General features: G+C 37.0%; 2 protein-coding genes across 4 annotated transcripts; both read right to left on the bottom strand.

Annotated features, from left to right (window-relative positions):
- Positions 1-11794: 11794 nt before the first annotated feature.
- On the bottom strand, positions 11795-34319 carry LOC113446317 (L-threonine 3-dehydrogenase, mitochondrial-like). 3 transcript variants are annotated; one of them, XM_026715935.2, is made up of 9 exons: positions 34180-34319; positions 22002-22197; positions 21157-21199; positions 20723-20793; positions 19275-19424; positions 18982-19154; positions 16989-17079; positions 15529-15798; positions 11795-14880 (listed from the first exon to the last, which is right to left on the bottom strand). In XM_026715935.2, the coding sequence occupies exons 2-9, from the start codon at positions 22183-22185 to the stop codon at positions 14732-14734; spliced, it is 1131 nt and encodes a 376-aa protein (XP_026571720.1). In that variant the 5' UTR covers positions 22186-22197; positions 34180-34319; the 3' UTR covers positions 11795-14731. The 3 variants fall into 3 exon arrangements, with proteins under 3 accessions (XP_026571720.1, XP_087786196.1, XP_026571719.1); XM_087930070.1 differs by lacking the exon at positions 34180-34319 and adding an exon at positions 33090-33119; XM_026715934.2 differs by lacking the exon at positions 34180-34319 and adding an exon at positions 23899-23919.
- A 5573-nt stretch (positions 34320-39892) lies between these two features.
- On the bottom strand, positions 39893-66236 carry MTMR9 (myotubularin related protein 9). The gene is made up of 11 exons (XM_026715946.2): positions 65452-66236; positions 64351-64710; positions 56679-56787; positions 56348-56473; positions 55407-55580; positions 53916-54133; positions 52165-52326; positions 51516-51657; positions 47091-47311; positions 44998-45149; positions 39893-43625 (listed from the first exon to the last, which is right to left on the bottom strand). Exons 2-11 carry the CDS (start codon positions 64533-64535, stop codon positions 43447-43449), a joined length of 1668 nt encoding a protein of 555 aa, XP_026571731.1. The 5' UTR covers positions 64536-64710; positions 65452-66236; the 3' UTR covers positions 39893-43446.
- Positions 66237-72089: the final 5853 nt, after the last annotated feature.

The following is a 72089-nucleotide window of genomic DNA, read 5'->3' as shown; positions in this document are numbered from 1 at the left end:
TAGGAGGACACAACAATCTTCCTAAGCACTTGGATTCGGCCGAAGGTTTTTTTGCCCTAACTTGTCCATTAAAAAGATTTTTAAAAAGTCATGATGTTAGCTGTATTTGCACAACTGGAGCTTCATCCTTTTTTTAAATATGAATTGTACATGTGATACAGTGTGTATTAAAAGGAGTGGGCAAATATTTGATTGTGTGAGCGCAGGTGCCATCTTGGCTTTTATTTATTTCCTATGTAAACATCTCTGTCTCTTTTTTCAGCAGGGAAACCATAAAAGTTTTGGGTCAGTTTAAAGTCAGTTCCTGTTTCTTACATTTTAAGAGAACAAACGTTCGTTCCTTGTCCCATGATTGTGATTCTTTGGTTTTCTGAATAACAGAAGGTTTCTAAGGAAAAGTTTTCATAGTCGAATTTAGAGGAAAGCAAATTATTTTCAGTTACAATCTGCAGTATAGTTTAATACAGATTCATCATAATTACGGTACATTTTTTCAATTTTTTTCATGTCCATTTAGCAGTTGACTTTCTTTATTCTCGATGTGTTCAGTAGCTTCTCCCTTACATCCAGGATCTTGTATGCTCTGAAAAAATCATCACAAGGCTTCTTCATGCCAAAGAAAAGATTGAATTTCAAATCTTTCTTCACCTTAACTGACCATTCTTGTTCTCTCACCCTTTACTCAATGCCTCATTTTTTTATTCCTTGTTACTTGTACTTTCAAGGACTATGTGAAGTAGTTAATGGCCAATCTAAACCAGTTTTTCAATGCATTGGTCAAAGAGAATATTGTACCCACCACCTTTTCACTTATTGATGGAGGTTAAGATTTTTCCCTCTCCCATTCTATGTGGAAAAAGTCTGACTTTTGTTTCTGAGGAAGAAATTCTTACAAAGTGACACACACACTCACCTGTCCAGTTTTTTCCGTTGTTGCATGGTTGCATGCATCCAACAACTGTATTTTGTAGAGAACAACATTTTAGGGTCAACAATAGTTTTGCATCTCCAATTTTTGAACAAACTTTGTCAATAGGTGAAAAGCTGAAGGTAAAGTCGGAAAGCTTTTAGGAGAAATACAATATAATGACCATGACTTTAACACCAATAGATATAAACTAACCAAGATATAATAGAAATCTAAAAATAAGAAGGTTCAGTTGAGTTGATTTTCTACTTGCACAGCTCACACATTTTAAATTCAGGCTATTTATTTTGCATCATTACTTAGATTTTAATAAAATTGTCTCTATTTTCATCTTTCCCCTTCCAATGTTTGCTAAACAGAAGCCAACATGTATTATAAATAAATAATTAAAATATGTCAGTTTCCCAGAGTAGAAAAAAAAAGCTGAAGCAACATTAGTAATCCATGTCCATCTCCTCTTCTATCTTTGAACTTTCTGGACAATAAGTCCAGCAAGTAACATCCAGTTGCCAGTAATAAACAATGCACAATGTATTAGACACTCCTGACACTATACCCTAAGATAATTTTGTACCGCTCACCACATGTTCTATCTTCTCAAACAGCAAACTAGTAAGAAAGAAGAGCAATTGGTTAGAAAACAAGAGCAAAGGAATCATTTTCCAACAAAAGTATTTATTTTGGAAAAGAACAATATCTAAACTTTTTCTTATGTTCTCCTAGCAATATCAACCTAAGAAGAACCTTGATATTTCTGGGAAGTGGGATGGAGCTAAATATTCAATAGAAATGACTATGAATCAGGTTTTCTCAAATGAATGCAAAGAACTGTGAAATAAACTTTCTTTCTAGTCAAGCTGGTGATTTTCTGGAAACATTTATATAACAACAATATGAAAGTAGTTTCACTATCATTTTCTAGGATTTAAATTAATTTTCCAGTCTTGGACATAGTTCTGGAATTTCCTGGTGGCTTCCCAGCCAAGTCTGACTTGATTAACACTTAAGAATGCAATGTTCTCATGTACTTCCAGTAAGTGCTATTTATTTAGTTAATCATAGCTGCCAAATAGCTGAAGCCCTCGGTTTACAATAAATTTACATATACAAAATACATACGAACAGGGAAGGGAAAAGAAAAAAAAGTTTAAGAAAAATGGGTTAATAGATCCAATAAACATCAAATACTTTATCCCATTATTTTTGCTCAACACATCAGATCATATGCATTTTCTGGTTCCCCTCTATAAACAATGTCATATTGCTGGCAGCCTTCTTTTTCTGTGGGAGCACCAATTGTATCCAACAGTATGCCTCCACAGATCTGGGTGGCCCTGGTGCTACTGTTTCATAAGGATGTGAAGGCCTGTTGTTTTCTTAGCCTGGGAGTTAGGCTAGCTCTGTAGTTGATGTGGGTTTTAATGTCTATATGTTGCCCTGAATCACTGTTGTGAGATGGGTAGCAAACTAAGAGAGATGGATGGATGGATGGATGGATGGATAGATAGATAGATAGATAGATAGATAGATAGATAGATAGATAGATAGATAGATAGATAGATAGATGGATACCAGGCAAAGAAAAGGCAGTCATCTAAAACAACATGAATTCAGTTATGATTAGAAAATCTCTAAAATGTGATTTAAAGCCTAGGAGAAGTTTACTCCTGAAATGATGTTAATGTGGGCATTCATTGGGGAGGACATTCTATAAATGGGGTGCTGTCAACTTTCTTTGTTAAGACCTATCTTCTCTCCACTAGTAAGGCGATGTGGAGGACTTAAAGCCTTCAAATGCTATGCTATTAAATAAGATGAAGCATTGTTAAACAGTGAGCAAGACTACTTACCAATCCCATTCCTTCTGCAACTGGGAAATAGTCTCAGATAAAAAGCTGTCTTCCATTGTCTTAGTAACAACAACAACAACAAAAATTAAAAAGGTAGTCACTGAGTTTCTGTGGTGTCTTTGTCATCTTTTCAGTACCAGTTTTAAATTAACAAGTTCTAATAAGAAAGAAGGCAGCCTTCAGGATTCTTTTTCATGGCTCCAGAATTTCCTCTTATTGTTTGCTACTAAAACCAGCAGCAAAATTCCTGAAAATTGGCAGTACAGCTTTCTGCCTTTTCAACCCCCAAACTGCATAAAACTTTGCAATCTAAACCCTTCCTAGGTGCCCTACATTTTAATAATTTAAACTCTCCCCCCCAAAAAATAAAATGAAAAAAGGTAAGCATTCCTGACCATTTTGGTTTATCTGATCTGGCTCATGATTTTTGCCAAAGTGTTAAGAAATGTACAGATCAGTATACAGTATGTGCTATTTTTCCTTGCTATAATACTGTAGGTACTAATGTTTAGGATACTGAACTATTTGTGACTATTAGAAGTAGGAAGCATGGTTGTCCTTTATCTCCTTTATTGTATTATTTTATCACATTTAAGCAACAATTTTAGTAAATGGAGGTATCAAATAAATATTATAACTCTTAAAATATTTGCTGATGACATACTTGTATAAGTGAACATGATTTTGCCCACCTAAATGTACTGGAGCATATCATTTTTGCTTTCTTATTGTTTGCATTTTGTCTAATGGCTTTCTTGGATTTTTTGGGATTATTAAAAAAGGCAACTTTGGAGCAAGAGGTGCTGCATGTCCTGTACAAAAGAGACAGGATTTGCAATGCTGCTTCTACCATCTTTTTTTACATCCTTCCCTCTCCCTCCTCATTCCTTAGGATGCCACTGATTTTTCCATCTTTATTAAGCTATAGGTCTACCAATTCTTTTCCTTTACTTTGAATATACTGTATCTTAAGAAGTCCTTTTGTTGTTGTTAGCACCAATCTCAGTATTCTTTATCTGATTCTTGACACTAGCTTTACAATTCTGAGATTCGCTGTTTTCATATATATACAAAGCTTTTTTGTGTAATCCCATTTCTATTGCTATCTTTCATTCCTTCACCCCTTACTGGATTCATTTGCAATTATGCTTTCAATGCATCCCTTTCAGGGATTCACTTCCCCCTGCAGGTAACATTTTTACCACTTTATAGTATTTTGGCTACTTCTAACCAATTCTCAAAGATTCACTTAAATTAGAATTAATTAAATGGGTCAGCAAGTGTAAGAAGATAATTTGAAAGTGGAAGGACTTATTGTAATGCCATCCAAGCTATGTTCATTTGTACTGTAGGTAATATTACAAATTGCTTATGGAATATTAAGGTAGTAAGTTTTGGAGTAACAATTCAGCTATACTGTATAAAGGGGTGTCAAACTGGCAGCCCTTGGGCTGGATGCATCACACACAGGCCACATCCACCCCAGCTTCGCAAAGGCAAAAAATGTCACAATACGTTGCAATACGTCACATGACACAATCGAGTTTGACACCCATGCTTTATAATACACATTTCCATAGTAAAATAAGGGCTATAATACTGCTTGTCTTAACTGAAGTCCTGTCAAGAGCAAAAGATCAGGACCACATGTGAAGTTCCAATTAAACTGATTTATTATTATGCACAAGAGTCTAATCAACTAATGGTTAACACTGTCTTGGCATTAGTTAAAGGTCAGTGAATCTAACGTGTGAACCCTTTGTGGCTTATATAGAAACTCTAGGCTGATTCCTCTTTTGACTTTGCCTTCAGGTTCTGCCACTTCTCCTACAAGCTCCTTCTGTGTGTGTGTGTGTGTGTGTGTGTGTGTGTGCCTTTAGGACAGGGATGGTAGGTATGTTGGTGTGCTTATGCACGCCCACTACAGTTCTCTTAGGAAAAAGGTGAGGTCAACAGTAGACAGTCTAAAGTTAAAGTTTTTGGGGTTTGGGGAAGAAACCACAGAGTCAGGTAGAGTATTCCAGACATTGACCACTCTGTTGTTGAAGTAGTATTTCCTACAATCAAGTTTGGTGCGGTTTACCTTGAGTTTGTATCTATTGTGTGCTCTTGTATTGTTATGGTTGAAGCTGAAGTATTCATTGACAGGTAGGACATTGCAATGTATGATTTTATGTAGTGTGCTGACATGTCTGAAACAGCAATTTAAGTAATCATGGCAACTGAAATCCTGCTATTCTACTAAGCTAAGATGAAAACAGTTGCCTACATAAATATATTCCCCTTTCAAATTATCTTCTTACACTTGCTGATCCATTTAATTAATTCTAATTTAAGTGCATCTTTGAGAATTGGTTAGAAGTGACCAAAATATTATAAAGTGGTAAAAAAATATTACCTGCAGAGCCTGATAGTTAATGGTCTGCCTAACATATGAAGGAGAAAACCTGACAAGGAGCTTGGCCTTCAGTATGTTAAAAACCATTGACCTGGTGCAAAGAAATATAATTCTAGGAATAGCTTCAGTAGTTCCATAAAACAAAAGTGAAACCTTAAGAACATTTATGAGAACAAAGAAGTTGACCCCTGAATCACCTAATGCTTGATGGATTATGGTTATTAAACAAAAGGGAAATTCATGTTATTAAATAGGGCTATTACCGTTGCTGTGGGGCTGCTTTGACTCATGCAAACAGGATCATTCTGTAACCTTTTGCCTTGCCCTTTTTGAGAAAGTGAAACCTTGCATTCACTCCCTGCATTTACAAGAAACAAGGAATTTTACGGTAAACTGGGCTCAATGCAGAGTTTGGTTAGCACACACAAAAAAAGAAAGAAGTGTGTTTGTTTTCACTCCCTTCAGATATAACAAAGAGATTTAGAAACAGGGTTGCTTTACAAAAATAATTTCAGTTGAAATGGTTTGAAATTTTAACCATTATATTACTTAAAATCAATAATTTACCTGAGGTTATGCCTTTTAAGAAAGAATGTACAGAAATCAAATTGCAATCAAAATGGATCTCCATAAAAGCCCATAAAGCTTTAATGACCATAAATAAAAAAAATATATGAGAGTTGAGCTTCTGGTGTGAATCATGGCTAAGTAAAGGTGTCTCCTCAAACAAGCAGAGGCAATGGCCACTGTGGAGAAAAAAAGACCAGTGAGTTGAACGGACTGTTTAAATCTCTCAGGAGGATAGATTGTACCCACAAATCAGTGGTGGGATTCAAAATTATTTACTACGGATTTTGTGGGCATGGCTTGGTGGGCATGGCAGGGGAAGGATACTGTAAAATCTCCAGTCAGAGGTGGTATTTACTGATTCTCTGAACCACTCAATATTTCCGCTACCGGTTCTCCAGAACTGGTCAGAACCTGCTGAATACCACCTCTGCCACAAATGCTCTAAATGACAGCTCCTAAAAAGGAGACTGTAAAATTGTAGTCTCCCATACATTTGAGGGCCAGGAACCACAATAGTCATCTTTGCCCTCTGCAGCAATAGAGCCTTTCACAGGGGTGGGATTCAACCGACGTTACTACCAGTTTGGTGATTACGTTTAGTGCGTGCATGTAAAATAAGCTTAGGCTGTGTCACCCAGACAGCTGAAAAGCGCTGCGCACAGGTGCACAGCGCTCAAAAAGCCTCTTTTTCCCTGCTTTTTCAACCTCAGCTGTGCCGCGCAAAACAGCTGAAGTTGAAAAAGCAGGAAATAAAGGACAGATAAGAGCCCGGGCAGGTGGGTGGGCCAAAGAGCAGCAAACAATAACCGGTTCTGTGTCTGCTGGTCTTCAGAGCTACCAGCTCTGTAGAGCCAGGCAGAACCGGTAGCATCCCACCACTGGGCCTTTCATAAGGACACAAAGCTAGCCGAACTGACATTCTAATCAGAGCTGGAAATGTTCAATTTAACAATTCTATGGATATTAAAGACCTATGGTAACCTTAATTTGAAATGGCAAGTTTTACTTTCTTTCGATTTAAAAAATTATAAACCGACACTTAAGAATTTAAAGTAATGTAAAATTTGTAAAAGGATTTAAAGAAAGTTTTAAATAGATTGGGAGACCAGAGAAGTTTGGAATATTGTTTATTTTTGGTGTAAGGTTTGAAAAGCAAATATGTAATATTTATAATCTAATTAAGTATTTATATAGGAAATAACTGAAATGGGATTAAGTCTTGATGAATATTGTGTGCAAGTTGCAAATTGACAAAAGGGGGAAATAAACAGGCAGAAAAGAGTTAAAGAGGCTAAGTTAGCTAACTTTTGCGTCTTAAAGAGGTTTTTTGGTATATAGATTTAAATAACATTTTAATGGATAAACTTTTGAAAGATGAGAATTTTTTTTAAAAGCTTTCATTTGACATAGACAATCTTGAGTTTGAAGGCATGGAAGACAATTAAATTCACACTACTGAAATGGGAACTAAAAAGATAAATCAAGAAAATGATCTAGATATGAACCAGTTATGACAAGAAATTCTGTATGATGCCTCTTTATGAGATTTGAAGATTCTTGTTAAATGCCAAAGAGTGATGAAGGATCAAATCCTGTAATGTCATTGGGTTAAAAGATCAAGATTGTTCAGGGCAAAGAGAAGGAATATAAAGTCAAATTACTTGACCAGAGATAAACTGTTTGATGTATTTGGTAACTCCTAATGGACTTTTTGCTGAACTTGGATTTGAATTTGATTTGAAAAGATGATGATTTCTGGATTGTATATTGATAAGAGTTGGGCTAAGTGAGAAGTTTATGTATATATTGCTTCTGTTCTTTTTCCAGAAATAGCATGCTTTAATTACTTCCTTCATTTTAAAAAAAGAAACTTTTTTTTTTTAAAAACCCACACAACCCTTCCCCATGGCAATTTTCAGTCCGGAAGATGCTGCAACTTACAGGAAAATGGTCTGTTCTCCCAACCTCTAGATATGGTGACCTGTTATCTATCTCTAGCCCTTCTCTGAAAATAATGATGCAATAGCAAGATTAGATTTCTGAGCAAACAACTCCTCCCACCTTGTTGCCAAGCAGCTGCTGGCAACAATAGCACTGTAACAGTTGCTTCCATTTCAAGGGACTCCATGATGGATGGCTTCAGTATTGGCCCTTAAGGGTCGAACAGACTTCTCCGCCACTGTGTATGAGGAAATATATCCATTTTTGTTTTAGATGGTTGCATAGGTGTTGCATCCATACTTCTGCAAATTTTAACATTCTAGCTCAGGCCACTCAAATAGCAAAGTACAGGACAGGAAGCCAGACCAACCTATCAGCATACAGGACATGCACCTTTGCACAAGATGCATTTGGGATTTGGGAAGTGTTTGCATCAGCCCATTTGTGGCCACCTGCAACCTATGCTTATCCATCAATTCCTTCGCAGTGTGGGTATGCGACTAAGCTATGGGCAGTTTCAGGCAACTCTAAATCAGCCTTCTTATGCATAAATGCAAGCTACATTTAATGTTAAGTGGAAAACAAACTGATTGCCCTGGTTGAATCTGAGCCATAGGCAGAATTTTCTGGATCCTGTTTATGCATTGGAGATCCTGCCACAACTACCAAGAAGGAAAACATTATCCTTCCATGTAATGTTGTATGATTATGCTATTGTACACAAAACACAACAGGTAGTCCTTGATTTATAAACGCTCAGTTAGTGACTATTTAAAATTACACGGCATTGAAAAAAGGGACTTGTGACCAATACTTACACTTACGTCCTTTGCATTGTTCCCACAGTTATGTGATCAAAATTTGGGTGCTTGGTGACTAGCATGTATTTTCCATGGCTGCAACATTCCAGGGAATATGTGATTTCCATTTGCAATCTTCCCAGCCGGTTTCCGACAAGCAAACTCAATGAGGGAAGCTGGATTTGCTTAACGGCTGCATGATTTGCTTAACAACCATGGCAAATCATGTGCAATTCATTTAACAATTGCCTTGTTTATCAATGGAAATTCAATGGAAGTCCCAGTTGTGGTCATAAGTTGAGGACTGCTTATATGTACGCTTGAATCCTGCTATAGTGTTATTTTGTTTGCAACGTATGTGTAAGGTTTTATCTGAGCAAACAATTCTTCAGATTTATGTTTAAGCATTGGAAAGGGCCATTTGGGTCATCAAGTCCAACCCCTGCTCAATGCAGAAACACAAACTAAAGCAGGGGTGTCAAATGCACATCGTCATGGCAGCATCACATGACTTTTCCCCCCTTTGCTAAACTGGGTAGGGCCGGGGCCAGCACAGGACACATTTGGCCCTGGGGTGGGCGCGAGTTTGACACCCCTGAACTAAAGCATTTCCAGCACCAGAGAATTGATTAGTCTCCATCTGAACTCATCCGGTGAAGGTGAGTCCACCATTTCACTGGGTAATTGATTTCACAGCAAACTCTTCTTACTGCTGGGAAATTTTTCCAGTCTATTAGAGCAGGAGTCTCTAACCTTTTGGACCTCAGGGACCACCAAATTCATAATTTTAAATTCTGCGGACTACTAATATGAATTTTTTTAAAATATCGTATTAGTTTTTAAAAACTAATTTAAAAATTCATTTTAATTTTTTAAAAATTCATGTTTGTTCTGTTGCTGGAGGATGCAGCGCATCCATTCTGGCATACCTTAGCAACTAAATAGTTCTCTCTGCCCTCCAGTTTCCTGTTTTGTCTGCTGGATCTACGCAGGGGGACATCAACCTAGCTTGACCCTGGGGTGCTCTGTCCTGACCAGCCACTTTCTCTTGGGAGGCCCAAGAGGCCCAAGAGAAAGCCCGTGCTCCAGACACACAGCCTTCCAGGAACCTCTTTTGTGTTCCATCTTTCAAGAAGCCCGTCTGATATTCCAGAGCTGTAATAGCCATAGGACTGGCTCTTTGGTCATCCAATGCAGCTGCTCCGGGATGACCAAAGGGTCAGTCCTGTGACAACTACAGCTTTGGAATATGGGACCAGCCCATCTGGGGAGGAAAGGCAGCACTCTGGCTGAATGAGGGGGGCAAGTTGGGGGCTGTCCTGGGGAGCGAGGTTGGGAACTGTGGAGGAACCGGCTCCTCCTCAAATGGCAGAAAAGCAGAGCCCCCCCCACCTGGTCTCCTGTCATTTTCATATCTCCCTCAAGTCAGAGGAAACCTCTCCCTCCTTTGCCAAGTATGGCTGCTTGGAATTGGGGCAGGGAAGGAGGGCCGGGCTGCTTCCATCCCTCCCCCTAACCGCACCTTCCAAAGAGATAAAAGAGCAAGGGGGGGAAGAGGGCTGAGCTGAGGGATCTCGGGGCAACTGCTGCTGGGAGCAGAGGCAGAAAGGGGGCTTTGCTCTCCTTGGGGGGCAGCAGCCCTCAAGGGGGCAGGCAGCTCAGCAGGCAGCTGCCTGCAGAAGGACCGCTGCCCTCGGAGGGCTGGTCGGACAAAGGCTGGGAAAGCGATTAATTGGGGGGAGGGGAGAAAGTGGGGGCTCCTTTCAGATCCCAGGAAGAGGATTGAGAGAGCTCAGAACTGCGGCTGAGGAAAAGCTCCAAACAATGCCGGGGCTCTTCCAACCTCAACTGGAAGCACGCAAGGAAAGGGGGAGGATGACACCTTCAACCCCCCGAGGAGAGTTGCTTCCCTTCAACAGCCTCCACTTCTGCGGCTTCTCGCCTCACCTGCCCTTGGAGGAGAGAAGCAACCTAGAACTAAGGAGAAATTTCCTGACAGTTAGAACAATTACCGGTAATCAATGGAACGAATTGCCTCCAGAAGTTGTGGATGCTTCCAACACTGGAAGTTTTTAAGCAGAGATTGGACAACAGGGCTTCCTGCCTGAACAGGGGGTTGGACTAGAAGATCTCCAAGGTTCCTTCCATGTTATTCTATTGTTTTCTTAAGTGTCTCTGAATGTTGCTATTTTTTTTAGGTCAGATTTATGTCTTTTTTAAACACAAAAAGGCATAGATACAGGTAGTTCTCAACTTGCGTCCACAATTGAGCACACTTCCATTGCTAAGCAAGATATTGTTAAGTTTTGCCCTTATGACTTTTCTTGCCACAGTTAAGTGAATCCCTACGGTTGTTAAACTAGTATCATGGTTGTTAGGTGAATCTGGCTTGCCACTGAATTTATAGAAGGTCACAAAAGGCGATCACGTGATACTGGGATACTGCAACATCAAAAACACATGCTAGTTGCAAAGCAGCCAAATTTTGATCACGTGACCATGGGGATGTTGCAATGGTGTGTGAAAAACAGCCACTTTTTTCAGTGCTGTTGTAACTTTGAGTGGTCACCAAGTGTATGATAGCAAGTCAAAGGCTACCTGTACCAGCCATTTTTTTCTATAAAAGAACAGCATTGCTGCCAAGCAATTGCAACTGATACTCACATATAGTAGATAGACAAAAACAACACAGAACTATGTATTTAGAACTTTATTGAAATAGTACGAATAACTTTCAATGGAGTGGCAGAGAAAAAGAGAAAACAATTTTTTTTACCTCTTAATCTGGATACAAATATTTCTTCTTGTTAAAATAAACTATGCAATTCAGAACTAATAAAACGTATGAATGCTAATACATTAATACATCAAGGGTCTTCAAACTTGGCATGTTTAAGACTTGTGGACTTCAACTCCCAGAATTCCTTCTCCAGCCATGTTAGCTCAGGAATTCTGGGAGCTGAAGTCCACAAGTCTTAAACATGCCAAGTTTGAAGACCCTTGGAATAAATTAATGAATAACCTTTCATCCATGAATGCTAAATCCCATTAGTCATTGGACATACAGAGTAATACAAAAGTTTGTCTATAATGTATTCCACAAGGGAAACATAATCTTTAATATCTTGATAAAACAGTAATTAAAATTCAAGAGACCAAATCTTTGCCCAAATACAGGAATTTTGATTTTAATATGCTGATCTCACCAGAATAGCCAGTCATCTTCCAGCATTTTATCATAAATCAGACTGAACAATAAAAAAAATCTTGCTTATGAATTATTACAGAAAAAAGGACAGTTATATAATTAACTCAGCACATTTGTATTTAATAAAGAAAATACTTGTGACTGTTTTTCAACATCATAGTGATCTGTGTTTGGAAACTATTTTTAAGTTCTTTACATTGTAATCTTATTTGATTAGATTTTGCTTAGTGGACCCATTGGGCCAAAAGTATCATCTGAACAGCTATGACCAAAAGTCCAAATCCTCTCTCAAAGTTAGAATTACAAGTGAGATTCTAAATGTAGGCAATATGTCTACTGCATTGCAGCGTAAATGCTTGTGGCATGCACAGAAATGTAACAAACAATGAAATATATGAGCACACCCTATATCTCTTGAAAATTCAAGGGGTAATAAGGCATGAAAGTTGACTGGGTAGCTTTGGACCAGTCACACACTCAGCTAAGCTCACCTTACATGGTTGTTGTGAGGAAAATAGGAAAAGGAAGGAGTATTAGATAGGTCCACCATTTTGAGTAACTCATAAAAATAAAAATGGGATAAAAAAACAGATCTAAAGAAACGATAAAAGACAACCATCCCTTCACATGGAGATGTAGACCATCAGTAGGCCACTGAGTAATTAAAATGTTCATGTATTCCACTTCAAACCATGCCTTCAGAAAGCCCACAACAGTGGTACAAAAACAACTGCCTATTCTTATCAGAGTGGCCATGAAGCTGGATGTTTGGAACAGTACCAACTCTTTGTGTTCAGGAAAGCTGCCAAACTGAAGACTCTTTTTGGAAAGTCTTTGAGGACTGATGACGCAGCAGTCCCCTTCCTGCAATTGTGAACATTATTACCAATACTATTTTCCTTGGTATCAGTGGGGATTGTTATTAGGTTTGGTTATTTCCTTTTAATTATGGTTATTTTTATATCATCTGTAAGGTTCTCAGAGCTTTTTGAAATTGTGGGGCATATAATTCACAATATATAGATGTTAAATATGCTTATACCTTGTCAAAGGAAACATTGCTGGTCTAGGGCTCTTCAATTGGAAACTGATTCAGGGTTGCTAAAAAATGACCATTAACTTGAGTATTTCAGAAAATACAAGTATTTCAGAAAAATTCCAAAGCCTTAGGAATGTTGAGAACAAAGGAGTACTGGAAGAGGAAATATCTGGATTCACATTTTATTCCCCTGTGCTCTAAAAGGAGGATACATTCTTGCCTAATTCAGGGCCAAGGTTTCTATGGACTGGTCCTACTTTTACATACAGTACAGAATAAAAAAATACTCAAGGCTGAGCAAACAGTACCTGTCTATAAATTAGCCTGGGCTATGGAATGTTGAAGGTATCAATATAAAACAAAGGCAAACAGAGGAGGAAAAAAATCACTTTCATAGGCAACTGAACACGTTTATAGTAGGTTGGGGAAATAATTAAACTGTATTTTTAAATCTTGTATTTTCAGTGATGCCAAAATGCCTAAAAATATAGACGTGTATCCCAAAGTACCATAATTTATAAACAGGAAATGACCGATTCACATATTTAATGAGTTTTTTTTTAATGAAATCTAGTTTGAATTTCCATAGCATTATTCACGTCATAGATCCAAAATGATCTAACGCAATTTTCCAGCTGCCCAGCTTGCAGCTATCATTACTGCAAGTATCCCCCAGGTTTTTCCGGGCATTTGCTTCCTAGTGTTACAAACTTGGGGGATATTTGCAGGAGTGGGACCTGACCGGTGTAACTACTGGTTCGGTGATTTACGTTTTGAAACGTCGTCAGCTGTGCTGCCTGGACAGCTGAGCAGCACTGCGCACAGGTGCGCAGTGTTTGAAACAGCACTATTTTCCTGCTTTTTCAACCGCAGCTGTGCCGCGCAAAGCAGCTGAGCTTGAAAAAGCAGGAAATAAAGGACAGGTAAGAACCTGGGCAGGTGGGTGGGCCAAAACAGCAGCAGACACAGAACCGGTTCTGTGTCTGCTGCTCTTCAGAGCTACCGGTTCTACAGAGCTGGACAGACAGTAGAATCCCACCCCTGGATATTTATAACAATGCAGAAGTGTATTCTCTTAGAAACTATAGCATCCTGATACTAATTTCACTTCATGAAAATGTAGGTGGGCTCTAGTGAATAAATAGAGCTTGTAAATAATAAAAACATAAGACCTAATATTTAATCCTTCCAGGGAACTGTATAGTTGTGTTCAGTTTTCTATGAATGTGGGAGTAGGAAGTTCAGGAGAATTTGCACTTTAAGGTGGAACAAACTATCAAAAAATCAACAAAGTTGAGAATATGTTTCCCTTTTGTGAAGTCTCTCTTTAATGCTCCTCTCCTTCCCATATTATCTACATTTTATAGCCCAGGAAATTCAAGGTAGGACATAATTTAGTTTTAGTTGTAGTTTTTAAGGTTGGGCACACTTCAAAATGAATAGGAAAAGATGTTTTGATCCTTACACAAGCTCAGAATCTCTCTGCTCACTCATTATACTAGCCCATTTTTTTTCAGCCTTCTACAGAAGCATTTTTGGTCAGGCTTGAATAGAATCCTTAAAAACAGAATGTCAGCCTCAAGCTTGACAGAAGCTTGAATGAATAGCAAAAGGATGATATGTTCATATGAGTTCCAAAGTACACCTTCCACATTCTTACTGAAGCATGTATAGCCCTATAAAAGAACAAAACAACAACAAAAAAAAGAGTATATTCCAAATAAACTTTTAGAATTAGGAGAGTAACTGCAGTTAATGAACAAGTATTTCCTGAGGGTATAGACAGCTTTCAGAAGTGTATACAAACTTTTTCTCAGTATATGCATGTATGTGTATGTGTGTATATCTTTAGCAAATATACTGTATATGCATGTATATTTCTTTAGCAAAAAGAAAAGTGAACTGAGAAATCAATGATCATGTTCGAAAAGCAGGCTCTTCAAATTTTAGTAGATGAAGTGTTTCTGAGACATCTGGTGGCTGCATCATATAAAGACTTAGCTGACTTGAGCAACTCTGGACACGGAACGGACAGAGGTAAGGAAGTTGAACATGGTGGTCACCAGGTCTGGAAGATCATAATCATGTTTCCATCCCCAATCTTGGCGGGCATTGTTGTCATCAAAAACCATTGGCCAACTGTCAGCTTCAACAAAAATAAAGAAAAACATATATATTAAATCAAAGGCAAAGGGCTTTGAAAGTCCAACCCAAGAATTTCACTTTTTTCCCACTTAGGAAGTTTAGAAAGCACCAATTTTCAAACAGAGAAAACAGTTAGAAGAGAGGTGATGTCAAAACTCTCTTATAATACGCAGTGCAGAAAAAGCAGCTTTGTATGCTTAACAGATTTCTTTCTCACTGGAGATAAAGTATATTCTTTAAGGTATCTGCATGCACATTTAAGAACTTTTAAAACCCAGTCATTACAATCCCATTTGAAAGTCACCCCCTTAGCAGGTAGAAAATCCAGCTTAAAGTTTCAATGCACACTTTGTCACAAAGTTTATATCTTATATGGATTCCTGAAAAGGTACAAAAACAAAAGGTAAAAGCTGAATTTTTGCAGCTTGGGACTCATTTTTAAAATAAAAGTGAGGTCCATCTACAGTATATAGCTGGTGCAATTAAGCAGCTTAAAGTCTTTGCTGGGCCTAGCAATGAAATTTCAATCTTGTATACTTTCTCAAAAAAAATCTCTCAGTTTGAAAGAACAAAATTGTCCCAGCCCGTTGTCATAGCTTCATGCACATAGCTTCATGCAGCATTGTAAAAGCCAAAGCCAGGTACTAACCAATGGCTTGTCTAACAAGATCTACATTGTAGGAAACTTCAAGTTCTGGAATATGCTTCTGGACCTCTTGAACCAGCTCCTCAGGTGAAAAGCTCATGGCATTGATGTTGTAAGTCCTCATGCTCAGCTGCTCAGCAGGTGCTTCCATGATCTCCAAAGAAGCTCTAAGACAGTCATCGATATACATCATTGGCAAGTGGGTATCTGGTTTAAGATTACATTCGAATTTTCCAGTCTTGAGAGCATCATGGAAAATTTGGACTGCATAATCTAGTAGAAAAAGAAAAGATGGCAGCATGCCTGGTTCAGGTGATATAACATTAATTGGAACTCCAGTTACATATAAAAAAAACATTATCAATATGGTAATTGATTATCAAAAGGTAAAATGAAAGGATGCTTAGAAGAGTAAATTATTATGAAACACAGTGAAAGCTTAACAGGAACTGTATTAATTAAAATAGAGGTGAATGTTTCAAGTGTACCTTTTATAGTCTAGGCCCAAACTACATTTATTTATTTACATTATTCATGCAGCTAAAATTCTATGGAGACTCTCAGTCATCCAGGTCATGGTTGTCTCAAAGTTGCTTTTTCAACTGGACTTTCTTGTTTTTCTTTGAAAATGTTTTGCTTCTCATCCAAGAAGCTTCTTCAGCTCTGACTGAATGGTGGGGAATGGAAGGATTTCAGTGAAGGGACACAGGGCAGAAAACATCCTGCAAAAAGCACAGCTCCACAACACAGTCCTTTCTGTAGTTCCAAGAAGGCTGCACAACATTTGCCTTTTTTGAGTAATGGGCGTGAGCCTTCTTGGAACTGCAAAGGACTGTGTTGTGGAGCTGTGCTTCCTGCAGGATGTTTTCTATGCCCTGTTTTCTGTGCCCTGTGTCCCTTCACTGAAATCCTTCCATTCCACACCATCCAGTCAGAGCTGAAGAAGCTTCTTGGATGAGAAGTGAAATATATTCAAAGAAAAACAAGAAGGTCCAGTTGTCTCTTGGAAAAAGCACCTTTGGAATTATTCATGTAGATTTAAAAGAAAAATGCATAAATGTATGTTAAAAAAGAACTGTCATTTAGACGCTGGTTTAGAACACATTCCTTACCAAAATCTGAGCAACCTGGTAGTTTCTACTAGCAAGTTTTCATTTCCAGGAGTTCAGAAATGAAGAATAAAAGGTAACCATCAGAGGGAGAAAAAGGGCAGGGCAAGCTAAAGAAATAATCTCAGAAGCACCCAGTAGCCTTTCCTCAGCCTATGTTTTTTGCTTCCATCCCCTCTAGTTTTTCTGACTGCCTGTCAGAGACTTACGGAGAATGGCTTTTGCATGAAAAATACATACTTCACAAACATAAGCAGAACCACTTTTCTTGTGGTTTTACCTTTATATTTTATGGGTTAAATTACTCGCCGGTCAATATAAAAATAAAAGATTGGACTGCATCAGCTTCCTTACCAGTTGTTCCTCCACCAGGCTGGGAATCTGCTGAGATAATGCCAGGATACCTTAGACACCGGAAATCTAGCCCATATCTATAATGATAGTACTAACACACACACACACACACAAAATTAAAAGGGGGAAAGAAAAAGAAATGAAATGTACCATTAATTGTGATTTGTGCCAATACAGATTGAATTACTTGTTGCAAATCGAAGCTTTATGTTCTATATTGGTGAGAATGATTACTATAAAATCATATGTTTCTAGAGACAACATTCGCTGTAAATAATAATCATATATAGTAAATGGCAGAGTTTGCATTAAAGCCTGACATGACATGACTCGCTAGTACCCAAAAGCACCAGAAAAACCTGTTCTGCATGGATGTTAATTTCTCTGGAGGCATTTGTGGTTATATAAATTGACTGTTTCAATGAATAAATAAATTTCACATTTTGCCGCTTACATCTTCAGAAAATCGGTATTAATTTCCATGGGTTCCAAGACCTTAATTAAAAGGGGTCTTGATTTTTGTTGATGGGAGCATACATGTAGGAGTTAAAATTAGAAAGAATTAGAAAGAGGCAGGGGCAAATCAAATGAAACCAGAAGCATGAGAAGCTAGTGAGGAGAAGGAAGGACAGTTTCTGTCAAAAGGATAGTGGAAGAGAATTGGCCTTGGGGAGCAGGAATACTGCACAGGCAGCAATATGGTGTCTTCTTGGCTGCATTCTGAACTCCAAATCCAAAGAAACAGTCTAGTACGGTGGTGTCAAACTCGTGGCTTCATGTTGTCATCACGTGATGTATTGCAACTTTTTCCCCCTTCACTAAACCGGGGATGGGCATGGCTAGCACGAGTTTGATACCTGTGGTCTAGTGGAAACTGAAATGGCTTGCCAAAGAAAGATTTTCAGTCTCAAAAAGCCATAGATTCATAGCGATAGGCGAGAAAAACTGCTTAGCTCTGCATCTTTTCATTAACACCAGAAAATTTCTGTTTCTACTGCTGGGTCATTTAAAGAAAAAAAAAGCTAACTGAAATACAGTAGAATTGTGGCATATGAGGGTTGTTGTTGTTTTTTAAATAAAATGAACCAGTTAATGTCCCTGCAGTTTTCTTGACATTTGTGGCTTGTCTGGTTTCTTCTTTCTGGGGACTAGAGAGCCCATGTTGCCCAGCAGGCTTTGTGCCTAAGGCAGGATTAGATCTTACAGTTTCTAGCTTGGTGTCTTTACCCATGACACCAAACTGGCCTCAAAATGATCATAGTAAAATAATAATATAGAACATAAATATATTAATACAAAATACAGATGTGTTCCTTCCATTTCTAAAATACAGATCTTGCTGCAGTAGAGCTGATGCTTATTATAGCTGTGTTCATGTGTGCTGAAAATTTATTTAAGATGGCAACAAACATTCAGGTACCTGAAATGGATTTAGCTAACCTGTCTTCAGACTACTGTAACAGAAGACTCATAGCTTGAAACTTCAGAAGGCTATCATTGACATATTTGCCAAACATTTATGGATTATCCAGATATAAGAAACCCAGCAATTCACATTTCTGATACCATCTTATATAGTACACTGGTTCTTAGCCACTTGAATCTGCACACAATCCAATGGTCAAGAATCTTTGAAAAACAAATTGTTCTCCAGTATTTATCAGCTTTGCTCAACAGATTACATATGGTTTTGACATTGTAGTTACTAAAAACATACTGCTTAGAAAGCCTACTCATTGGATTCTCTAATCGTCGTGCTGGAGAAAGCCTACTCATTTTCAAATGTGTGTTGCTATTTGATTTCTCTTATAATTGAAACTGCAAAGGCTACAATTAAGAGTGTCAGTGCAAAAGCAATATAACAAAACTCAAAAACCAGTTATAAGAATAAAAAGGAAAGGAAAATTTAGCTACTGGCTTTTATAGCACTTCCTATTTATATACCTGACTGTGAAAGAACAAGGCATTCTTACAACAAAATGGTTATCATTACCTCTCCCATGAGTTCAGCATGAACCTTGGAAACTCCATAGATTGTCCTTGGCCTTTGGATACAAAGATCAGGGGTTGGATTCCTAGGGGAAGTTGGTCCAAAGGCACCAATTGTGCTAGGAACAAAGAGTCGCAAACCATGCTCAGCAGCTATATCAAGAATGTTGTGCAGCCCTGGGAACAGCAAACAAGCATTTTTAAGCCCAAACCAAAAAGAAAAAAAAAGAAATAACAAGACTTCTATAGTACAGTAGGTATACCTAAACAAACAACTATAAATATGTTAAGACATACCAGTAATATTCACAGATCTTGCCAAAGGGACATTAGCTTCTCCAACTGCACTGAGCAAAGCACTGTAATGAAATAGCCAAGTAATCCTGTTGTTCACCACAATCTCACGAAGATTCTTGTAATCCAAAATATCAGAGTAGATGAAAGGACCTAAGTGTAAAAAGGTGGTTTAAAATAATCCATGCTGTGCCAAAGATGTCAATAGCTTGTAAATACAATGATATTTTCCATTAAAGAAGGAATTTGATGAATGCATTACAATTTCCACAATTTCTAATTCCCTGTTTTTTTTATGAATACGGTATTTGCAATGCAGTAACATGGACAGATATGTACTGTAAGATATGCAAGTGCATGATGTATATGTCCATATATACTATGGGTCATCTATACAAAGTCACTAAAAATGAACACATTTGAATTGCAGCAGGGCTTTGATATATTTGGAATGAATTTCATTTTATCTAGGATAAACATTGTTTGAAGACCTACAAATTTTTATTTTATCCTAGATCGTAACAAAGTATTTAGCATACACAATAAGAACAAGACCCTCTGAAAAAGCTATGCATTGAGACAGTATGAGAGTGGGTTTAGAAACACAGATTTTACTTAATAAAAATTATGCTTGTTTCAAAGAACAGTTTTTAGTTTAACTTCTTTGCTTCTTGGAGAGTAATACTATGACAGACCACTTATACTGTCTTTGAACAGAATTTTGTATTTTAAAAAGTTGCACAGCACATCATTTTGTAGAGCATATAACACTTGGGGCAGAGAGCTCATTTCAGTGAGTATAGTAAAGGAGGCATGACCTGGGCAGAAACCATGTTGGTTGGCCAAAATTGAGGTTGATACAGCAATTGAAACATTGCTTTAAATATGTATTTCCTGCATGGGCTGTCGCAGCATTTTCTTTTACATATCCTCTCATATTAAAAACTCAGGCAATGAGTTAGCAACAAGCAAATTAGCTTAGGTCAAATTAAATACATCTTCTTTGACATAATTTGACACTAATCTCCCATCAATTTCTGCAAGGTTTCTGAAGAACTGAAAAAACCCTGTGACAAAAACAATATTACAATGATTCAATTATGTCCTTTCATGCTCTAATGCTTCCAAGCTATAAGAGTACTCTATCATGTTGATACTCTTCTGCTCAAAGCCAATTAAACAATGTACATAACATTATATTTGTTATTCTATTTTCTTATGGCTGGATTATAACAAACATATCTTTCATTGTGGGCAACACTCACAGTCTGAAAGAGGGGGAAAAACTGGAGAGTAACTTATAAGCTTGAGTCATATGACTTCAAGGATGATTGTAAGGATTAATATCCAAAAACCTAAGGTTTAACTAAAATAAAATATCCTTGTAGAAAAAACTGTAAGTCCTAGAAAATAATCACTAAATATTTCTCTTTGTTTAATATGGTACTCACCACTATAGAAGACACTGTCCGGGGGCTTTCTAATATCTGACAAAATCACATTGTTCTTTCCAAAGCGTTTTCTGGAGAAGATACCATAAGTAATATTTCATTTTCATTTTGAACACAGCTTTTAGAGCAAAACTTACTCTGCATTTGAGATGCATTTTTAAACCATATATTCTGCACTCCATAATACTGATGTTTCCAACCACCACCCTATCACTCTCCAAAATAAATGTAAACAACTAGGAACAGATTGTATTATTTTCTTTTTCCACCCCATCTCCCCAGCCCCAAAATAGGGTCAAGATAATATATTAGAAAAGCAATGGCTCATCTGTAGCTGCATATCATGGATGCAAGAAAAAATTAAAATACAGGAAGGCATATAACCTTAATAAAAGATAACATTGTTAACAGAAGAAATGAAGGTTATGTCTTACCGTAGCAATTTAGCAAGTCCTACTCCAAGCTGGCCAAGTCCCCCTGAAAAGCAAGAATATAATGTTTGTAAATTATAGTTGGAAATTTATTTTTTTTATCTCATTTATAAGGACTATCCAAGCGCAGGAGATGCTGATGTTCCTAGAAAAGTTCACAGAAAAGTTTAATTGACTAGTTAAACCTTGGCACTTTTACAGATGTAAATTATTGAAAATGGCTGAATTGAATTACTTTTTTTATGCATAAGATGCCTTTAAAGGTCATCTGTCTATACTATGTTCTTTAGTTCTGTAGACATATAATACCCATTATAAATTAGCTTGGCCAGTGGAAATATTTGAAGGGCATCAGAAAGGGGAAAGAAGATATAAGGATTCTAGTAAACAGAATCCAGAATGCATCAAGTGTACAGAAATAGTTATAGAAAGGCAGCTTGAAGGAGATTATTTTGAACCTTGCTAAGGGGCTGTAAATTGTGACTGATAAGAGTAGTAACCACCTGATAAAAGATAAGCACCCTTATCTTTTAAGTCTCTGGCTGTTGGGGAAAATAATCTGCCATGCAGGTGGGAACTAGATTCTTTTTTTCCAAAGTCCTAGTGACATCTAGAATTGCTTTGGAGGCAAATCTATTCTTCTTTAATGATGGAATTGCTATAGTCTGGATTAAGAAGAGTTGAACCATTTTCTAACGAAGTTTGTGCTCCAACTTATTTAAGTGCCACATAAAACTTGTGTTTAAATAGAAACCAAATGAATATCAATTCACATGATCAGATACAATTGGGTAAAAAAAAAAATCTCATATTAAACAATTCAAAGTAGCATCTAAAATTTGGCTGACCTGTAATTAACACCCGAGGGTGATCAGTTTCTGAAAAACATACTGAATGAAAGCTGGCATCCGATGGCACCTGCCGGGGTGAAATGCTAAGACCTCTAGCTGGCACAAGAGCAACCTGACAACCACAGCCAGGTTTGTTCAACAGATGTTTAACAGCACAGCTCAAATTCTTGATGGCAGGCATTTTTCAAATGTGCTGGAAAAGAAAAGAAGAAATCCATTGAATAGGTTTTCATCACTGCAAAGTGACCAGATTGATTTCTGAAGTTCTGGCAAGTTACCAATAAAAGGGATAGAAACAACAGCTGTCAGCTGCAACACATATGTTCTTCATCAATCTGCTTTGATACTACCAAATGCCCTATACCTCCTGATTTTTAAATATATAATAAAATAAATAAGATGCTGGCATACTCCAAATATAAGCCAGTATCTAAAAACCTATTTATTATCTGCAATGTGTTTAAGATTCACCAAGTCCTCAATAGGATAATGTTTAGAAGCTAGTTCTCCTAATAAATGGGAAGGTTGTAAGTAGCCATGCCACTCTTGCTATTTTATGTGTCACATTCCACAAACTTCAGATGTACTTTGCCATAAAAGACTGCCTATTTTTGGTGTTTGGTTAACCCTTCCCAATTTGAAGCTGTTTAAACACATGCACCAATAATTCCCACAATTTTTAATTAAGCAGCCACTGCTGAGTTGGCTGGGGATGGAGTGAATTGCCCTCACAACATATTTGAAAAACAACAAATTAGGAAAGGCTGCTGCAGATTAGAGATGAGCAATCCACAGACTTTGAGCCCCTTGGTTATCAATCCCAAGATCGTGCTGCTGAATTTCAGCAAAAGTACCTTTAATGGCCAAAGCATATAGTGGATTATCTGGACATGTTTGATTCAATGCAGGTAATACTTCCAGTTCCCAGCCACACATATAATTGTATTCTGATTATTTGTTAAAATCAACAGCAATGATATTTCTACAGAGCATTCAATATTAAAAAATGTAATATGTTCCATAGATAATTTCCATAAATTGTAGCCATCTTATTAAGGCTGCCAAATATTCACATAACTTGAGTAGAAAGTGTTGCATCTGTTCAAATTAAAATATATAAATAATCTCCAGTTCAGGAATTCCCCTCCTTGAAATAGAGAGATACTGCAAAATGTATCCTCTTTCAGAAACCACAAACCAAAAATATATCCTGCTATTCAGCTCACAGCCAAACTACAACTTTAGCAGCTTGGTTTGGGTTTTACTGTGAGTGGAATCTAAAAACAGAATACTTCATTATTCACTGTTTTAGTGACTGCCACATCATCTCTCTTTAGAATCAATCAGTTAACATTTGTTGTGCTATCAAGCTAACATAAATGTTAAGAAGTGAAGTTACAAACTCCAGATACTGATGAAATTATAGAATTTTTCTTCATTCTTTGCAAATGAACCAACCCCATTCAAGAAACTATACTTCAAATATTAGAAAGGTTAATAATCATTATTATAATCATTGAATTTAGAGACTCCTGACTCTATAGCAGTTCACAGGATGATTTAACAATTGATAATAAAAAAATGAAAAAATCCCTAAACTAAAAAACCCACACCAACCATCTTGAAACATTTTTTTTCAGAATTCACCAAGTTTAGAATATCCCCTAAAATGCACAAAGCGCTTAACTAACTTTAATATTAATACAATGTCTTACAAATCAGTAAAATATTTTTTCAGGAAAAATGATCAACACACTACTAGATACATTTTCTTTCAGCTTTACTTCACAATATTAGAGATAGAAAAAAAAACTGCTTTCAATTCAGTAAAAAAACAACCTACAAACTTTCCCACTCCCTATGAAAAACAGATGATGCCAGATAACCAGCTTACCGTCTTTTCTGCAAGTGGTTTTGAAAAGCAAAAGAGGTATATTTATAGGGCACAGCCTCTCTGCTAAGCCAATCAGAGTTCCTGAGGAACTGGGAGTTGTTCACTACATAGAAAAAGGTGTGTTCTCTGCATGTGATATCAGCAAAAAGGGGACACATCATACTCCTCTTTTTCAATTTCAAAGGACATGACCTCAGACTAGGCAGGAACGTTTGAAGAAAACACAATCACAGGGCTGCTAGGGATGTTGTTTTTTTTTGTTTTGGGAAAAGGAAGACTGAATTGTATTTTTCTTTTCCCTAATCAGGAAAGTTAAATTAACTCTGCATGATTATTATGAAAACTGAAATTACAGCATAATACGAGGATAATGTGATTTCAAAGTGCACTTTCAAATTTGTATCCAAAAATTCATCTTGTATCCAAAAATATTTCAAAATTTTATTCCTTATGAAACTTGGTCTAATTTGCATAAGCAAATGAGCATCACTAGTGATGCGAGATAGAAAGTTTCCTACAGGAAAATAAAACATTACAATATTTTTCCTTTTAGAAAATACTTTTCTGTATCACCACCTATAATCAAGACATATGTTGAAGCCATTTGGGATATTAGTGCAAATATCTTTTAAACTCAGTAACAGGATAAGCACTCAAATGCTGCTGGTTTGTAGTTGTTTGGATAAAGCATCACCACGTAAAGAAGTTAATGGTGCTAATGTATCTGTGGAAAAGGCCCTTTAATTTAAAGTACTATCAGTACAACACTCAAAGAACACCAAATATCAGATTTGTAGTCAACAGACTTATGTAAACCTGTATTACTGGCAGCTAATAAATTAATATACCATCATGTGACAGATTACCAGCATGACAAAATAATCAGAAACACATGTTCTGTAGGAGAACAAAAAAACATGTCTATATAAATTAGACCCTAGTACTTTTCAGTATCAATAGAGCTATTTGTTCTAAAAGTTAATATTAAAAAGAGATGATAAAAATCTTTATTGCTTTGTGGTCTTAGAACAGAAAATATAAGGCTATACAAACATATTAAATAATATTTTTAAAAATCAAGACTTAAAATGAATAATCTCTTTCAACATGGTAGAATTGTTAGCATTGTAAGCAGTTTCTCAAAAGCAGACTTAGCTGTTTTCTCACATTCTACGGAAAAATACTTAATAATGTTATTGGACCATCATCCAGTTTCTCATAAAAGCTGTGTCTTCCTTGGACAGAAGTTATAAAGGTTTTGTTTGCTGTAAGGGAAGACCATTTTTAGCAGAAAGCTAATAAAGAGCCCAGTTAGAAATATACAGGTAGTCCTCAACTTACTTCCACAATTGAGCCCAAAATTTTTGCTGCTAAGTGAGAAATTTGTTGAGTAAGTTTTGCCCCATTTTACAACTACCCTTGCCACATTTGTTAAGTGAATCACTGCAGTTGTTAAGTTAGTAATACAGTTGTTAAGTGAATCTGGCTTCCCCATTGACTTTGCATGTCAGAAGGTCACACAAGGGGGGGTCACGGGACATAAATGAGTAAGTTGTCAAACATCTGAATATAAATCATGTGACCATGGGGGATGTTGCAAAGGTCATAAGTGTCAAAATGATTACTTTTTTCAGTGCCATGGTAACTTCAAATGGTCACTAAGTGAATTGTTTAAGCACTACCTGTACTGCCTTCTTTCAAAATCAAAATGGCAATAACCAATTGTAATTATTATATTTACAGCTATTATAGTTCCAAAACTTTATCAATTAAAGTAATGTGTGATCATAGTGAATTCAATGCAGTTTTCATTTCCTAATCAATAAAATGATAAAAAGTCAGATGGTATCATTTCTACTAACAACAGTTGCTCATATAAAGATTCTAAAATCCAGCTTGGGGGCAATCCACAGGTCACAAAATAATCTGTATAATGTATTACCCTTGCAAGGATTTCGACAGTTTTAAAAATACTAATAAGGCTATTTTGGATTCCTTCTATAGAAAAAAAAGCCAATTATTGCCAAATCGTATTTAATTAGGCTCTCCAGATGTACCAAATATTGTACCATGGAGAAGTCAGAATTGATAATTTGGTTAGCAGTGCCCTATCCAAGACTGCTCACTTATCTCAGCTGTAAGACAGCTCATATCTGTCTCCCTACTATCACATACACACACACATGTTCTAGTAGAGGGCTGTCAAACTCCCAGCCTGCGGGCCATGCCCATGCCCATTTTATCAGAGGGGAAAAAACGTCACGATACCTCATGTGATGACATGAGTTTGGCACTCCTGTTCTAGTATCTCCTTCGTGCGCCACTTTGGTTAGATGGGCTGAGTTCCCAGCTAGTATATGGAGCGTTTATTTCTCATGGGACTGGTGTGAGAATGGTGAAAGCAGTACATAATACAGTACGTAGCAGAATTATTACTAGAAGTATAGTCATAATTAAGGGGATTCTAGGTTTCCTTTCCTCTTTCAGTTCTGCTTTGACAGCCAGATACGCAAAGCACAGACACACCCTTACTGTAGTGGTTGTTGATTGCAAGCTCTTCTTGTGACAGATGCTTGCATAATTGTTATGCTTCCAGTTTTGAAGCTTACTGTAAACTTTAACTTTTATGTAAATTAAATAATATCATGCAAACAATGTTATGTTCTGGCTGCTAAGCAAGAAGACAGACAATGGTCAGAATAAAAGAGAAGCTGCTGTGATCAGGAGTTCATTTTTCTCTCATTTGGGAAGTCATATGAGCTCCCACTCATCAGGAGAGGGTGGGCATGTTTTGGAAGCTGAGTACAGCGTGTAATACTTCCCCGCCTTCGTAAGTGAAGGTCTCAATGGGCAGTAGAATGATACTGAGTATATTGGACCGTGATATTCAAAGAGGGGTTTTTGAGAGGGGGGGCATTTTGGGAGCTTATAGGGTTTGTGTATATGCTTGTTTTTTTAAAGTATCAGGCCCATTTAAGGTTTATATTATAGCTGAACATGTCCCTCTTCAAAAGCGTATAAAATTACAGAGGTTTGTTTTTTGTTTTTTTTACTTGAAAGATAATTAAAAGACAATATTAGAAGTGTGTTGGGACATTTTGGAATATTTAAAACAACATAATGAAAAAGAAGTGGCATTAATTTTTTTATGTCATATTCTCATATCTTGGAGAGAACTTTATAAAATAGATTAAGATTGATTTATGCTTCACAGAAAGCACAAATAACTGTTAATGGAAAACTAATAAAGCCTTATAAGATACAGAAAGAAATAAGCAGGATGCCTACTGTCTCATCTCCTTTTTTGATTCTTAAAATACAGAGTAGTGATACAAAGCAGGACAAGAATACAATAGGATTAAAGATTACAAAAGAAACATGTAAATAAGGGGTTTTTTTAGATGACGGGTGTTGATTTTGCAAGCTCATTTAAAGGAAACTGAAACATGGGAAAACTAAAAGAATTTAGTCCATTAGAAGGTTTTAAGATCAATAGACAAAAGACAAAGATGCTAACAAAAATATGAAAATAAAAGATCAAACTGAATTGATAAATAAAACAGGTTTTAAGATTGAGAAGAAAGTAAAATACCTGGGAATCACTATGACAAATGTGAATTATATGTTGTTTCAAAATAACTATATTAAAACACAACTAGAAATACATGGAAGATGGGAGAAACTATAATGGTCATCACAGGGGAGAATTTGTGTGATAAAAAATGTTTTGTTTCAGACAGTTCCTATTTTGACAACTAATGCCCCATTTAAACAATGGCAAAAGAATATATCTAAATTTCTGTAGCAAGAGAAAAACTATGAGTTACATATAAAGTGTTACAAGATGCAAAGGAAAGAAGAGAGTTGAGGTTACCTGGTTTGAAATTGCATTTTGCAGCTTGCTGTCTGCTTTGGATGAAAGAGTAGATGTTGCTAAGAAATAGATAGTTTTTGGAGTTAGAAGAGCATGACCTGAGATTTGGATGGCCTGGGTAGCTGTGGTACATTAAAGTCAAGTTTAATGTGGATTTTAAAAATCATTATGTTAGAGGTGCCATATTTCATGCCCAGGTTGTGCTCTGTGACTCTCAATACAAGAACAATTTCGTAGATGAGAAATAATAGGCAAACACAAATTGCTAACTTACTGTGAGATACAAGAATTTTGTCAAGAGGAATACAAAATAAAATCTAAAGAACTGGTGTCAAAAGGATATAGATGCCAATGGTGTATTTAAAATACACAAAAGAATTTATGGCTGTAAACACTGTAAGACTGAGATTGAAATAGAATTGTGTACAATGACGAACATGTAATTGCTAAAATATATGTACTTTTATTTAAATTATAAACAGAAAAACAAGTCTGCATGATAAAGTAGACTGAAAATTTGATTATAATATACAGATGGAAAATAGGGAAGTATGTGATTGAAAGGATTGAATTTTATACATATAATCTTGAAAGAATTTTTATAAGATGATGCATTGCTGGTATGTCACTAGAGAAGTTGTCTAGAACAGGGGTCCCCAACCACCGGGCCCCAGACCAGTACCAGTCCGTGGATCATTTTGTACCGGGCTGCAAAGAATGAAAATAGGGCCTACTTTGCTTGGGCGCCACCATCTTGTTTTGACGGCGCTTGAGAAAGTGCTTCTGGGTGAGCTTGTCGGTCATTGGTTGGAAAGCGGCGTTTGGGTGCTGAAGGAATCCTTGCACCTTAGTTTCATCGAAGGCGGTGATGGCTTTGAACGAAGAGCCGTCCCGATGGCGGTGGAGTCTCACATTACTCAGGACGAGATTAATAAAGAGCCTGAAAAGCCCATTGACCATGAGAAAGTACAAAGGAGGAGTTGAAGGTGGCGGGGAGAAGCAGGGGACGGCTGGCTGGCCGGTCGCTCGGCTTGCCTTGCCTTGGTCATGCATGCTGATGCCGGTACTGGTCCATGGATCATTTTCTACTGGGCCGCAAAGAATGAATAATCGTGAAACTGGTCCCTGGTACAAAAAAGGTTGGGGACCACTGGTCTAGAATATATAAAGACACTTTAAATTCATAGTGGAAATAAGAAGGTACATTTCATTAAGCTTAGTGGACATGAAAAAAGCTAGAAAATTGTGGATTCAAATGCATACATTAACTCTGAGGATTTTAAAGGTTAATATACAATTAAGGCCAGGGGTTTTTCTTTCAGAATTAATGGACAAACAGTTGGAAAAAAGACATGGAACTTTGTGATTGTATAATGACAACTGCAGTGAGATTATTGTACTCACGAAGATGGAAAGGTTTGGCAATCCTTACAATGAAGGAGTTGGTGAAGATGACGCATCTTGCTGAGAAGAACAAATTAATCTGCTTAATTAGAAAAAAAACAATGTCTACTCACTGTCTGGAAACCCTTTGTATAAAACAGAAAAAAATAAGTTTATGATTTATGGTTTTGATGATTAAATAAGATAGATCAAAAGAGAGAAGAGAGTAATGTTATGTAACTTTAGAGAAAGGGGTAAACTTATCATTGTAAAGATAACTGAAAAGAAGTTTGGAAACCATTTTCTTTGTATCTTTTTTTCTTTCTTTTCTATTTTTTTTCTTACTTTCTTGCACTTAAAAAGCTTTCTCTTTGGTTTTTTTCCCCCTTTTTCCTTTATATTAGTTTGCATTAGTATATAAATAATTACATCAGACATAAAACTAGGGATCCACCAAAAATGATTCGGAATTATATGTGATCCTGGGACCTCAGCTCTGCTCTAGGACAAGGATGTCTTATTTCAATATGATTGAGAAACAAGAGTTGGAACATACCATATCAAGAAAAGAGAAGTGCTTTTACCAGGAAATAGCAAGAGTGCTTGTTGTCTTTGTGACATTAGCTGAATAATAACTCATTTTTTAAAAGGAAATTAATGTTTCTTTGTATATGTATGTGTATATATATGTACGCACATTTGTGAAAGAGATGGGAAATATTTAGATACAGAGTACATTTTTACATAACATTTACAAAGCAAGAAGAAAGCAACAACATTGCTTCCTCGATAAATCTCCTTAGTAGAGGAAAACAACTGTAAATTAGAAACGCAAGTCTATTGATAAACAAGCCATATGAACCCAAGTCCCCAAAGTAACAACCCAATCTCCCACAAGAGGTCAGAACAAACATACTGTAACAACCCAGAACACTAGGAAAATAAGCATACTGCCTATACAACATTGTCTAACAAAAATGGTTTCCCCTCCAACTTTCTTAAAAAGTGCCTAACCACTCAACTCACAAAAGCACAACCAAGACAAGCTATGAAAAGATAACACTACCATAAATCAAAAACATCTCAGAAATAACCGACAAGAGTAGTACAATAACATGGAATCATTATAGCACACAAACCAACTAAAGCCCTCCAAAATATCTTAAGGAAACCAAAGGACCCATTAATCCAAAAAGAAAAATCAGGAATCATCTAAAGCAGGGGTGTTAAACTCACAACCTGTGGGCTGGATATGTCACGCACTGGCCACGCCCACCTCCAGTTTAGCGAAGGGGAATAAAGTTGTGATACATCAGGTGACAACGTTTTGTTGCAGGTTTGACACCCCGATCTAAAGATACAGAGCAAGGACTGCAATGGCTATTATTTATTTGTTTATTTATTTAATTTATGTGCCACCCATCTCACTCGGCAGCCGCCCTGGATGGCATATAAATATTTTGTAGGACAGATGGAGAGAAGACTGGCAGAGTGCATCCATGATCACCAACTATCAGCCAGAAAACTCTTCATTTCAGAACACATGGACAGACTCCACCATGATTTCAAGTGGGAAATTGTAGGGGTCCCAGACCAAGATACATTCAAAAATGCTAGGGAATTCTTGGAAGTTTGGCATGCAGACAAAGCAACCATCAGTGAACACACAGAGAATAAACTACTTTTACACACCATTCAAATGAGACAATAAACAAACTAAATAGGAAACAAAAAGACCAGAACACATTATCTCTAGCAGCTAATAGGCAGATAAGCAGTAATTAAATCAGACAAAAGATCAAGCAAAAAACATTTTTTTCTTTTAATGACCCTGTAATCCCTTGCATTGGGGTGGAGTCAGGCCAACTGAATGGAACTGTTTACTGGTTACATGCCCTTCCTGACACCTACACTGAGCCTCACCACAGATATTTTCTCTTTGCACCCAGAGACAGAGACAAATATCTGTCGCTGCCTAGCATCAAATTCACAGCCTCCTGATTGTGAGGCAAGAGCTCCATCTCTAGGTTATCATGCTGCTCATCAAGCAGAAAACAATTCCCCCCAATAAAGGAATTACCAAGGAGAAAACCACATCCCTACAATCATTGGCAGCTACTGTATATAAGTGGGCAAACTTAACACTCGCACTGATGGTGTTATCTAGTTGGGTAATGAAACATCTGCAAGCAAACAACCAAGAGAGCACCAAAGATTCCATAGAATTCTTTATACATCCCGGATCCCAACTTTATACAGTTTAAGCTGCTAGGTTTAAATCTGACAGACATTTCTCAGTTACACAACACAACAAAACTAAAAAAGAATTTATATGGGTAGCCATATACATTTAATTAATAAATGAAATAAATACAATTTCTTTAAAACCATTCTACATTTCATCTGTAATTTATCTATATTCTAATATTGCTTTAAGTATCCATTCAGTTCATCATTACAAGATACTAAATAAGGAATATAAATTCAATATAAAGCAGAGCATACACTGAAAACACCTGCGACAAACTACTTGATTGCCACAAATGAAATCCATCTTTCGTAATTGGGCCAAGCAGCACTGTGGACAGTTAAAGGATCATCTGTTTTTAGAGAATATAGATACTTTACAAGAGGTATTGTAATCATAAGGTGCTTCAGGTTGTAGATAGTTAGCACCCACCTTTCTCCTAGAAATAGTCTAGGAAATATAAAAAAGACAGAATATTTCCCCTAAAAGAGAAATAGAAATCTTAAGGGACACCAAATATTTGCCCCAGCAAATATTTTGATGCCAGCTTATCTACAGGCTGGACCAGCTTATCTACAACACAAAAGACCATCACCCTCAGGACATAATAGGATTAGCCTTCTACCCATCTCACCACATGGCACCTGGGAAGATTACATCACCCAGCAAGATTCAACCAAGCTTAGGACTCAAGACAACCTACAAAGTTACCCCTGCATGGCTCCATGGGAGTCAGACAACCAATCAGGATACATTTCTTTCACAGGAACAGGAAACAAGTTCAAAGCCCAAGAGAGGGCAACTGTATCTCATTCTCCACTCCATGTAGTCAGCTACCCAGCACTTCAAACCATGTGGTCCTGTCCACCATTAAACCATCTTTCCAGTCAGCCTTCATGTTTCCAGTGTCTTTCTTCCCACTTGGAATTGAACTCAGGTGGACATTTTTTCCAACAAGGTAATGCTGCTGAATTTCAATGCAGTAATTAGAAGCAGGAACGTATCCCAGACCAGATTTGCAGAGGAACAGTCTTAGAGAAGGTTGCTGAAGAGTTTATTTTTATGGCTTAATCAAAGCAAAGTAATGTTGAAAAAAATAAGAAGCTGATCCAGGAATGCACTGATAGGAATCAGCATTTTTTTTTAGATGAAGGGAAAAAGGTGATGTCACAACAAAGAGGCAGAAGAAATCAAGGCATGGAAAACATATAGTCAAGGAGTTTAGTATGAAGAGGTGGTAAGCTGATAAAGAAAAATGAGTAACAAATAAAAATATTGCAGTTTGGTTAAGAATATTAAATAGAGAACAAAACAGGTGCATGAGAAGACATCAACTTAAACTGGAAAGGATTTTTTCCCCAAAGCTCCACGGAGCTTCTGTCAGTCAGCTTACATAAACCTGACAAATGATTTCAGTTGGTACAAGGCTTTTTATATTCCTACTTTCGTTAAAGATGTACGTATGTGACCCATGAAATGCAAAGACACAGAGATCTATTTTCAGAGACATATTCTTTTACACACAGCATGCAAAAAGGAAAGGATTTAAATTGTATGACAAAGCAAGTATAGGAGAACATGGAGCAAGCAATATTAGGGAAGGCAATGGAAGAGGACATACATTTTAAATAGCTGAAGGCATTTAAAGGAATTTTTTAATACTTCCAAGGAAGCTCATAGTAATACCTTTTGCTTTCTTCAAACCCCACCTTATCTGTAAAGAAAGAGAAGGGACCATGCTCTGCATACTGAACATTCTAGACTCAATATTTTAACAGTTTAGGAGTGAATTTCACAGGTAATGAACCAAATGCAAGATGGGTCAGAGTAAAAACAAAAGCTTAAACTTCAAAAATAGAAGTAAAATAAGTTTAAAAAATTAATGTAACAGTCAAGTAAATGAAACATTTTTAAGAAGATAAGTTATGAAATCTTGGATAGGGTTATAAATCTGGAATTTTGTGAATGAACGTAATTGTGGGCAAACTGCCAGCTGCATATAAGAAAAAAAAATCCAAATTATGTACACTCACTAAATCCTACTAAAATAAGGCACATCTTTAGCCCTTTGGGTTTCTCTGTCTTTCTCTCCAGAACAGCTAGCTACCTTATACTTCAAAAGGTTTCATTCCTTCTGAAGAGAAATAAAATTGCTGTAGGGTGGAACCTCACTCTTAAGTTACTTGCATGGATGTATCTTAAAAAAATCTTGGAAGATCTAAAATGTGTGGAATAATAAACCGGAAACACTGGAAAAAGAAGAAAGAAACCCTTAAGCCAATTCTGCACAATATGGTGCCCCTCGGATGTGCTCCAAATGCCCACTAACTCGCTAAAACGGCTACAAGGGCTTTAAAAATGAGCATTTTTCATTGAGAAAAAGGGACCCTCATTAATCCTTTAAATAACATGACTATGATCAGTTTTGCAGCAATTTTGATTATTAGCCACCTCGGATTGTTTATTAAAACATCGATGAAAAACTGGCGAACAGCAAAATCGACAGCAGAGCTTAACAAAAGTTAAAAGTCAGCCAAGAAGCCAAAGATGTTTCTGAAAATATTCCAACTAATTTTCTCCCATAACCGACTTTCCGCATATGCCACATTACTGGAGTAAATGATTTTAACAGCCAAGGGCACTTCAAGCCATCCCCATCTTCCGATTGAGAAAATGAAGAAATGTACAGATTAAGTAACGATCAGGATATAAATAAACGACAGGAGACGATTTTTCTTTTTAATGGAGAAAAGCAGAATGGTCCTCGGTTACTCACCTACAGGTCTTTCTTCTCAGACGATCCACGGGAACACCAGACACTCACCGGAGAATCACACGCGACACTCGCCTTCCCCGTCTTATACTTCTGCACCGCCGGCTGCTGGCAAGTCCCTCCCACTTTCGCTTCAATTCTGCCCTCTGATTGGGCACCGGCGAGCAGCTCTGACAGTTTTTCCTTGATGCAAACCGGCCTCTGAGCGGAGGAACCCGCACCTCGCCATTGAATATTGCTGGCAGGGGGCCACTGGCACTTACCCCGGTTACCATGGGAACATTTGGATTGGCTCGAGCGGCTCGCTCCGAAAAAGAACAGGCAGGGGAATGGCAGTGACGTGTAGAAAACGAAATCAATGATCCGTGTGACGTCACTTCCATTTATAGGTAAATATCGCCTCCTCTCCCTCCCTCACCCGGTTAATTATTAAAGGAGCAGCGCAGGCTGAATGGTGCCGGAGTTTTCACAAAGGGGTAACAACATAAAATAGATTTAGATGGCAACCTCTCTAAATAATAGTCACCCATCACGGTTTGCTGAGAATGTACAATATAGCTCTTATTTTAGTTACATTATTAATTGGCAAAAGTCTATAATATGATGCCTTTGGGATTTGAATTTTCAGTAGATTGTTCAACAGGCAAGGATTACAATTTGTACTGATTCTAAAAGACTTGGGTTCATGGTTTTTCTCAAACGATAGCACAATATGTTTAATAGATGCAATTTCAGTTAATGCAGTGCAATGCCTAAAATTTCTGTTATGTCTTAGGGCAAGATTAATATTGAAATGCATTCTATATTGAGATTCATGTATATTTTAAGGATTCCAAGGTTAATGCCCATTTTCACTTTTACTATAGAGCCTGCATTGTCTGTCTGTCTATCTCTGAAAACTTGGAAGTTTTATGCTCCAAGTATATTAAATAGGAATATTTATTTTCAGTCTTGAAAACTTGTAGCCATATTTGCTTATAAATAGATAAGGGGTCACATATTGATCCCAAATCATATGAGAAATTGACATTGTGGGAATAACCCTAATTTGAAAGCAGCCAGGGTTATATTTTACTAGAATCTAAATAAGGGATAAATATCTTAAATCAATTGATTTATAAGAGTTGTGTAAAAGTCTTGCATTATGAATATGGTTTATTTATAACCTCCACTTCATAATACAACTGAAATATGTACTGACTGAACTGTATCCCCAAGATGGTTTAACAGCCTGGAAGATGACCTGCAATAAAGGAACTTTAAATGATGCAGTGCTTGAACTGAAACAAGTCCAATTCTATAAGGAACTAAAAAGCAGAATGGAAGTTAACAACTTCAGGTGTCTAATGATGGAATGAAGAATTGGAATATGCAATCTTGGAAAATAAATGGATTAAAGTTTTTAGAAATGTAAACTTCTTTTATGATTTATGAATTAAACATATAAGAATGAAATTCAATTGAAAATATATTTATTTGATGTATATCCCCCAATCACATTACAGCAACTGTGAGAGGCTAATTCTGCTCTATAAATATTTAAGGTTTTTCATTGATTTTCAGTTGTGAATATAAAACGTTAGTCAGGTATTTATTTTATTTATTTAGTTGATTTGTGCCTGTGTGTGTGTATGATATGATATGTTGTACTCAAATTGTACTTGGCAAATGGCAATGCAATAGCATTAAAGAATAACAGATGCAGAATTTTGAATCTTCCATGCCTCTGCCTTGCAGGTCAAGAGATTTTTAGTGAATTTTACTCTTTCCAATTCACTTATAACACCAGTCATTCAAGATTTCTAATAAATGATTTCTGGTTTTTTTTTCATTTAGTTTGCTTACTATTTATTTGTCATAAGTGTTTCTGTGTTGCTTTGGTCAACTGAAACTGCATCATCAGTTACAAAAAAGTTAATAATATATTTCAATAATTCAATAAAACTGCCACTACCACCAGTACCCATCGCTAATCTCAAGTATGGTGCATTTATCAATTCAGCACTTCAGTTTACAATTGCTCTCCAACCCCGCCCTCCCCCCCAAAAAAAAACAAAAAAAACCATCTAGCTTCCTAAACATCAGAACAGGAATCGTTTTCTGGGAGGTGTTATTTTGACAGCAACAAGGAATGCTAACCTCCATATCCCTTCTCATCACACCTCACAGGCAACGGGAAACATTGGCATGTGTATCTGAAATAAGCAGTCTCATAGATAGCCAGGCCCCAAGCCACTACCTATTTATTTGGGGATTTTCTTTTTGCCTTTCTTTGGTTCAGATGAAACAGGAAAACTTTTTATGTCCTCATCACTTGTAAGGATGAACCATATTATTTTCTTTACATTTCAGCAGAGCAGTTCATACATATAATAATGAACTAGATTTAAAGGAGCAAGTCAGCAAGAATCTCTTACGGCGATCTCTGCACATTAGGGGAGTGGGTGTGAAAATGGTAGATGTCATTCAATATGAGCAAGTGTAAAATGATACACATTGGTACCAAAAGTCCTACATATTCATACGAACTAGGGATCCAAGCTAGCACTTGACTGATAAGGAATCTTGGAATAATTGTAGTGATACAATATGCCTCTATAGTTGAAAAAAGACCAACATAGTACAATAAAGTACCGGTATATATAAAAAAGCCAAAAGTATCAACACAATGTGTAATTGAATGTTGGAATTTGTAATTCTGCTACCAGGACAATTCATAGAAATCATCAGGGTAAATGTTTATTAGCTTTGATGGCAGCATGATTGCCTCTGGCCATCTGCTAGGAGAGAAGTAGATTTCCTTGTGTAATTGGTTGGCCATTGTGAGAAAAGGCTGATGGATTAAATGCACTAGGGATGTGATCCAGCAAAACACTGCTTTCCTTGTTTATTTGTTTGTTTAACTTATATAGCCATCCATCTCACACAAGTGATTTTGGGTGTATTACAAGATTAAAACAAACAACTCTCTCAGACAAGCACTTAAGAAAATCATGAATTTAATTAAACTACCAACAACAGCAGAGCTTATCTATCCACTGACCCAAATGCCTGGGGGATGAACCAAGTCTTGCTGCTCACCATCCCTTGTGATGCTAGCAAATGAGGGCCTTTATGCCTGCTTGTAATAGCTAGCTATCTCCAGATGTCCTCTACTCTCCCCTGTCTAAAACTACCCAAAAATTTTGGCAAAAAATTAGAAAATGGTTGGAGGAGATAACTAAAGAACAAATAGACTATAAACCAGAGTTCTTCCTGTTAGGGATCTCTGATAGATATTTATCCAAAAAGACCAAATATGTAATAATCCATATTCTAACCACAGCTAGATTAGCCTTTGCTCAATGTTGGAAATTACCTCATACACCTTCAGAGCAAATGGTTATTCAGAAAATTTGTGAGTGTGCCGAACTGGATAAATTAATGATAGCATTAAAAAACAAAGAGTCCTCAACATTTTACGACAACTGGGACTCATGGTATAATTGGCTTACACAGAGACAAATTATGTAAATGATAAAAAGTAACCTAAACATAATGGAAAAGAGAAGTAGATTGGATATGATGAAGAGAAATGATCCTTACAGACTGCCACAAAAAGATATCATTCGTTTTTGATTGTATTTCTACCCTATTCTCCCTCCCCTTCCCTTCCCTTCTCTCCCTCTATATCCTTTCTCTTTCCCCCAACCAGCCTTTATCCAGTGTGCTAGGCCGGGTGTTTTCCTTCTTTCCCCCTACCCGTCTTTTTTTCTACTTTGTAAATGTATTGTTGATGTGTTTTTAAATTGTAAATTTAATAAAATCTATTTAAAAAAAATAAAATAAAATAAAGGCAGAATATATCAAATAAAGAACAAATAAAATATGTCTTTCAAATATGCATCTTATTTGCCACAGGCACCATAGAAAAGAAAAGGAAGTATGGTAAAACTAAAATATAACATAAAGACATTACCATTTTTGGAGATGGAATTAGATTCATCTAGAATTTCCAATTCCAGTAATTATAGGTAAATACTCACATTTGAAATTTGAGATATTAATTTCATTTCCCAGAATGTTGCAAGAGACCTGTAAATTGCCATATTTAAACATAAAAGAATTCAGAAAGAAAATTATGTCAGGAAACTAAATAGAAATTTCTTGCTGTTGGAATCAAGTTCATTTGAAAGGGAAGTGGTTTTCAATGGCCCTTTCTTAAGAATTCATACCTAAATCATCTTTGCCAGTTCCTTATCAAACGGGAAACAGATCACATTCTTGAGGAGAAATTTATGGTTTTGGGTTTATGTTTTGTACATTAACTTTCTCTTTCACGGTTTTACTTTGAAAAAGTAGGCTCTCCTCCCATTCTACATTTTGTTAAAGTATACCTCTGCAGTTCCATAAAGTAGGGGCAGCCACAGAAGACACACTTCTGAGATTTCATTAGGTACCATATTTTAGGGAAGGGATCAGGAATGTGCCTATCCAGAATTAATCCAGGTTTTAGTAATTACTTTACTTATATCCTAAAGTGATATTGAACTTCTGATGTTGCACAAATCTTTCAGGTGCCCACTATTGGAAAACAGTTATTTTGGACAAAAAAATTCCAAGAATCTTAACTCTCCACCTGAATTATTAGCACATTATTAGTGATAGTGGAAGAGATGTTCAACTTTCTATTGTTTCATTAATTGCATTACTACTGTCATAAAAGCCTAGCAGTCTATATATTGGAACCAGTAAGAAAATACACTTGGTAAATATTTCATGAAGTTTTGGGATCTGAAATTTCCTTGGCTGATTTCTGCCTTCAATTACTGAAAAAGGGATACATTAAAATAGGAACCATAGTGGTACAGTGGTTAGAATGCAGTGTTGCAGGCTATCTCTGCCCACAGCCAGGAGTTCGATCCTGATCAGCTCAAGGTTGACTGAGCCATCTTTCCAAGGTTGGTAAAATGAGGACCTAAATTTTGGGGGGTAATATGCTGATACTGCAAACTGCTTAGAGAGCGGTATAAAGCACTGTAGAGCAGTATATAAATCTAAGGGCTATGAAACTAACATATTCTTGGTCATATGCTCATAACTGAAGAACAGAAGGATTTCTCTTAAAAAGATTGCTTAGAAGGCATCTTCAAATGCAAAACTATTTATGAATTTGAACCATATTTATCTGAACAGAAGATGACTCTGAATATAAAAGCATTTCCCTGCCAAAGGAAGAGTAGTCAAAAATCTATATCCATCAATCCAAAGGATAGACCAGATTATTTTTGGAATGGGGTGGGGTGGCCATTAACTGCATGTAAATTAATGATTTCTCATCATAACATTAGTTGTTCCTCCATAAGGACCTACCAATTATTCTTTTCTCACACAGAAAAGCATGGAAGCATGTATACATTTTCCTCTTCCCCTTTCTTCCTTCTAGCAGAAACAATGTGGGGAGAGGAAGGAAGAGGACAAAAAGGAAGTAATGAGGTGAGGGAAGAGGTAACCTGCTTAGATGCTACAAAAAAGGATCAGGAACTCCCAGTCGGCAGCTTCTTTTATTTTTATCAGGCACTGTGACTGGTCTGCCAATTCATTAGCAGTTACTTGAGGGGTGGGGGTTCAGCTTTTTCAGCAAATTTGGTACTCTGAAAAACAGGCACCCCTTAAGACACCTATTGTAAAATAAGTTATAGAACTGTCAGATGCTCGAAAAATATTAACCATCCAATAAAACAGTAACTTCTCAAGTTTATTTCAATTTTTAAAACTGAAGACTTCACGAATGCTGAGGCAGCAATTTCAAATAATTACAGCAGGCAGATTGTACCCAGAGAAAATTGGTAATGTTAGTAAGAGCTGGCATCTATCCACACAATACAGTAATTTGATTATATCTGCAGAACCCAAGAGAAAATGGAAGGTGACCCTAGTCATATGAAATGTTAAGTTGTAGAAATTAAACCAGGTTGCTCTTTTCTACACATTTACTACATTATATAGTATCCCTATAATAGTATACAGAATTTACCTCAATTTTCTGCCTCATGTGCAGACATTAGGAGAAAAAAAAGACAAAGATTTAGAGAATGAAAAACCCTCAGAAGTATAATTTTGTAACATCCATTGCAAGAAGTGTTGATGTATAAATAGGTTGCTGTGTTGTAATCAAGCAGCCAAGCCAAGATGGGCCATCTTTGCACTGCTATAAAGGACCTAATTTTCAATGAGGAAAAAGTTTCAGAATTCATAGCAGTATGAAAATGCAATTAATTTTTTTCTGGAAAAAGGTGAAATGTTAACCAATCTTAAAACTATTATGAAACCATATGAAAATACATAATTATTAACATAATTTACAAAGGTCTAATTCATGCAAATAATAAATACTGCATTGTAAATATTGTTATTTACACTTCCCTTTAATCAAACATATTTTTCAAAAACTATCAAAAATTAGCCATTAAGATTATGAATAGTTTACAACCAATTCTTGAAGATAATGAACTATATCATAAATATCATATTCAAAAAATCACATCTAAACTTAACAAGAAAATAACTTTGAAATAAATAGATATGGAAGGAGTCTGTTTATTTCAATACTTTAGAGTGGTGCAAGTTAAGAGTCCATTTGAGGGTAGAATATGCTGAAAAGGTTATGGTTGGGCTTAAACATAGAGTGAAATCCATGTAAAGCTGCCAAATAAACAGAAAATAATTCAGGATTAAGATTCTGAACTTTCATCCCTGATATTTTACCTTTTCCCAGAAATGGAAGTAACATACCAGTTAACCTCTTAAATCAAGCAATCCTATAATGTGCCACTATTTCCAATAACCACAAAATCATAGAAAGGAAAAGGCAGGTGAGGTTAGTCCACATCACCTAGTTAGTTCAACTGGGAATTGTCATGGCTACTGAGAAAAAGGATAGTACCCCAAAGTAGTTCCCAGTTTTCTCTCTGTTGTTATTCTAATACCACACATCTGCCTTTGTGTGATACCCAAATGAATTTGAAAATGCACCTTTGTCACTTTAACCTCCTAGTGGCAAATACAAGTATCTGGTAAGCTCAACCATTATTGATAAAGTCCTGGAGCAGGCTTGCAGCTTCCAAACTATTGCGAAAAGTAAAGTATCACTACACTTAGAAAGAAATGTATCTTAGTTAAAGACACAAGAGCTACAGACAGTACTAATTCTGAGCAGCATACCTTTAAGAAAATGAATACTGTACATTTCTGGCTCTTCCAAAAGGATTTGGGGAGAGGTGGAAGGAGATGATCAGCAGATTAGGTTAGGCACAATTATCCACAATTTGAAGCCCTCCTCCACACACAACAACAAAAAAAGCCACAAATTGTTCCTATCCAAAATATTTAGTAAAATTCATTAAAAGGAACAATATATTTCACATTAATGCTGACTGCTCTATTGTTTGGGCAATCAACTATATTATGTTGCATTTTCAGGAGGGGAACCTCTGATATTGTCAGCTAAATTGACATGGTAGCAAAGAATAAAATTTGTTCATTCAAGGGGGACTGCCTCTAAGAGAAAATTTCTGATCAAAGTAGGAAATTTAAAAAAACTCCACATCTGATCAAGAAAGTTTGTATGTTCCAAAGATCAGGAAACAGACATGTCTAGTGAGACCGATATCTAAAGGAAATGGAGTAAAACAGGCAGTTATTTCTTTTAAGTGGAATAGAAAAAAAAGTATTACAAAACATTCAAAGAAACAGAGCAAAATACAAAGTAAGGCTTTTTACTTGTAGATGTTAAAAAATGAAAGCCTAGCTATATGCTTCAAAAGACTTTGACTAAGGAAATTCTACAACAGAATGCAGTTCTGACATATACACCTAACATTACTAATTTGTCAAAAGGGTTTAATAAGTATGAGCATGCATAACACAGATACTCCCCTTTCAATGATGTCATGAATGTGCTTTTAGTTCCATGGAATAGGACAAATCAACCCTCAGGCCAAATCAACTTAACCTGCAAGCCAAGCTGAATACAGAAGTGGATATGATATTTAAATTCTCCTCCTACCTTCAACTTAACACACTAGTGCAAAGCTAATGATCAGAAGCTTCCAAATTGGGCAAAGTCTTGGTGATAACAGCATATGGATCAAAGCTACTTAGGTTTCATGCTGTTGGTGCTATATGCATTATTTTTCCATCAGTCAAGCCATACTTTCAGCCAAATAGTGCATTTTGTTAAGGAACACAAATCCATGTTTTTTGCATAAATATCCAGATACAGTCTCCACAGTTGAGAAGTAATTCAATGATACACCAAAACCATCCAAACATTACACCAGAATTGGTTACATGTAAGAAAAGCTTGCATTTAGTATTGTAGATACTATGTATCTACAGCAGGCACAATCCCATTCTGGCAAATTAGCATTTCCACAGTTAGGTCAACAAAAACAAAAATAAGGAAATAATTTTTCACTAAAAATAGTGAAGTGCTCATATCTTTATGGATAGCATTGCAAAATGTACCTGCCCACCAGTTGTGCAGAATCAACTTTCTTTTGAGCCAAGATACAAAGAAATGAATGTGATCAGCACTGCCTGCTCCATCTAGTGTGGAGGGTAGAGAAGATGCAGTAAAAAGTCTTGCTTTTTATTGGACACTCTCCTTTTCCTTTCTGCAAGTTGCAGTGTGGAATAAGGAACACTGAAAAATATTGTTTTAATTTGTGATAGAAGGTCCTATCCAAGCCAAAGTTACTTGCAAAGTTACAAGTGTCTTAAGTAAGAACAAAAAAAAGTTTACTTTGGGAAAGAAAAGAAGAATTTAGACATGCCTTACTACAGTAATCCCAAAGATCATCCTTTACAAAGCATGGAAACCTCTGACAACATTGGCAGATCCAGAATGAAAATTTCCACAAAGCTAAGGGCACCCCTATTGTAAGAGACATTGTTGTTTAGTAGTGTTTAAAAACCTGAGTGACACTGTAACCGAACACACAATTTATTAAAGATGAAACACCTCTCCAGAGGGGACAAGGAGGGACAACAACCAACTAAATTACAAGTTTCATCATGTAAACAAAAACAAGCACCATGTTCCTAAATGGAGGTGGATGACTATAGTGCTAAGTGAGGATCTCTGAAGCAAAAAAAAAAAAAGTTCAACCTGATTGCACCAAAAATGAGCTTGAGCGCATGCAAGTCTTATTTGTTTAGTGCTTAGTGTGTAGAAGTGATTCGCTTAACCAGGAAGGAACACAATCTGGCCCTGTATTCTGCCAGATTTCAGGGGCTCTTGGGCATCCCATCATCCTGTGTGTTGTCATCTATCTCCAGCTCTGCTAACTGCCGTCTTAGCATGTTGACTTTCACTTGGAGTTCCTTGTTATATTTTATGATGTTGATCATTTCTTCATAAGATTCATCTACGAATTTGGAGGATCTGTTCCAGCGAAGAAAAACTCCTGTGGGCGACCCCCCCCCCAAAAAAGAACACTTTTAAAAATGCTTTGGATTTCCTAAAAGTCAGTAGTGGGGAAATACTAATTTTATTTACGCAATGCCTTCATTTCTATTAAAACACTGAATAAAGGAGTCTGAAATATGGCAATACTGTTGGGAAAAGCAAGCCACCTACAAAACAATCAGGTGATCTTGCTGCTTCACTTCCTTCAGATTACTTTGATCTCAAGATTGCTATTCCTGACAGACAAGTTGATGGAGGAAACTCTCCATTCTAGCAAGATACAAAAACTAAGTCACACAGCACAATCATCTGTGACCTGATAGATTATTAGAAGCTCCCTTCCAACAAGCCATAACATTCTTTCAATCACTTCAGCTTTGCTTTTCTCTTAACTCCCACAAAAAGAAAACCAAGCAATGCAGGCTGGCTCTCTAGTAGTTCCTCTAAAAAAATAAGTAAGAAGATCACATCAGCTGTGAATTTCTACTGACTTTCTTTCTTGGAATGAGGTAGCTGGGAACATTTTAAAAAGGAACATTATATGGTTATGTATCTCTCTATGGAACAGTTTTCAATCATGAAGGCAGGAACAACTGTTAGTTTAACAGCTCTGCAAATATTAAATCTTATTACCCTATACTGTGAAGAGGTATTTTTTTGGATTATAGCAAGATGGCAGCAATGAGGAGATCTTTGCACACCTGCACCCCCTTCCCCTTCAAATGAAAAATGTTTTAAGTCTAGTGGAAATTTGGCACAACCATGTTGCTTCTCCCCCCACCCTTTCTTTCAAAGGAAATAAAATTAACCACACTGAAATTCTGGCAATGTCATCTGGAAAAAATTGTGTAGGCTGAGGATGAGATTGAAAGGACAGTGATGTATTAGATTATGAGCTATTATTATTACTACCTACAGATAAGGCTTCAATGCAAAAAAGTGCCTAGCTATTTAAATTCATCTAATTATCGCTATCAACATGAATTTAAGAAAGATATTTAAATCTGGAAAGCCTGAAAATATTCATCTCTTACGACTTATCTGTTATTTCTCAAATGGCAGAAGGAACAAAGCAGACCTTCTAATATTGATCAGAGAAGATGTTATGTATGGGAGAGAAGGAAGCACTTCAGACTTTCTGATCATAGTGGAAAAATAATAGATACATACTTCAGCCAGCCAGCACTACTTGCTATTCATGTTTCAGGACTCTTTCCCTGAAGAACATGTGACAGGAACCCAACCTGGAGTATGGGCATGAATGACTGAGACCACATCTCCCTGGACTCCCTCTAGTGACAGGTAGCTAATGCCACCAGTAAGTGGGACAGCAGATCAGAGGCCTCCAAATCTGCTTGGAGACCATGTACCTTCCCACAGCTGCAGGCTTTGTGGTGCAACGGATGGCCAGATGACTAGACTGTTGGCTTCAAAGAGAGGGTTCTTAAATCGATTATGCTCTTCTGGTCGATTCACCCAGGACCACAAGGACATTGTCTTCTGAGGCAATTTAAGCTTAGACCTGGTGAAAAATTAAAAGTAAACATAAGTGCTCCAAATTTGAAAACAAAACAGAATTATGTGTTCTATTCACAACATTTGCAATGGAACCTGGAGAAGGAGGGTGTTTCTCTCTATGTGGAAGAAGACTGAATTTAAAAAAAAGCTCTGCTATTTCTGTAACACAAATGAAAAGAAATCATGCCTTTTCAACTTGCAAGTATGAGAGAACAAAAACAAGGCAATAATAGAAAAAGATTCTAGCTAATAAACTCAGTCCTGGAGAAACTTAAAGTAGGTGCTCCCGTACTAAAACATTAAAAAGAAAAAAAAAGTGCAGAATATCTTGTATATTGTCAAAATCAAAAAAGGCCTGTACAACTGTACTAGAAAAAACAAAGGAAGTCAAATGATAGAGAAAATATGCATGTAGTATATATGTCTTCTTGGTACTCTTGAAAATATAAACTTTTTCAGTTAAGTTTTAGCAGTATAAGATGCAAGATTCCCCTTGTGGCCAGAAACATTTAACACATTATAGGATTTCAAAGTGATCTTTGAAACACAACTATGAAATATTTGCAAGAAATTCAAAGTAAACACAGAGACACCACTGCTGATTAGAGGGGACACATATACATTAAGGAAGATGCACTCTTTGCTAAGTTAGATCACCAATTCATTGTTGTAATTCTTAGATCTTTAAATATTCAGGCAATCTTTCTAAACCCTGATTGTTCTGACCCAAACCCTTTTCCAATAAGACAAACAATAACCAAAGGAAACAGAAACCTTTTAATGAGTCTTACAAATCTCCAATAAAAAGGCTGCTGCAAAATAATTAATTCTGATAAGCACAAACCTTGCCAAAACTGTGTGAGACTGCCAAGAATCACAGATAAGAAATATTTCACAAGTGTCTTCAAATACCAACTTAAGATACTGTAATGTCAACCAGGCTGAGTTTCAAAACGTCTTTGCTTCCTGCAAAGAACATTTGCTTCACAGCTGGCTTTTATCTTCTTGAAGGAGGGGCCATTACCTTGCAGCCTTACTCCCGAGTCACCCATAGTGTTGAAACTGCTCTTTCCTGTGAGCAATACTGCGTGCACATGCAACTTGGCACAGGCTCCTCAGGAACCTCATCGCTGATGCCAGGCCCCACAATATCTGAAGGCAGCAGTTACACTCCCTAATGGTCCTGGCCCCTTATCTGAGTCCTCGCTCTCCTCAGCCATCCACCCCTGCTGCCAGCTAACCACAACACTGATATCCACAGTTTCTTTAATTGAAAGATGGAAAATGTTTTAGTATTTATAGGCTATACTCCTCCCAGAAGCTACTGTGGACAATGAAATATTGTCCGGACAGCAAATGGAGGCGGCCTGGATTTTTATAATTTTCTTTCTATGTTTTGGGATTGTGCTTCTGTTTCATATTTGCTTGCTTTTACATATGTCTATCAGCAGGAACCTGTATCTCTTATTTCACACCCAAATTCTAGCAGTGTGATTCTAGAAACTATTGTGAGCATGGTTAAATGCAACTATGTTCAAAATAGTGTTGGAACAGTCATTCCTGTTATTGTCTCCTTTGGGATCATAGCTACAGAAGAGCTGACCTGCAAAAGTTCTATCAGCCTTTGAAAACTCAAAAAGACCCTCATCACCTTCCAAAACACTACTCACCCAGTGGTATGTTCTGCCATATTTATGCCATGTCTTCCTGTACACGGAAAGAGGCCTATAAGTGACAGGCTTAAGGAATGGGAAGACTTCAAGAAACCAGCCAACAGATGAACTAATCCTGATTTGATAAATGGCATAGCCCAAGTGCAAACTTCAAGTCTTTTAAATTAATAGCCAAGTCCTCATAATCTTAATAGTAATGACATTGATACTGCCTTGTATGAACCGTAATATTGCTTAACCTCCAAGAAACTCAGAAAAAAATGTTCATTTACCTTTCATTTTCATTGTTACCCAGGAATGTTCCAAACTGAGAGGCATAAGAATGTTCAAAAAGCATGATGAGGAAATGATAGTTGAACTCAAAGGAGCAAGGGAACTGGCGAAGGATCTGCCAGACACAGTCCAAGAAAAGGAGGAATACAGGAGCTTCCCATTTCTGCTTGCTATTTGAATAAGCTGATTGGGCACAGCGCTGTTGAAATGGGTGGCCAGCCTGTAATGTAATAGCATAAAAATATATACATTATATATTTAGACAAAATAATCATGTACTGGTTATAAGAAGCATTAGTTATTTCTAATACAGCAATCTTTTGGGATCCAAACTCTCCTTTCATGAAATAATGACTAATATTAATATTTATACTGTGTTGAATATAGCATATTACAATATTGAATTATAGCGTTGGAAGGGGCTGGTTCAACTCTTGCTTAGCACAGAAGCCCAAATGACAAACAGCTCTCCTACTTATGAAGCATCTAGTAAAAAGGAGACTTTTGTAATAGTTGAACTGTTTTATTGTTAGAAAGTGTTCCTTCCACTGGGGTGTTAGAGTTAGGTTTATTTATTTAAATTTATTGACCACACAACTTTAATGGACTCCGAGCTGCGTACAAAATTAGAAGAAAATATAAAAACAGCTAACAGCTTAAATCAGGTGGACAGCCCAGACTAAAATGATCTAATAAACAACTAATTCAACACAACAAATCAGGAACCTTAAACAAACATCACTTCCATGATCCAATCTGGGTTGGTCACCGGGACCAAGGTTTAGTTTTCCCTTTAAAAATATAACATAGTTCACACCTCCAGTTCAACTCCAGGCCTGTGACCAAAGCTGGGTTTTCAAAGCTTTCTAGAATTCTAGGATAGAATGTGCTTTGCATGGATATTGTTTCAAATTGTATGGACGACAACAGAAAAAACATCACAAGATGTCATTGTTTAATAGCAGGATCACCTCTGCTGAAGCACATCACCTCTGCTGGAACATGCTAGATGGGCAGAAACAGAGATAAGCAATCTCTTGGGTATCTAGGTCCTATGCCATAGAGAGTTTTGTCGGTAATACTTTCAGTTGCACTTGGAAGCCAACTGGCAGTCAATGCAACTCATTTATCAATAGTGACACATGGGTGCATCGAGATATGCCCCTTACTGCTCACACCATTTCATTTTAAAGCAGTGTAACTTCTGGCTGATCTTCAAGGGCAACCTCATGTAGAGTGCATTGTAATAATCCAATTGTGAGATGACCAAGGCATGAGTAACCATTTGAACAGTCTCCTGATCATCATCTCCTGGAGTAGCCTAGCCAGTCTCCAGACCTTAATCCCATAGAAAATCTGTGGAGGGAGCTGATGGTTCAAGCTGCCAAATGTCAGCCTCGAAACCTTAATGATTTGAAGAGGATCTGCAAAGAGGAGTGGGATAAATTTCCTCCTGAGATGTGTGGAAATCTGGTGGCCAACTACAATGACTTCTGTGATTGCCAACAAGGGTTTTGCCACCAAGTACTAAGTCAGGTTTTGCGAAGGGGTCAGATACTTATTTCACTCATTAAAATGCAAATCAATTTATAACTTTTTTGAAATGCATTTTTTCTGGATTTTTTTGGTTATTATTCTAGGTCTCACTGTTAAAATAAACCTACCATTAAAATTACAGACTGATCATTTCTTTGTCAGTGGGCAAACATACAAAATCAGCAGGGGATCAAATACTTTCCCCCCTCACTGTAGTATTACATTTTTCTCATCTAGATGAATTAAAAGAAGGGTTATAAGGTCGAGGTTGTATTCTTGATAGAATAGACATCACAGTAAAGCATAAAAAATAGACTTAATGGTCCCCATTGAGGAAAAGCAAAGATGGACTTGGAAAATAAGTATTACATTTTCCAGTTAAAATTATTCCCTTCACAGTCTTTAGGAATCTGAAGGATTCTTGAATACTCTGGATAGACTTCAAGGCACAATGGTTAGAATTCTGCTGAGGCCCCATGAAATGGTAAGATGAGAAAGATCCCTGAATGATTGCTCCCGAGTGTGCTCTCTGCTTACAGGAAGCATCTTGGTTTACTCTGTGTCTATAGCAATGATGCAAACTAGCAGACAACTGTAGCACAGATCGTTAAATTTAGCAGCAAATTTATGTGAGCACAATCTCTCTACACGTAGTGATGACAGAGCTTAGTTTTCTACCATAACTATAATCACCAGTAAATGGGCAACACAATTTTCTCAGGCAGGCGGATGAACTGTACAAAGTAAGTCCAGCAGCAGATTCAGCTGAACAGTTAAAAACTTCTGATCAAGTTTGTAAAACATTTTAAGGATTTGGTTTTTCATCCAAAACATGAAAATGACCCAAAACAATTTGCTATAGCTACAGATGAAGGACTTACAATTACTAAGAAAATCAAAAGCAGAATTTGAATTTCTATTGAACATTGTTTGTGCTTTCAGTGACAACATAAGAATGCAATTTAGTCTATCTAAATGTTCAACTTCAGGAGGCAAAGTTCTTGATGTACTACAGCCAATGAGTAGAAGTTACAACTGGCACCTGAAGAAATCCATTATTTAAGATTAATGGAAGCTTCTAGCTTACTACAAGAGCAAGTTGAAAAGAATCCTAAGTCTAATTACATAAAATGAATTTGAAAAATGTAGAAAACAATATTAAATGCAGGGAATATAATTAAAGCCAGAAATACTTTGGATGATCCAATTAATTGATATGCTGCAGGTAAAATTGAGTAATACAAGCTGAATTAGATGTACTTTATAGAAAAACAAGAACTTTAATTATTATGAATCATACTTTCCACTCAAAAAGCAGTTGACAGGCTGTACTTCACCAGAAGTAAATGTGGGACGAGATTTATTTTTAAAATAAAATAGAGGAAGATCAAAAATATAAATTGAATGTTTGCATTGCACATAGTATGGAAATACTACTGGTTCAAGTTTGCAAAGAAAATTACAGAAGTTTACAAAATCAAAAGATTATGAAAATACCTGAAAGTTGAATTAATGCCTACAAATGTATACCTCTTTATGATCAATATATGCATTTTTTTTCCTTTTAATGACCTTGCAATCTGTTTGGGGGTGGAGTCGAGGCAATTGAATATAGCTGAGTGTTTATTGGCTCTATGCCCTTCCTGAGGCCTACATGGAGCTCATAGCAGATATTTTCTCTTTGTACAGAGAGAGAGAGAAATATCTGCTGCTATCTAGGATCAAACTCTCAGCCTCCTAATTGCGAGGCAAGAGCTCCACCTCTAAGCAACCACACTACTGGGTCAATATATGCAAGACAATGAAGGAAAATCACATAAAAAATTTAACAGCAGTTGCTGAAAACTGAAATTGTTAAAAGATGAAATTGTGGATCAGTTCAGTAGAGATTATAATGTAATTGTATAAACATGATAGAGTTGTGAAATCTGTGCACTGGAATTTATGTCTATTATGTTTCAGGTGTCTGTTTAATTCTGTTTCAAAACGCCTCATCTCTATTCTTCAAATAAAATCTTTACCATGCTAATTGACTAAATATTTAATCTCTATCCCCCTAGACAATGACTGTTTTTGCCTGCAGCTATCAGATTTTCCATCTGGAAGAGGCTGAATTCACAGACTAATCCTGAATATATTTAACTTGCACATAAAACCCAATTTTATATAACTGTTCTTTTTCCAAATAAATATGAACAGATTACTTCTTTAGCTTTGAATAATCTTGTTTTGCTAAGTATCCAGAGAGAAAAAACAAACAAACTCTGGAGTTTAAGTTTTATATTACATGCCTCCATTTTTGAATGCTTTGTTACATACCAAAATGTTTTATTAGATTGGGCTGACAGCAGGCTTACTCTAATAAAAATACACATTTCAAAACAAGAGAATCACTGATTTAATTTACAATTCTTTCATCTAAAATTAAAATGGTTCGTCTATATAATATACCTGGTGTGTATTATGGATATCTCATGGGGTGGAGGAAGTACTACTGCCCTCAGATCTGCCCTCCCAGGTTTTCAGTCTCTTAACAATCTTTACAGAGCCAGGAGTGTAGCACTAAGGATCTTACAGTATAATTTGTATGTAACCAGGTATCTTGTTCTTGAGGTAACAAAATGCAAATATCTGCATGTTAACTTTGATTACTGGAACAAGCTGGGCATTGTCTAGATAGATCTTATTTTGATTGTCATTAGCAGCCTAGACTCCACAACAACTTTGCAACATAAAATGTAATAAAACAAACATCTATATAATTTGCCCACGAGTGATTCTTGGTAAGATGTTATTCTTTGCACAAATTAGCAAATGAATGATGTTCAGCATTTCACAGATGAAGATACAACAAAAAGTTTTGCTGGTGCAAACATAGCAACTCATACCTGACGCCATTCTCTCTCAATCAGAGCTTCAAAGCCACGGATGGTCCTGCATCTGGGATCCAAAATGATTTGAGCCAGGGAAGTCACCTGAAGTGTTGAATCAATGCCTTCTGTTCCATGAATCAAGACAGATGCTCCTTCCCTAGGAGAGAAAATATGTTTCAAGAAAAGGAACTGCTTGCTGTGCTTATCATATATCACCCATACAGCAAGATTATCTAGCAGAGAAACAGGTTCAGCTCATGATTCTGCCCCAAACTCAAGAACTGAAACTTTAACCTCCCTCTTTTTCATGCATATCCATCCATCCAACCAACCAACCAACCAACCAACCACACTTCTGCAAGTACTTCCCAAAGTCAACTAACTAGTCAATGGTACCAATATTAGAGGGGACCCTGATTTGACCAAGAGAATTTATTATTGGTCTATTCCAGACCAACTGATGGAAAATCAGAATGGGAGGAAAGCATTTTGGGCTTCATTGGAGAAATTTTATTGTAGTGCCAGGTTTTTCTGTTCTTGTTCTTTGTAGATATGATTTTATCTTTCAGTTGTAAGCCATCCAGAATGTGGTTTTAAGATGAATAACCACATTAATGTTTTAAATAAATAATAAATAAACTGAAAAAAATGCTGGAATGTTTACCTATCAATGCACTGGGCAGCCAAGCAAGCTGTGGTCAGGATTTCCTTGATGTGAGTCAGCCAGTTTGAAGCCTCTAACTTACTTAGCCAGCGATCCATATTATGAGACTGGTCGTTGCAGGCCTCCACAAGTTTGATGAGACTCTCTTGCAGAATATTGTATCTATAAGCACATTAGGAAGAAAGGAGGACAAACATGAAAGCAACCTTACATCCATGATGCACACTTTTATTATCACAATGACAACACCTTTCATATTTCCTACATTCAAGTGTTCAATTTTAAGAAATAGACACTGGACTCTTAAATACCATACAATTCCAATAACTTTTGCAAACTATGAGTCAAGCCTCATATCCTGCTAGAGGACTTCAGAGAGAATAGTAAAAAAATCAAAGTTGATATGGCAGTTGAAGTACCTCTTTTACTTTGTACATATAGCTTGGTTGAAACACAATCAGTCTCTGGGGAAGCGAAGGCGCCATTTATCAATGGAACAGCTTTTTCTTACCAAAAGATGTGGGAGATTCCAATATTGTTAGCATCAAAGTGGTAAATTAAAATACTCTGGCTTTCATTCTGAGATTAAGCCGTGTGCATTTTTGGTTTGATTTTTGTTATTGTTTTTTACATTTGTGTCAGCATGCAGTTATTTCTTATTATTGTAGATTGCATGGAACATTTCTGTTGGTCAAAGTATTCTGAAAAAGCATAATGCATGTTGCTGCTCGACATGAGAGGCAGTTGAAACACTGTGACTCACAATCTCACCATCAATCCTAGATTGCCCTTCAAGGAACCAATACCCAATAATAGGGATGCCAAATTCAGAAAAAATGAATCTTGATTGCAGCTACAGGCATTCTAGTACCACAAAAATGAAGCATGAAGAGAGAGACAAATATAGAGAAGAATAGGAGAAATGCAGACCTCTCCCTAAAATAAGTAGGATTATCAAGCAAATTCTATAAATCCAGGATTTTAACAGAAACCTTACATTTCCTTTTCCCATCTAATTCTACTGAGACATGAAGCTGCAGGAAATATTGAGCTTTTTAAATGGCAATCTGAGCACTTCTTTTAATTGTAACAGTGAATTAAATTCTGGACCTCATTCTTTTGAATTGTAATTCTCACATGAAATGGAACATCTATTGTTGTGAACAATGAATTAAAAAGAAAACTTTGTACCACTTTTTAATGGAAATGGAAAAATTATGTACAATATGTAATAAATGAAATACTATGGTTAAATGGACTAAACGTAACAAAAAGCTTCCATTAAACTTTATGCACATTTCCTTCAAACACCACAAAAACAATATACCAGTACCCCTCATTTCAAAATCACCATGAGTTGGGTGGCCATATAAATTTCCTAAATAAATAAATAAACACACACACACACAAAATACATAAATAAATAAATAAAGCATGAAAATATAAGCATTTTCTGTCTCTACTCCTGTATATAGTCAATGTGCTCCTTAAAGCATTTGGAAAATGTTTCAAAAAATCTCTCCTCTTTTTTTAAAAAGAACAACAACAGATCTACTGTTTAAGAAAATACAAAGCTTTTTTTTTTTTTTGTATTAAACTCTGGTGCCCAACCCGATATACTTTATTTGGACAGGCAACTGGTTCATCTGCATGTCTCAAATCTCCTAAATCCCATGTTCTAAACTTTAAAAAAAAGCTTCTAAATTAAATTAAATTTCTTGAAAGCAAGTCTTTCTGATACAGAAACTCACCGCTCAATGGATTTATGAATCCTTCTCCATTGAGGATAATGAACCTCTTGTTCAAAGCCTCCACCTTTGGCCCGGGCTTGCTGAGCAACATTCAGAGATCGTGTATCAATGATGTATCCACGCTTGCCTGCCCTCAGGGTGGCATTGATCAGCTTCTCATCCTCTTTACAACGCCTCCCATTAGTACCTGTAAGTGGTTGGCTACTGCGCATTATTACCTAGAAGGACCAACAAACTGTAGTTAAGACTATGTACCCATATAAGCACACTGTAGTATAAAAGCCAATATAGCGTTAAAGGTATTGTATGATTCCATGGGGAAAACTGTTCACCATTCTGGAGTAACTGATTGTCACCCTCCCCCCTGTCCACCTTCCTATCTGGCAAACCAGGTAGGAAAAAACAAGATGACCTAATTCTATTTTATTGAAGACTGCATTAAAAGAATCTTGCAAGTCTGAAGGCCTTTACTTTTATCTGTTTTATCCATTACAGTGGGTCCTTCCTAAGTTCCTTTCTCTGACTGCTAAGTGACTGTGGGTTCCCGCTTCTATTTGTCCGATTATTTCCTAGACAACCTCACTTCCACTCTTCCCTCAAAATCATTCATGCATTCTATTATACTGAAGGAGTAAAAAGGGTTTTGCATTTCACCTGACAATTCAAATGTTCAATATTAATGCAAAAACACATCTCCCTTAATAAAAGTTGAATGAATGCTGGTACATATATATCCAGGATATAATTCTATGTTTCAAGTGAGAACAATTTTATTTTGAGTTTCAAAAGACGTGGGTAAAATAAATATAAAAGCTATAGTATATTTTCTGCAAATATTAAGACAGCATTCATGTCTGTGAAACCCATTTCCAACCCATTTCCCTTTCTTCAGAAGTGTGCAATTTTAATATAACAATTCTTATTTGAATACAGCTAATAGACAACCTCTAAGAACACACAACAGGAGAGTATGGATGGTCAAACAACTCTTCTCAGGAAGGGGCAGCATTTTATGTTTTTCTATAGGAATGCACCCACACTACTCTTAAGATCTTAACATACTCCTCTCAAAAAGACACATTCCTTTGGGATTCATGGTTATAGCAGGAAAACAGAATGATGCTCGTTCAGATTCCAAAAAGCTATTGAATGTGCAGCCTCACTCTCTATCAATATTAAACAATGAGAAAGATTTAAAAGAAAAGTGCAAGAGCCAACCTATTGTAAAAAGGAGACCATTTCTACATCTTTGGGGATTATTTACATCACTGGGAGCATTTAATTAATGTAACCACTATATTCTCAAGCTGCTAACTGATTCTTCAGGAGCTTTCCTAAGCATATCTATTCAGATAATCTTCTCTTCCTGCTACCCTGAAATGCTCAAGCTTCCACTACAACAATTTCAATTATGGCATTTAAGTACTGCAATATATATACATAGTTATCACAAAGAAAACACATGCCTTGTAATCCAAGTGTCCAACTCACCATCCCATTTTTCTTGTGATAATAGCTGAGTACTGGGAAGCGTCCACCATGGCGAAAAGTGGCAACCTTGCATAAAGATTCATCATCAATTGTTTTAGGAACAGTGACGACAGGTGGGTAAGAAGGGCAGACTGAGAAATCTTTGTTGATGTAACTCAACCGCCATTCATTTGTCTAGGAAAGAACACCATGCATGTAAAACTATGTACAACTTTGTTTTGTGTACCAGTTGCATCCATTCCTGGATTTCCAGGCTCTGATCATAGTCACTTTCACATTGAACTATTCATACTCTTGTCACTTCCACATTAAACAATTACAATTCTGTCATTCAAGAGTATCCAGAAGCAACAACTGGTTCAGAATGCAGTGGTACAGGCAGTTATGTGTGCTCACCAAAGAATACATATTATACCTCTGCTTTGTGAGCTGCATTGGCTGCCAGGTCCAATTTAGGATGCTTATTTTAACCTTTAAAGCCTTCCTAACATTAGTTTAAGTTATCTGGGGGACCACCTCTCCCCAATTATATCAGCCAGACCCATTAGATGTGGCAGAAAAAGTATGTTGCAGATATCATTAGCTAGAGACCTATATTTAGTGGGTCCTAGGAGATATGCTATACTCCCTATGGAGCATTCTTCTTCCCTAAGTCAGGTTAACACCACCTCCATTATCAAGCCAGAAGTCCCTCAAGACCTGATGATGTCACCAGCCCTCCGGGTCTCAGTGAACTGAAGACATTTTTAAATGGCTCCATTGTGGTTGCTCTTGTATATTTTAATTTTTATAGTCTTTTTCATTTCTAACAATGACTTTATAATTTTTATAAAGACTTTTTATACATTTGTTGCTTTTATTGATTATTGTACATCACCAAGAGTCACTTCTGTAAAATGGGTGAGAGTAAAAAGTGATAAAAAATAAAAACAAAAACTTACAACTGAACTGAGAAGTTCAAATTCACTTTCAGGCAAGAATGAATGCCAGCCATCTTCAATTACTTCAAACATGGGGCGATAAAAGAAAGGATACATGAGTGTGATAGAATCCAAGGTAGACAGTGCCTACAAGAAGGAGAAAATGCATAGTGTTACAATGGGCTACTTGCCCATACAATAGGCTGCCTTTAAATACTCTGAAGATTTGGAGAGAGTGAGAGTAATGAGTCGGAGTACAATGATAGTTCCCCAGCCTCATCCTCGACATGAATCTCTACAGAACAGAACCAGAGTTTTGTTGGGTTCTTCTAATTTCTATAAATAACTTTACCTCAATGGAGCTAGCAATGTTCAAAGATTCTTCCATGCCAGGAATGTCAAGCTGGATAATTCGCAGGTCTTTGCATTTGATAATGATGGTGCCCAAGAAGCCGATAAAACTGCAGTGATATAAAAATATGAATACTGAAGAGTTAAGAGTATATTCTGATGGCCTTCGAACTGTAGACATCTACATGGTCTGCAAATGAACAAAAGTTGAAGCCTATCGTACTTCAGCCATTAAAACATTCAAGCACTGCTAGTTGAACAACATTAATGGGAAAATATGTCTATGAACCAGAAAACTGTGGATTATTTTAGCAAATTAAGATTTCCACATCTGTAGCGATCAAGTTAAAAAGAACATAAGGATGGGGAAAGTAATTTTAAAGAAGGGCTGGCAGGTGGAAAGGAAATATTAACCATTCTACATTTGCCCACGTGTACCCAGAAATGTTCCTACTCCAATGTATTTTGCCACTGTTCCCTTTGAGTCTCATAGATTAATTGAAAAGAAAATAATTCAGAAACTGCATTGAAGATTTCTAAAAATTTAGAACTAAGGAAATAAAGTGAGGATTAACAAACATGAAATAATGCCAACAACTTCAAACTGTAACAATGTTTGATGCTCTTTCTGTCTCTTCATAATACTAAAATGTTTATGGTAGTATAAATAAGATGCTCCTTAGCTCTTTAAATCAAAGAGAAAACAAGATGGCGTTTTGACTTTATGTTAGCTTAAATTGGTGAGAGTTGATCATCAAGGACAGTGGAGCCCATCATTTCTTGAGGGAACCACCATTACTATGGAGAATCAAACATGTAGGATCAGACAGAAAAAGTTTTCATGGTGAGATATTGCTAAATTAGCCTGGACCAGTAGATTAGCATCAGTAGATGGTCAGCTATGGATCTGAGGATTATATTATGTGCTGTCACACCCCAGCAGTTCCTTTCTTTCTCAAATGCAAAGATTTTCAAAACTTTCTCAGAATGCTACACAAATACACCACCTCCTCAGTTTGTCAAAAGGGAATGCATCCTTTCTTCACCCATGTAACACAGGCAAGTTATGAAGATATAGTTGCAGTGGGATTACCTTTCCCTCTTGCTCCATGACATGTGAACCTTTTATTATTATTATTTACTGAATAGGCATCTAGTACTCACTCAGAGGCAGCATAAATGTTTATAGCCTTTATTGGGCCTGGTTCACTGTTCTTGTAACAGTGCAACTACAAAGGCCACACTGAAATGGCAGAAGACTTAGAGTTTGATTCCCATATGGCAATGAAGCAAATTGTGAGATCCAAAACCACACAAACTGCTTGCATTCAGCCAAGCATACCTCACTGGAGTGTTGCTCCAAACTCAAAGAGATGGGAGAAATATATTAAAATACATCATGTTAATAATGTAATTTCCAGATAAGTAATGTCTTTATAGCAGATTATTGCTAGTAAATAATTCAAGTGGTGTTTTTGAAACCCCACGGCCAATCCTAGGAGGATCAGAAGGAATTCATCTAAGACCCCATCCTGCTTTCTTATTTGACATGGTCAAATAAGAAGAGAGGGTTGAAATTTGACATTTTTACTGCACTGTAGCAACTATAATTCAGGTTTCTTCTACCTCTTTTTCATCTTAATATTTGGAGGGAAATAACTAACCAACCAAGGGGGCTAGGATTCCTTTTAAAAAATATGAATAGCAATAGCAAAAACTATATTTTTTCCAATGAAATTACTGGATAGAGCAGGAGAATGGGGGAAACACTGCTTTTCTTCACAATCTAAGGGGAAAGAAAACAAGAAACATTTAAATGAACGTCCTGCATGTATGCTTATATGAGAATATTGTAAACCAGTTTTATTTAAAAAAAAAACGGAATGCACCCCAGCTTAGTTCAGATAGCCATCCAACACTGACACATGGATGTCAGTTCATTTCCCTCATAATTGACTGTAATTTTCAAAGGGACAAAGGGTAATCAGAATGTCTTCCAAAATATCTGTCAAAAGTGTATCATAATTAATTTCAGAGTTAACCATAATAACAGCTACTCTGATACGGATGCCATAGCAAACTGTGGCTAAAAGTATTCAGCAGATAAACTGTACATGAATGAAACCACACAAGGCTACAAACCACATTCCCAATTCTTCTGCGATATAGTGAAATGTGATAACCTTACTTGGCTACTGTAGGCCTACAGTGACAGAGATCTCTGAAAGAAGCATTTTTTGTTAATTGAAGATGTGGGTGACAGACATCCTCTGTTCTGGCACCCTGTTACTGGAGTACTGTCCTGAAATCAGGCTGGTATCAACACTGTCAGCCATTCTGCATCAGATATACTTTAAAAGAGCAATAAAAACGGACATTTCCGGCTTGTGGTGCTTCGGTGCAGGCAGGATTCCGTGACTGTGCACGGTTTCTGCCTGTGTTCACTGCCTGAGTGCCTCGAGCCATTTGGCTTCGGGGCTAAGCCACCTTTGTAGAAGGTGGTGAAGACTGGGGGGTTCTGGCAGGGACGAGAGACATCGCATCTCTCTTCCCTAGCCAGCTAAATCTCCCTCTCCGATGGCAACTGAACGGCGGTCTTAATGGCCGCCACTTAGAAGAGCTCAGCCGGGAAAAGGAATGTGCTGGAGGGGTTTGTGAAGAAATGAAACTGATTTTGCTGACCGGGACAAAGGAACAGTGAAAGTATCCTGGTATTTAACACCTACTAAAGACACATTGTTCCCAGACTGAGTAAGCAGCGAATGGATATCAAAGGGAAAACTTTTTTTCTTTTCACTCTCCTTCCAAGCGGAACAGCTTTGAGAGAAATCGGAAACCTGCATTGAAGGTATGCTAAATGCTAAAGACTATGCTAATGCCAAAGGGATATGGATTTCTAAATATTCAAAGAAATTTTTTTCTTCTGCTGTGAGTGGGAAGGGAGAGGGAGAAAATTGAAGTAGAAGTTGAAAATAAGGAGCAGACTGCCTAGAATTTTAAAGAGCCATTTGAACATTAATAAGACTTCAAAAGACATATTATAATTGGAATTTTGTGATTTAATAGCAACCCCAGAAAAAGAAATGGAAGAAGGGAAAAAGTGCTAAATGAAATAGTCTATCTGGATTGTTTGGTGACTTTGCATCTTTTGGGAAACTTTTTTTTTTCTTTGTTTAAAAACACTTGGGTGGTTGTTTTGGGAAATTTTTTTCCTCTTTATAATGGCACCACTTTTGGATGAATTTAAAACTGAATATCTAAAATATAAAAAGGAAGAACAAGACTGGAAAGATACCTTGGACATTCTTTTTCAATCTCTAGAAATGGTGGTGCATTCCTATGGAGAATTGATTGCGCAGCAGGATAATTGGGACAAAGAAGGAACCATTTTTGATGAACACGTGACTCTATTGGGGGAGAAGGAGGAGGAAGAGGAAAAGGAAAAAGGGATTTTAAAACCTAAAAAAACAACCAAAAAAGATAAAAATGAGTTGAAGGGTGGATATAAGATTAGAAAGCAACAGGAAGGGGGAAAGCACAAGAAGAAAAGGGAGGTGGAAAGACAAATGGGTAAACAGGGTAAGGAAAAGAATAAGCAAGGGAGAAAGGAAGGGGTGAGAAGTCTCAATGATGGGAAGCAAGATTTGAAGAAACAAAACTTATTTAGAGACAATGGGTAAATTTAATTGAAAAAGGGATTCTGTAAGGTACATAAGATTGTGTTATTATAGGCATTTATAGAATAAAATGTTTAAGATATAAATATATAAATAAGTATCAATAGGTACGATTAAAATGGTTTTGACAGGGGTACTACCTATATTATATATCTATAAATTTCTTTGTTATTGTCGTTCTTTCTTTTTTCTTTTTCTCTTTATATAATATATTGTGTGACTTTAGGATGTGCTAAACAGAATCCCAATACAAGTTATGTGTGATATTAAGTATTATTAGGTTAGGGGAAAGAGTTAAAGGCGTCATACTCTAATTAGTGTACAGGAGAGGTTTTGTTTAAAGAGAAAAAATGAATGGATAGTTGAGAACAGACAAAGAATGTTAAGTATTATGACTTGAACTGAGATAAGTAGAATAAAATTAAGAGAGTTTAAAAAAGGAAGAAGCTATATAGAAAATGGAAAACGGTAATAAGATATGGAATGATATATAAAAGGAACATGATTTTTGAAGAGGTGTCTGTACGATGAGTTTTAACCTGGGATCAAGCAACTTTCAGAAAAGATGTTTATGTTTTTATGTTCTATGTCTTGTTTGTTTTTTTTTATTGGAAGAGAATAATGAAAATGTATAAGACAGATGGATATAAAAAATGTATACAATCTAAAGTTAAAGAGATATAATTTGAATAAATAGAAGGAAAGGAAGTAATAAAGAGAAGTTTGGGATAAGATATGAAGATGAACAAGTAAGGTAAATATATATATCAAATTGTGCTTGTTTGGAAATGTGATAACTTGGAATAATTCTGTCTTTAAATAAGATATTGTATTGGCTTTTTAAGGAAAAAAACTCTTATGTCGTTATATTTTTTGTTTTGTTTGTCTGTGTATTGTTTTGGAAAATCAATAAAATTTGTTCAAAAAAAAAAAACAACCTTGGGCGGGCACCCAGCAATATGATAAAGCAGTACTGGTTTGTTCAGTCTTAAATATGTTGTTTTATTGAGACCGTCTTATAGGAATAAAAATACAGAGGGTTATTTTTCTCATTTCTAAGGAAATACTGACTTACAAATATTTCCAGATTGTTCTTCATCAGGACAACCTATCTTCATGGAAATAAATGGCTAATTATGCTTGCACCCTTTGCATTGAGTCTGAATAATGCAAAGCATATCTTTGAATTGTAACAACTTGCTGGTACTGCTATGCAAGGAGATGGTCTGCTGTTGTTATTCTAAGAGTTATTTTTGATCAAGAAAACTACATAATATCAGGGTATCAATCAGAAAAGTCCCATTTTAAGCTTGAATATAAACCAAATATTGCTTGTCTTTTAGTGTTGAAGAAAGCAATAGACCTCAATTCACAATCAGTTGCTTAGCGACTGAAGTTATGATGGATCCCAACAAAAAGCTACTCACAACCCGATTTCAAAATTACAACAACTATACCCCTCTACAGTCATGTGATTGCATTTCAGGTGCTTGGCAACCAGCTCATCTTTATGACTATTTGCAGCATCCTGCAGTCACATGACCACAAGGTTTGATGTTTTTGTTGTCTGTTTGCAGAGTTTATTTCTGGTTTCCAACAGAAAGTAGCCATTACATAAAATGGATTCACTTAATGATCTCAACGTTCACTTAACAATAGCTGACAAAATATCATAAAATCACGTCTGATCACATGGTGATCCACTTAACCAGGATATATGATTGAAATTCTCAGCTCAATTACAATCATAAGACCGTCAATAATGTATAAAAAATAGACAAGAATAAAATGACAGTTTTGTGGGTGATCTCACTCTACAGGCCTTTTAAAATAAAAGCAGTTTTGAAAACTTATTAGTTAATAGCCTATCAATTGATTCCTTGGAGATGGAGATCTCTAAGTCCAAACAACTGAGTTCAATGCGTTTCTCAAAATAAGATGCATTCCATCCTTTAATCTAAAAAACAAAAATGAACATTTCAGAATTATCTAAAACAGCTTTCCCTGATGTAGTACTCTGTAGATGTGTGAATCTACTATACATGTCATTCCCCCGCCCCAAACAAACAAACAAACAAACAAACAAAACCAACAACCCGGGAATTGAGAAATAGCAAGGTAATGCAACTGAACTGGCTTAACAAAAGATTTGGATGCTTTTATGCAAGTCGAGTGTTTTCAAACTTAGCAACTATAAGATAGGTGGACTTCAACTCCCAGAATATCTTAAAATTGACAATTTCGAAAAAATACCTGATTTATACTGATTTATATCATTTATAGAAACTGATTGATGACTCAGCTGAATATTCAGAGACATATACTTGGTAACATGATCAGTGCTAGCTTGGGTAATAAAACATCTGCAAGAAAACAAGCTCAGAGAGCATCAAGAACCCTTCATTTCAACCCTGAGCTACAAATATTCTCCTTTATTGGTACAGTATATCTCTGAATATTTCTTGTGTAATAGAGGGAAACAAATATTGAACAAGTTCAATTTACAAGCTTCCTGAAAGCCTTATGTGCAAATCAAGATTGTAGGCCAGAAATCTAACCATTATAGATTTTAGATTCTAAGAAGTTGCAAAAGCAGAGAACAAGGAAAGAAACTGCACTACCTTACAAGTGATGTTTTCAGACAGAATCAATCCAGATGATTCAAACAGAAGACTAAGCGCTCAATAGCTATTTAATGGGTGGTCTGAAATCAAAGGACAAAGCCTTTTCTGACAGAAAAATGCAAAATGTAGGAAAATCTACGAATGATTTTCAGTTAAGCAGCTTTTATTTAGTATATTTATTAAAGCTGCAAATGACAAGCTCAAGTGATGTTCCCTCTTATTTCTTCCATAAGGAGCAATGCCTTTTTAAGAAAGTGTCATCTAAAACAGTCATCATTTGAAAATAAAATGTTCCTTGTTTCAGAATTTCTCTTTCGGCAATATGCAAATTTAATTTCATTTAAAATTCTCATAAGAATATTTTAAATGTTTAAAAACAGAAAGTATATTTTAGGTGAATTTTATGTAATAATTCATTTTAAACACCCATTTCTTCCCCATCAACTTAGAAAAAGCATTCAACAATATAAGTCCAAGTCAATGGAAAAATAATTCAACAAAATACATTTAGCCTTCAAATAAGCAATAAACTAAGAAGCAGCAAGATCATAAATTAAATTTATTTTATGCCACTTATATTCCATCTTTCTATTCTGGTGAGAACTGAAAGTAATAAAGGTAATAAAAGCAGTTTTAAAAAATGTCTGAATCAATGAGAAACAAAATCTAATCCTGAAAAGGCTGTATTATCAGGGCCTGTTCAGCATCCAGAAAGAGCCTATTTCAGAATCAGGCTACAAGTATAATACAGAATAAGCCTCTCCTCATCCTTGGATATGCAATGTTCCACCATCAACTGACAGTACTTAAAAAAATCTTCAAATGAAGATATGATACATTAATAAATACAACTCATACTAACAGAACATTTATGGCCACCCATCTCATAATGGTACTAGGAGGCTTATAACAAGCAATAAAAGCATGGCTAAAAATAAATCCACCTTTCCCCTCTCAGCCCACATGAGGGAATGGAATAGGAAGATGTATCTTATCATATTTGGTGCCAATAGGCTAAGGGCCTATGCTCAACATCCTGAAAAATTCTTGGAAGCTGATAAGGGAATTATATAGGTTGCTTAATAACTGATGTGCTGGTATAATTATACTATTACACAGCTGTAACTAACTCCTTATCTGGAGAACAGCTATACAAATCAGCTAAAAATGGTAAAAGTATAGATACTTCATTTTAATAATGGAAAATCATGGCATGCCTATCTAGTTAGGATTCAGTTCTATTTACTATCCTTAATCCAGGCCATTCCTGCATCCATCACCTGCAAAATTTTACCATGGAAGAGATGTATGGTTTTTTGGACTACATCATTGTTCCTCTTCCTCCCCACTTCATGAGCTAAAATATCCTTACCGTTTTTCAATTGAGTCAATGTTGGAATGCAAAAGCCAAAGTTCCTCGACATTGTCCTGCCGTCGCGAAGAGAAGATGAGGTGGTGTCCTGTTAAGCACAGGGTCCCCTCCACTGCTGGATAGAAAGGGCGGTGAAGGACTACATTGTCAGCTCGTGGTGTCTTAATAAGCTCAGCAAACTCCATAGTGCCTCCAGATCCAGCACAATTGTCCTTTCAGGCAAGCCAATCCCAATCCAATGACCAGGTATAGTCTCAACTTTTCGACAGCTTCCACAAGCAGTTATAACTCTCAAGATAATGATACTAGCTGAGAGTAAACCATCTGGCAGAAATCATCATAGCAAGATCCAAATTCTTTCTGGATGGGGGAAGAATACAACACAGCAACCATAAATCATTCCTAGCTTTCACAAGGGAAGATTATTTAAAAGAACATGAATGCTCATCAGAGAAGGGGCAGATATGGTAAAGCTTTAGGAAAGGATCAAACTATGACCTAAAAAGCCTCCAGGGGCAGAAAAGTTGGGGTAAGACTGGAGAGATGTCACAATCCAAGGAGGCACTGAAGCATGATTCTGGATGTCACAATTGCAGTTTTTTCAACTTGTAGGAAAGAGTCAGGTGTTAAGTGGGTAAGGAGATTAAATCTGTAAGATAACAAGAAGGGCCTCAAAGACTGTATAAAAATCTGGATAATTTTCCATGCAGTATTTCAAGAAAAACCACCCCAATTTGCTAGGCTAGAATATTTAAGCCCAGGAGCAAGTGAGCAGGGTAAGAATCTCAGTTCAGGATTACTGGGGAGAAAGTAAAGCATTAGGACATTTCAACGAAATGCAAAAGGAAGTAATGATTTCCCATTCTATTCTCAAGAAAAGAAGGGTGAGAAAAGGACACTAGCTTCCCTTTCACAAGAGAATCACGAGAAGCCATTACAACACTATTCAGTGAATTAGCATCTTCCTCTCCATCACCAAATCTGGAAGAGGAAGGCGGGACTCCCAGGGGTGGGGAGGATTTTGGGGTGGCTGGAATCCTTAGCTTGCAAAGGACAGGCGGGGCTGGGAGGGTGAGGGAGAGAAGCTTAATTAATACCCACCATTTGGACCCAGAGCCAGGCATCCGATTGCAGTGTGCTGAGAAGGGTGGGGAAGCGGCAGAGGCTGAAAGAGGTAGTCGGAGCAGTTTGGGATAATTGCGAAGCTCTTTCTTTTTAAAAGAGGCAGTGGGCGAGTAGGGCGAACGATTCCTTCTTCCGCGACCCCACTCCCATCCTAGAGCCGCCTTTTCTTCGCCCGCTTCCCGGTCTCCCCCACCGATGCTCCTGCAAGTTCAGCCGACAGGAAACGCTCCCAATCTGTACCCGGATATGGAGGAGAAGGAGGGGGAAAACATCCACACATGCACCACGCCGGGACTAATCAAGACGGGGAGAGGCGGGGCAAACCGTGCCGAGTCCAAACGCCTCGCCCACGTAACAAGCTCCCTTGGCCAATCCGATTTCTCCCGGTGAAAACCCTTTGCCAGCCGGTTCTTCTGCTTTTGCCCTTTCCGGAAGCGTCCTCTTCGGAAAAGTACCGACTGGAAACGCGTTTCCAATGCTCTGTTATTTTTAGTATTATTCTTACATTTGCACAATCTCCGTCTATGTATTTTTTTTTTAAAAAAAAATCTGTATTATTTCCCGCTAGAAATCATCTACTTTGATATCACGATCGTCTTCCCACAGCCAACAGCGATGGAAAATATGGCATTGAAACATTAGGGCTTCCTGATCCGAGCTGCACAAATCCAGACCACCATTAGATTGCCCGAAAGGACTGGTAGATTTTATTTTTTATTTTTGCATCTTTTTGCTTCCATCTCGATAAAAGCTGCCAAGACCTGTAAATTAAGAAGGGACAATTCCTCTAGAGCCCCAGTCCTGTCTTGAGGGACTGTGAGAGTGGCTCTCCGTGCCAACACATTAGTCTCATTGCAGATATATATGGAGGTGGGGTATTGTGGAGCTGTAACATCCCAGCGGTGATGGACTACAGCCTCCATCCTCTTGGGACAACCAGGCCATGAATCTAGAGTGTTAGGGAAGGAGTTGGGTGGCAATGCATTTGGAATTAGGCTCTTGCATTGTAGCTTAATTTTGTTGTGTCTGCAAAACCATCAGATTAAGAATTCTGATTTTTTTTTTAAAGAAATTTTTGGCTAATCACTATTCTTTAGGCTTTGCTGTGATTGTAAGAAACATATTTTCAAGTAAGTGCATAAGTGTGCAAGATTATTTGTGAAGGAAGTGTGCATGACAAAATTCAAGAGCATCTGGAGGGTATAACTCAGGAAAGGAAGAGAAAAGTTGAATGTCACCAATTAGGATGTTAGCACCTTCACTGACTCAGCTAGTCTGGAGGGATCCTGATGTGCACTCTAAAATCCAGTGTTAACATTTATTCCACTCTCCATCAAATTCTTTCTCAAGAAGAACAACATTACAGTGTAACAAAAAATTATGAAATAGCATCCCAAGATAAATATGCAGGAAGACGAAATAAAGCAGCAAGTAACACAAAAGAAACCAGTCTGGTTTTATAAAATCTATTTTTCTCACTGAAGATTAGGCCATTATCAATGAAAATAACAGCTCCTCGCTCACATTATTGTCCTTTCTTTTCCCTATCACATTAGAATTAATGGATTTAGTGTAACTAATAAATATAGGATAAGAAGTACCTGAAAAGGCCACAATGCAGGAAACAACAAACTACCCAATTCTAACTGACTATGTGTCAACCTGGCCTATGCTAACTCTTTTGCTGCCATCTAGTGGTCAACATGTTTTTTGAGGAGGGAATCTAGCTTAGCAATCACAGTTGAGACTGGCAACTGGGTCACTGAGTGATTGTTACTTGAAACAGTTGACTGTGCTTATGATTTTATTTCAGCTTTCCTTTGATTTACATACCTGTGAAAATTCTAAATGTGAGGAATGGTTGTAGAGGTTCTTTTTCATCACAATTGTAATTGCTAGTAGTTACTAAATGTGAAGCAATTGCTAATGACTCCCTGTACTAACAAGGTATTGCTGCACTTAAGGTGCCTTAGATGCTGCCATCTGCTATGATGTATTTGTATTTGCATAGTTGCATGCGGAAAATACAAGAGATTTGAAATGATTGACCACAGTTTAAACATTTGAAATAATATCTAGTTACAGTGTACTGTAACAAGTGAATTAACTGAGGCAGTGGCCTTAAAATAGTCTTCCAATCTGACTAGCTATAGATCAGAGGTGGTATTCAGCAGGTTCTGCCCAGTTCTGGAGAACTGATAGCAGAAATTTTGAGTAGTTTGGAGAACTGACAAATACCACCTGTGACTGGCCCGCCCCCATCTATTCTCTGCCTCCCGAGTCCCAGCTGATTGGTGGGTCTTCTTTTGTTGCCCTGCACAGGAGAATGGAGCTGGAATCTCACCACTGCTGTAGATGCATAAGACTACCGCTAGCTATCAGACAAGGCAGACATAATCCAAAAGATCTAGAGCACGGGTGTCAAACTGGGTTTCTTCAAGGGCTGGATCAGCATTGTAGTTCTCCTCTGCGGGCTGGTGGAGGTGGTGGGACAGATGCCTCCTGCAGCACCCTGCTGGCCAAAATGGGGTGCGGGGATCTGCATGCGGCCCTCCTGTGCCCCATTATCTCCCTCCCTGGCCTCCTGCAGCACTCTGCCAGCCCAAAAAGTTGCATGGCCTGTTATTGGGGCATTTGGGGTGTGTTTTGGGCCCATTTTTGCTGCCAGAGGCACCGTGGCCTGGTCCCTCATAGGCCTGATTGAAGCACCCCCTGGACCAGATTGACCTGCGGGCCTTGAATTTGACACCCCTAATCTAGAGAATACTTGATAGATCAGGATGCGAAATATTTACTTCTAAGTTGATATTATAAGTCTTCAATTTTATATACATTTAGGAATAAGATCCACTGATTGAAGTTTGCATTTCTTCTTTATACATAAGATCATGTTCTTATTTAATTACCATGATGACTAATGTTGACTTTTGCCCCTTTGATTAAAAATCATATATTTGGGACTAAAACCGAGATTCTGCATATTCTTGTGTATGAGCTAACAGCAACATTTCTGCATTCTTCATTTGGGAAAATAGCAACTATAAAATTAATTACATAGAATTAATTTACTTATCCAGATATACTTTGTAGGGAGCTGATCCAAAAATGCTGAAAGATGTAAACTTTCTCTGTACGGGAAATTTTTAGATAAGCTTACTGTAATATAAAGAAAGTACATAAGGAGATGAAACTATCATAGGCCATTGTATTTTATCTTTAAAAAGATAAATTCTTCTGAGCAAACACTAGAATTTCTTTCTCTTTCCCATGAAATACATTTCAGGAAAGATAATTAACATAGTATATTAGTTTTATTTTAAAAGGCATAGATACTAGATTCTAAAGACAGGGTTTCCTTATCTATGCTAAACCAGAATCTGCCCCCCAAAATCTGACTCATTATTATATGAATACAGCCTGTTACAGTTTGAGATTTCACAATCTCTCTTCCGGGATCTCATCTGAGCCACTTCACATGTCCTGCAGATGTCAGTATAAGAACTTCAGATATATCGATGAGGAAGTTTGGAGCCCAGGGGTAGAGAAGATTTATAGTTCATTGGGTAAGGAATATATTTTGGTTATAAAATTGATTGATCACATGCCTTTAAATTGGTGTCAACTCTAAGCAACGTCTTCAATACACTTTCTTCAGGGTAACATTATAATAATGCCTCTTCATTTTATAAGGTACCTGGCAATTCTTCTTTCAATGTGCAGGTAACTTGATAAATTATGAGATGCTCAGAAGTGGACACTAGCTATCCCATCAAGAATTGTCAGTGGTACATTACAGTGGGCTGCAATTCTGTCACATATTCAGCACACTGATGTTTTGATTCAGGACAGCAGTGAAATCCCCATTTGGTTTCCATGCCTAGGAATGGAGGTCATTTATCCCCAGTCTTGGATCTGTGGTCCCCGGTAAGATTCTCCCTGCTTCCAGCCTCATTGTCCTGATGTTTGTGCAGTGGATGAGATGATAACTATTGATCTTAGTCTGTGGCAGCCTGACACCTTCCTTTTCCTTTCCCCCTTTTCTCCATCAGTCACTCAGATTTTAATTTTAGATGTCTGATGAGACACTTCTGTTTTTTTTCTTGATCTGCTAAAGAGCAAGGCTACCAAAACAATTTATTGGCAAGAAATCCAAATGTCATAGCCTGGATTTGAAAAAATACATTGATGGAGGCTTGGATCCTGATTAGGTGATGGAGGCGATTACTGAAGATAAGGCTCAGATCTTAAAGATGGTTCAAAATTCCAACTTCCATACATCCTTATTAATTATACCTGAAAAACACCAAATGAAAATTGCTATTTTTCCATGTGATAATCACTTTTAGCTGGTTTCCATTAAGGTACAGTAATCTGAAATTGAGCTAAGTTTGCTATAATTATAGTGTCTTCTGTGATGAGGAACCTGCCAAATTGAAGACAAAACATTATTTTTCTCTTTCAAGAAAGCTGCCAATATTGTGTTTATTTTTTTGGCAGAATCAGCTATTTTCAGATATAGTTACCCCTTTTGAAGAGAAACATTCTGCCAAGTTTCAGACCCTTCAGTTCAAGGGTTTTGAGCTGATATTCAATAACAACCAAGCTAAATATTGGTATTTTGGATAATAAAAACCTGCCAGATATCCAGCCAGAAGAAAGTAACCCAAAAAGTACTTCTGGTTGAGAGTACTTTCAGAATGAGAGTCTATTCAGCACATTTATGTTTAATGGCACCATGATCCTCTTCATTTTTGACCACTACACAATTTTGAACTGTTGTGTGAAATGCTTCAGTGTTTTAGTTCTTGAGTTCGTAAATTGGTGGGGAGTTTTTTTTTATGTGCATATGTGAGTATTTAATCCACCACTAACTTTAGGAAACCAATCGATGGATTCCTTGTTATCACTAGCTGGTGGGAAAAACAACTCTGTTATGCTTCCTAAGGGAAGAAGGCACATGTTGATAGCTATATAAACTAGTCATCAAGACATGGTCCTGAGCTGGCTCATGTGTGGTTATGTATGCAGGTTGCAAAACAGGATCACATGACTCCGGGACACTGCATCCATCATAAACGTGATTCAGTTGTCAAGCATCTGAATGTAAATCACGTGACCATAGGATACTGCAATGGTCATAAGTGTGAAAAATGGTCCTAAATACTTTTTTCAGGACCTTTGCAACTTCAAACGGTCACTAAAGAAACTTCATAAGTCAAGGACTACCTGTATGTCCCTGTGTAAGCATATGTGAGATTTTGTCTAGTGCAGTCCTTGATGCTCTTCTCTTTTTATCAAGTAGAATCCATCATCTGTCTCTTCTCATGGGATTGGTTCTGCAAGCTTCATACTTTCTCAAACAAACTGCCCTCCTCCACCATTTCTTGCTGGAACAATGCTACGGTACCTGATCTGCAGGGGGAGGATATTTTTTTCTCTTAGGAGGGCTGTCCTGTAAAGCAGGCAATCATCTGCTTTGCCCATAATATGAGGCATTCCAGTGCCTGATCTGCAAATGGGCATAGTTGGGCACCTTTACTACAGGAGGGGTACATTCTATCGAAGCTCATCTCATCCGTCTGTAAAATGGTTCATCTACATCCTGCAAATGTTTGTATGGATGGATGTATCTATGCATGTATTTTATGTATGTAGCTCAGAGTGTCAAACTCAATTTCACTGAGAGCAGCATCAGGGTTGTATTTGACCTCAGAGGGCCGGGGAGTGGGCATGGCCAGATGAGGACATGGCCAGGCATGGTGGGTGTCAGTGTTCCTATGAAACTTCCCATTTCGTTCTGAGAGTTCCGGGTTTTTCCTTCATAATTGAAAATCAAAACCCATCCCCTGCACCCACCAGTCCATCATATGGTCCAATCACTCATCGTTCCAACAGGAAACATTATTCCTTTCCAGGTGCAGGGTAATTTGTCCTTGACTTTATGTTGTTATGTCTAAACTTCCCCCTCTCATGAAATCCCCCCTCCCAAATTCCCAGGCCCTAAGATAGCAATAGCAATAGCACTTAGATTTATATACTGCTTTATAGTGCTTTACAGCCCTCTAAGCAGTTTTTACAGAGTCAGCATATTGCCCCCAACAATCTGGGTCCTCATTTTACCCACCTCAGAAGGATGGAAGGCTGAGTCAACCTTGAGCCTGGTGGGATTTGAACTGCAAGCAGCCGATAGTCAGCAAAGTGGCCTGCAGTATAGCGCTCTAACCACTACACCAATAAGGCTCTTGATGTGGCAGCGTGGAAGCTTCTAAGTAAAATATGGCTTCCAAAGCTGACAGTGGTGGCCAAGTGCTAATGCAGGACTTCCCTGAGACCCTCCCTCACTTTCATTATAACCTTCCTTCCTTCCTTCCTTCCTTCCTTCCTTCCTTCCTTCCTTCCTTCCTTCCTTCCTTTCTTTCTTTCTTTCTTCCTTCCTTTTCTTCTTCCTTCCCTCTTTCCTTATTTTTCCTTCCTTGCTCTGTTCCCATCTTTCATTCTTTTTCTTTCTTCTTTCCCTTTCTCCTTTCCTATTCCTTTCCTATATGCTTGAATGCAAAAGGTGAAACATTTTTCCTTTTGTTTTTTAGTTTGTTTTGATAGCCCTCTGCCAGCGA

The sequence above is a fragment of the Pseudonaja textilis genome, chromosome 1 (genome assembly GCF_049901715.1).
Source record: "Pseudonaja textilis isolate UNSWEBS1 chromosome 1, rPseTex1.2, whole genome shotgun sequence".
Taxonomy (NCBI): Eukaryota; Metazoa; Chordata; class Lepidosauria; order Squamata; family Elapidae; genus Pseudonaja; species Pseudonaja textilis.
This window is presented reverse-complemented; position numbering and strand designations above follow the sequence as displayed.

Excerpts from the sequence above, each read along its gene's own strand:
- LOC113446317 (XM_026715935.2), bottom strand. The coding sequence starts at position 22,185 with ATGCCTGCCATCAAGAATTTGAGCTGTGCTGTTAAACATCTGTTGAAC. Across the intron at positions 21,200-22,001 it reads CCCTCGGGTGTTAATTACAG|GGGGACTTGGCCAGCTTGGA; the intron begins GTCAGCCAAATT and ends CTTGCTTTTCAG. Across the intron at positions 19,155-19,274 it reads AAGATCTGTGAATATTACTG|GGCTGCACAACATTCTTGAT; the intron begins GTATGTCTTAAC and ends TGCTGTTCCCAG.
- MTMR9 (XM_026715946.2), bottom strand. The coding sequence starts at position 64,535 with ATGGAGTTTGCTGAGCTTATTAAGACACCACGAGCTGACAATGTAGTC. Across the intron at positions 54,134-55,406 it reads ATCACAAGAAAAATGGGATG|GTAATAATGCGCAGTAGCCA; the intron begins GTGAGTTGGACA and ends TGGTCCTTCTAG. Across the intron at positions 51,658-52,164 it reads GCTGCCCAGTGCATTGATAG|GGAAGGAGCATCTGTCTTGA; the intron begins GTAAACATTCCA and ends TTTCTCTCCTAG.